We start from the raw sequence: 72,089 nt of genomic DNA on the forward strand, positions 1-72,089 counted from the left end.
CATATCAGTGTGTGAAATAGCAGGTCCTGCTATATTATAACAAATCTATTGAGATACCATGCTAATAAGAGGTCGCATGTCCAATATTTGAGGACTGCTACCTATCACCAAGGAAAAGTATCGCGATCTGCAAGAACTGAAGGTCTTCTGTGACACAGGGGGCCAAGAGTACTATACAAATATTCCTTTCCGGCAGTGAATTTACAAACACATTTTGTGTTATTTGTTTGTAATATGTAATAATTGAGAAATGAAGAATGTGGGTTATAAAAACTATGATTTATGCTGATAACTGAAATTACGTCCTATTAACTATATTTTTAATGTATGTCTTGTAACCATTTATTGAATAACAGTTGGTAGTTGTATATCAGGTGATTTAAAGATACAAAAGTTGAGGCATGGGCTTATTAATCGTTATAATTTACGTGAGTTCAATAAAAATGGCTCTGAGCACTATGGGACTTAACATCAGTGGTCATCAGTCCCCTAGCACGTAGAACTACTTAAACCTAACTAACCTAAGGACATCACACACATCCATGCCCGAGGCAGGATTCGAACCAGCGACCGTAGCCGTCGCGCGGTTCCGAACTGACCGCCTAGAACCGCTAGACCACCACGGCCGGCTTCAATAAAAATAAAGAAAAGCAATAGACAATATTGCTATTAATACGGAGAACTATGTAGGTGCATAAATCGTTCTGCATGGTCCAGCAATCTTTTGTGGTGGAGTTCTTAACTTTGCCCTTGGCAACAGTGATATCCTGCAGCATGGTAACGGCTGGGTAATCATAGCACTCGTCCGTATAGAGATGTGGGTAAATCATATTACCTGTCGTCGATTCCGTTCGTTCTCAGGACCAGGAATCATCATAAAATAAATGAATCAGAATCTGTGTCAGTGTGGAATAAAGGTGCTGACAATTGTAAACAAATTAAACTCCTTGGTGATCTCACCCATTATTATGGAAATTAAATAAATTCTTTCCTTTCCTTTATCCCTATCAAAAATAATATATCAAACAAAGAGAAATAATTAATTAGCCTGTTGCATCAGCCACATGTGAGATACTCTGTGTGAGCATTGACCTTGGTCGTTACGCAACATCTTATCCCTCTATGTTTACAAACATCCTGTACAATAATGACTAGACTCAAAGATGAATAGATCTTTTTCAAGGAGTTGCAGGGAGGTTTTATAGTGAATACAGTGAATATCACATTACATTCTGACTTTTACAATGTAATTAGTGCATTATACAAACAAGTTAAAAATATACATTCAGATAAAAAGACATACAGGGTCCAATTTTTATTAATATTTCTTGCACTTTTAAGGAATTCTAAAGAAAAGGTCGTTGAATGTACCGTATAAATTATAAAAGCATATTTCAACAACCAATGAAACTGTAACGTTTTAAACTTTAAAACTGCTCTCGTGAAAAATCTATAAAACGGACTTAACCCCTTCTTTCCGTGTGGTCTTCATGATAACTTTAACGCCTTAGGACTAAGGCTTTTCTTGAAGAACTTCGCTTGCTTACCATTTTTCAGTGGCGTTTTAAGCTAATATATGTTTAGATTATGCAGACCACATTAGGTTATCTTTGACTTGGTTCCTGGACTATACTACACCTATTAACTGTGCAGAGTAGCACTCAAACAGGTTATTCGTGACAGTCACAAATTATTTAATGCCTCTAATTACCATGTTTATTTGTTGTAGGTTTCATGCCGGTGCCGCTATCAATGTAGAGACATTGCATTGGAACACAAATTAACCATTTTCAATCGGTTCTACGAACTAGATGATAATGTTCAGCAAAATTCTTATCTGATGGGAAACGTAAATGTATGCAATGTTAGAAGAAGGCGTCACGGTTCTTACAAACAACCCGAGGAGAGTTGCAGACAGGCTAGTGTTTTTTATACAGTTCCTGATGACGAAGGCGGACATTTTCAAGTTTGCAAAAAAAACCTTCCTGGAAATACACAAAATTACCAGGCTAAGAGTGGAAACCTTGGTAAAAACAAAAAAGAGTGGCGATGTTACCTACATTGAGCGTAGGAGAAATAAAAACAAAGAAAGGAAATATACAGTTGCTGATGTAAAACGCATTGTTGAACAGATCAAAAGCTTCCCCAAGGACGAAAGCCATTACACAAGGGCTAAAAGCTCCCTTCTATTTTCAAGTCAAGATTTAAAGTACAGCAGAATGTATTTGGATTTTGTGATTCTTGAGTTTCTCCCGGCGTATTTGATAGGCAAAATATCCACGGGTGTGCTGCCGGTCTATAGTGTCCAACGGGCACAATATTTCGGCGATCAAACATGTCGCCATCATCAGGTGAACTGACGGACTGAGCTCCTGTGAACGTGCCGGCACGGAGATCCGTACGCTATGGCTGCTCAGAGGGAACTGGGTTCGGTCGCGGCGGCGGCCGATTTAAATACCCTCCGCCCACGGCGCGCTCCCTCCGCCGTCCGCGCCCCGCGCCACGGTCGCGCGGTGGAACAGATTGCGACGGCGTCTGAGATGACGTCGGAGTGATGGCTCTGTCCGCCGTGGTCGTCACAACTATACGTTTGCTCGATTTACTCTTGATTAACCCGATCGCTGGTTCCCAAGCCTTGCTAAGATTATAGCCACAGTCACGGTTTATGAGGTCGTCATTGGTGCGAATTTCGATGGCCTCTCTAACAACGCTGTCCCAGTATCTCGACGTCTGTACCAGAATCCTCGTGCGGTCATATTCCATGGCGTGATTTTCCGACAAACAATGTTCAGCGACCGCCGACTTGCTCGGATACATCAGGCGAGTGTGCCTCTGGTGTTCACGGCATCGATCCTCGACGGTACGCATCGGCTGACCAATATACGACTTGCCACATTGACACGGAATCTGATACACGCCGGCCTTCCTCAAACCGAGGTCATCTTTGGCGCTCCCCACCAGTGCACGAGTTTTATTTGGAGGACAAAACACAGTTCCGACCCGATGTTTCTTCAGAATGCGAGCGATTTTCCCCGAGAGTGCGCCTGTGTATGGAATAAATGCAGTGCCTACCTCCTCCCTCGTGACTTCATCCATCTCAAGAGGTTGTGCTGCAGTGGTTGGGCGGAGAGCACGTTGAATCTGCCACTCTGAGTACCCATTTTTTCGAAATACAGTTCTCAGATGTTCCAATTCCTGGGGTAGACTCTCTGCGTCAGAGATAGTGCGCGCCCTATGTACTAGAGTTTTAAGTACCCCATTCCTCTGTGAAGGGTGGTGGCAGCTGTCTGCGTGCAAATACAGATCAGTGTGCGTAGTCTTCCGATACACCCCATGACCTAGGGTGCCGTCAGCCCTTCTCTTGACCAAGACGTCAAGGAAAGGTAATTTACCCTCCGTTTCAGTCTCCATAGTGAATTTGATGCTGGGGTGTATGGAGTTTAGATGTGTAAGGAAGTCAAGGAGTTTATCCATACCATGTGGCCAGATGACGAACGTGTCGTCCACGTAACGGAAAAAGCAAGTAGGTTTCCATACGGATGACGACAGGGCTTCCTCCTCGAAGTTCTCCATGTACAAATTCGCTACCACCGGTGATAGTGGGCTACCCATGGCGACTCCCTCCGTTTGTTCGTAGTATTCTCCATTAAAAAGAAAATACGTGGAAGTCAAGACATGCCTAAAAAGTTCAGTGGTCTTCTCGTCAAACTTCTGACTAATCAATTCTAGTGACTCTCGCAGGGGTACCCTCGTAAACAAGGAAACGACGTCAAAACTCACCATGATATCTGACTCATCCAACCTGAAGCTGTCAAGGCGTTTAACAAAATCCACGGAATTACGGATGTGATGAGGGCATTTACCCACATAAGGACTTAATATTCCCGTCAGGTATTTGGCCAACAAATATGTAGGTGCCCTGATGTTGCTGACAATGGGGCGTAATGGTATCCCCTCTTTGTGAACCTTCGGGAGTCCATATAGTCTAGGCGGTACCGGACCTTGGGGTAACAATTTCTTAGCGTCACCCTCCGGTAAATCTGCGTCCTTGAGAAGCGCCCTCGTCTTGTTCTCCACCTTCTTTGTAGGGTCAACGCTGATCTTCCGGTAGGAATCGTCATTTAGCAGGCTCTGCATCTTATCAGTGTAGTCCTTATGGGAGACAACAACTGTAGCATTGCCTTTGTCAGCCGGTAAGACAACAATTTCAGAGCGCTCCCTCAGATCACGAATGGCCGCCCTCTCTTTACTGCTGATATTTGACTTCATCGGCTTGGATTTCGTCAACGCACGACAAGTTTCACGACGTATTTCCTCGGCTGATTCTATCGGAAGTCGAGCTGCAACCTGTTCAACAGCACTAACAATTTCTGCGACTGGAGTGAACTTGGGGGTGCGAGCGAAGTTGAGACCTTTCTGCAAAACCGAGACTGCATCATCACTCAACACCATGCCACTCAAATTGATGACAGTCTTGCACGGAACCTGCAGAGATGGTTTGTCAAGGAGACGTGAGAACTTAGCTGTTTGACGTCCCATTTGCAACTGGCTAGTAAGTTTACTTCTTGTTCCTGGGATTGGATTGATGGTGTCACCTGGGTGTCAGCTGATTCCGCCCATAAGAAGGCTACGGGACGTCAAACAGCTAAGTTCTCACGTCTCCTTGACAAACCATCTCTGCAGGTTCCGTGCAAGACTGTCATCAATTTGAGTGGCATGGTGTTGAGTGATGATGCAGTCTCGGTTTTGCAGAAAGGTCTCAACTTCGCTCCCACCCCCAAGTTCACTCCAGTCGCAGAAATTGTTAGCGCTGTTGAACAGGTTGCAGCTCGACTTCCGCCAGAATCAGCCGAGGAAATACGTCGTGAAACTTGTCGTGCGTTGACGAAATCCAAGCCGATGAAGTCAAATATCAACAGTAAAGAGAGGGCGGCCATTCGTGATCTGAGGGAGCGCTCTGAAATTGTTGTCTTACCGGCTGACAAAGGCAATGCTACAGTTGTTGTCTCCCATAAGGACTACACTGATAAGATGCAGAGCCTGCTAAATGACGATTCCTACCGGAAGATCAGCGTTGACCCTACAAAGAAGGTGGAGAACAAGACGAGGGCGCTTCTCAAGGACGCAGATTTACCGGAGGGTGACGCTAAGAAATTGTTACCCCAAGGTCCGGTACCGCCTAGACTATATGGACTCCCGAAGGTTCACAAAGAGGGGATACCATTACGCCCCATTGTCAGCAACATCAGGGCACCTACATATTTGTTGGCCAAATACCTGACGGGAATATTAAGTCCTTATGTGGGTAAATGCCCTCATCACATCCGTAATTCCGTGGATTTTGTTAAACGCCTTGACAGCTTCAGGTTGGATGAGTCAGATATCATGGTGAGTTTTGACGTCGTTTCCTTGTTTACGAGGGTACCCCTGCGAGAGTCACTAGAATTGATTAGTCAGAAGTTTGACGAGAAGACCACTGAACTTTTTAGGCATGTCTTGACTTCCACGTATTTTCTTTTTAATGGAGAATACTACGAACAAACGGAGGGAGTCGCCATGGGTAGCCCACTATCACCGGTGGTAGCGAATTTGTACATGGAGAACTTCGAGGAGGAAGCCCTGTCGTCATCCGTATGGAAACCTACTTGCTTTTTCCGTTACGTGGACGACACGTTCGTCATCTGGCCACATGGTATGGATAAACTCCTTGACTTCCTTACACATCTAAACTCCATACACCCCAGCATCAAATTCACTATGGAGACTGAAACGGAGGGTAAATTACCTTTCCTTGACGTCTTGGTCAAGAGAAGGGCTGACGGCACCCTAGGTCATGGGGTGTATCGGAAGACTACGCACACTGATCTGTATTTGCACGCAGACAGCTGCCACCACCCTTCACAGAGGAATGGGGTACTTAAAACTCTAGTACATAGGGCGCGCACTATCTCTGACGCAGAGAGTCTACCCCAGGAATTGGAACATCTGAGAACTGTATTTCGAAAAAATGGGTACTCAGAGTGGCAGATTCAACGTGCTCTCCGCCCAACCACTGCAGCACAACCTCTTGAGATGGATGAAGTCACGAGGGAGGAGGTAGGCACTGCATTTATTCCATACACAGGCGCACTCTCGGGGAAAATCGCTCGCATTCTGAAGAAACATCGGGTCGGAACTGTGTTTTGTCCTCCAAATAAAACTCGTGCACTGGTGGGGAGCGCCAAAGATGACCTCGGTTTGAGGAAGGCCGGCGTGTACCAGATTCCGTGTCAATGTGGCAAGTCGTATATTGGTCAGACGATGCGTACCTCATAAACCGTGAAGGCTTGGGAACCAGCGATCGGGTTAATCAAGAGTAAATCGAGCAAACGTATAGTTGTGACGACCACGGCGGACAGAGCCATCACTCCGACGTCATCTCAGACGCCGTCGCAATCTGTTCCACCGCGCGACCGTGGCGCGGGGCGCGGACGGCGGAGGGAGCGCACCGCGGGCGGAGGGTATTTAAATCGGCCGCCGCCGCGACCGAACCCAGTTCCCTCTGAGCAGCCATAGCGCACGGATCTCCGTGCCGGCACGTTCACAGGAGCTCAGTCCGTCAGTTCACCTGATGATGGCGACATGTTTGATCGCCGAAATATTGTGCCCGTTGGACACTATAGACCGGCAGCAAACCCGTGGATATTTTGACTATTTGGATTTTGTTACACATTATCCAAACACGAACATTAGATATTTGTACTACAAAAAAGTATCGAAAGAACACTTTCCCAAACTGAGATTTCACTGCCCAAGGAAATAAACCTGTAACACTTGTGATCTGCTTAAAAGTAAAATGTTGAATGACTCAACCAATAGAGCTGTACATCGTACTTTACTAGAATTTCATCACAGACGCACTGAAAAAGCTAGAGAAGAGATGAAGCATCATCATGTATATTCTACCACTCCTACAAGTGATACAAGGATAGTATTCATAGATTTACAATAGGTTTTCTCTTTGCCAACATTGTCACACTACCAAATCTATTATTTACATCAACTTTCTTGTTACAATTTGGGATTGCATATGACAGATAATGATAAAGTTTTTACGTTTCTTTGGCACGAGGGCACTAGTGTGGTCTGCCAGCAGCTATGACCAAAACAATAATCAAATGGTATTGTTTCTATAGATGTCCTTGATCTCTAATGATTTCTTTGAAGAAGTTCACCACAAGCCTACAAACAGCATAGCGAACGCATTATTGTGGCCAAGATAGACACGACGCCACGCGTACTACATTAGTACAAGTTTATACGCCAACTAGCTCTGCAGATGACGACGAAATTGAAGAAATGTATGATGAAATAAAAGAAATTATTCAGATAGTGAAGGGAGACGAAAATTTAATAGTCATGGGTGACTGGAATTCGGTAGTAGGAAAAGGGAGAGAAGAAAACGTAGTACCTGAATATGGATTGAGGCTAAGAAATGAAAGAGGAAGCCGCCTGATAAAATTTTGCACAGAGCATAACTTAATCATAGCTAACACTTGGTTCAAGAATCATAAAAGACGGGGTAGCTTTCAGAGATGAAGTAGTAAAGGCAGCAGAGGACCTAGCAGGTAAAAAGACGAGGGCTAGTAGAAATCCTCAAGGTAACAGAAGAAATACTGTATTTAATTGATGAAAGGAGAAAATATAAAAATGCAGTAAATGAAGCAGGCAAAAAGGAATACAAACGTCTCACAAACGAGATCGATAGGAAGTGCAAAATGACTAAGCAGGGAGGGCTAGAGGACAAATGTAAGGATTTAGAGGGTTATCTCACTAGGGGAAAGACAGATACTGCCTACAGGAAAATTAAAGAGACTTTTGGAGAAAAGAGAACCACTTGTATGAATATCAAGAGCTCAGATGGAAACCCAGTTCTAAGCAAGAAGGGAAAGCAGAAAGGTGGAGGGAGTATATAGAGGGCCTATACAAGGGCAATGTGCTTGACGACAATATTATGGAAATGGAAGAAGATGTAGATGAAGATGAAATGGGAGAGGCAATACTGACCCTACGACTTAACTTAGAAGCTAGATTAAGGAAAGGCAAACCTACGTTTCTAGCATTTGTAGACTTAGAGAAAGCTTTTATAAAAGTCGAGGGGCATGAAAGGGAAGCAGTGGTTGAGAAGGGAGTGATACAGGGTTGTAGCCTATCCCCGATGTTATTCAATCTCTATATTGAGCTAGCAGTGAAGGAATCAAAAGAAAAATTCGGAGTAGGTATTAAAATCCATGGAGAAGAAATAAAAACTTTGAGGTTCGCCGATGACATTGTAATTCTGTCAGAGACAGCAAAGGACTTGGAAGAGCAGTTGAATGGAATGGACAGTGTCGTGAGGGTATAAGATGAACATGAACAAAAGCAAAACGAGGGTAACGGAATGTAGTCGAATTAAGTCGGGTGATGCTGAGGGAATTAGATTAGGAAATGAGACACTTAAAGTAGTAAAGGAGTTTTCCTATTTGTGGAGCAAACTAACTGATGATGGTCGAAGTAGAGAGAATATAAAATGTAGACTAGCAATGACAAAGAAACCGTTTCTGAAGAAGAGAAATTTGTTAACATTGAGTATTGATTTAAGTGTCAGGAAGTCATTTCTGAAAGTATTTGTATGGAGCGAAGCCATGTATGGAAGTGAAACATGGATGATAACTAGTTTGGACAAGAAGAGAATAGAAGCTTTCGAAATGTAGTGCTACAGAAGAATGCTGAAGATTAGATGGGTAGATCATATAACTAATGAGGAGGTATTGAATCGGATTGGGGAGAAGAGAAGTTTGTGGCACAACTTAACTAGAAGAAGGGATCGGTTGGTAGGACATGTTCTGAGGCATCAAGGGATCACCAATTTAGTATTGGATGGCAGCGTGGAGGGTAAAAATCGTAGAGGGAGACCAAGAGATGAATACACTAAACAGATTCAGAAGGATGTAGGTTGCAGTAGGTACTGGGAGATGAAGATGCTTGCAGAGGATAGAGTAGCAAGGAGAGCTGCATCAAACCAGTCTCAGGACTGAAGACCACAACAACAACATGTTGTCTCTGGACACTCGGACTTAAGCTGTGACCAAGACTTTGCTTTAATTGAAAAAAGAAAAAGAGTAGAAAAATGTGAAGTTCTTTTGGATTTTGTGAGGGTTTTGTGTAATGCCAATAGCGAAACTCCTTTTCTAACCACTATGATGAACGATGATGATTTTTATGACTTCTCCAAAGTAGCTAAATAACGCCTCATCACAAAAAAGGTAGAAATTTCTAAGGCCGTTTGGCTGAAAGTTCCAAAACCGACCCAGGAACAGTGTTTACAAAAAGAAACATTCAATGAAGTTGAAACGTGGACGCAAACGAATGTATTCAGAAAAGGTGTGAAGATGGAAACTACAAAAGGCTTAGGTCTACCCCAGCTTGAACTAACAGCCAGATTGAAAACTGGGAAGAAGAAGGACTTAAAAAAGATGGTACCTTATCTCCAACAAGAAAACAAACTGTTTTACCGAAATCTGACTGAGTAAACACAACAGCTATTTATAGACTGTAACATTGTAATATTTTGTTTATAAAATGATGGTAAATTAATACAAAATGTAACTTTTTAAACTTTTTAAGAAGCATTAATTTTAAAATAAAACTTGTAAGAAGACAGTAACCTGCTTGATTTTGTTTTTGTTCTTTGACTAGTTTGTTTGCTAACACAGGACTTCTGTAGGCCTAACTGACATTTCATAATAATATAATTATTATAGAAAAACTGTAAACAGTAGTTTCCAGATTTTTATAATAGTAAAATTATTATTATATTCCCACACCCCTCTATTTACATACATAAATGGTAGGCTTACCCTGATTTTTACGTTAGAGTGGTTGGCACATAGCCTTGTTCTTGTTTTGCTCCAACAATTTTTGTTGTTGTTAAATCTTTTACAGAAACTTTACTCTAAAAATGTTTGTAGATTAACTGTCTTCATTTGTTTAGGCTATAAAATATAAGGATATCAAAAAGGAATGCTTTCAGGAAGTTTTTTGCTATTTCCTGAAAACAGCAGTTGTGGCACTTTCCATGGATTTTATGATTAGTCGACATTTGTATTGATTTCCTTATAAATGTGATCTATTTGCTCTTTCAATGACAGGTTTCCATCAACAATAACACACATAATTCTGTTCATTTGTATAGCTGAGTGCCAGTGGAGGTACAAATTGAGTACAATTTATGTTCTGATTATAGCTAATGTGGATTTATTGAAAAGCACTGTCTGTGAACAATTATTTTGCAATCAGAACACTGTCATTCAATTTAAGTCCCACTATGAACTTTGCAACTAGGGTATGTAAATGCTCTGAGACTACTATTGATGATATCTTCGTAGGCAAATCTAGGAAAAAAAAGTAACATCACAAATGAGTAGTATATAGGCTAACTGATTATGACAAGCAGCATCTTATGTTAAACATTGAAACTTGTCAGGGTACAAATTCTATTGATTCTGAGTACAGGAGGGTAATAAATCAGTCAGAAATTGAGACTTTTAGGATATTGCTTGAAGATATTAACTGAACAGATGTTCACAATACTTCTGACTCAAATAGAAAATACGAAGCGTTCATTAATAAAGTTGCTTCCACTACTGAAAATCGTTTTCCCCTAAAGGTAATTTAAATCAATCAGAAATCTAAAAATAAATAATGGATTACACAAGGAATAAAAATATCATGCAAGGCAAAAACGAGGTTGCATCTACTATCTAGGAACAGTTCAGACGTTAGAATTGTAATGCATTACAAAGAAGGCTGCAAAATACTGAAGCAAGTAATCCAGAACTCTAAGCAACTTTATTATGAGAAAAAAAATTATATCAGGAAAAAAATAAAAACTATGTGGGACACACTGAAGACAGAGACAGGTGGGACCAAAAAGGAAGTGTGCCTATCTGAACAACTAAATGACAAAGCAGTGACACCCACTCAAATACATAACACTACAAATGTTGGTGTACACATAATTGTCCTGGAGGCGAGATAAAGGCTTTACACATAAGGAATAGCATTGTAGCAAGTGTGTAGTTACTGAACGTCCAGTCTTATTGACTAGGCACAGGAAAACATAATCATAACATGCACAGACAAAATGTACTTTTATATACAAATATATTAGTAATAGTTATTTCAAATGACTCTGTGTTTGTGATATGGATGTTAGTATTCTGAAATCGGATACATCTCTCAGAAAACATGGGTAAATATTCGTTTACAAATTTAGCTTAGGCAATATGGAGAGAACAGTATTTTTACTCCTCACGCCACCTAGCAGTGGGGATGCCTGATGATTGGTGGGCTGCGTCCTGGCATTTGCCTGAGTTTCACAGGAGACCAGGAAGACTTTGAGGAGGACATCCACATTCCGTATCTAACCATTCAATTATATTGTTGTGAAACGTAAACAGTCGTACAACAAAGATTAGAATTGTAAAAAAATCCACACATCACATTCAAACATTAGAAGATCAAAGTTAAAGCTGCGGTAAGTCAAACTGTCCCTCTCACCTCTGAACTTCAAAGATACCTTCCCGAGTGCAAATTATGTTAATATTCCGTAAACTTCATACTGGCTTGGGTTTGATATTATACCAGAAAACACTACATACATCAAAATAAAACAAAAATTTCTTTCTTTTATTTCTTAGTAAAACATTGAAGATTTTATGCTTGTTTCATTACAAGCAATAGTAAAAATTCAGTTTAAAAGACTAGTCATAGTTACTACCTATCGGACTTGGCAATGCTTCGCAGTTGCGAAATATGTTTGGGAACTGGATATACGTCCTAAACTCTTTCCCCCACTCTCTGTCCATCTCCTCCACCAAGTCTCTTTGTCCGTCTCCTTCTCCTTCCCCCCCCCCCCTCTCTGCGCATCTCCTCCACCCCTCCATCGCTGTCCATATCCTCCTGCTCACTTCTCTCGATGTCCTTCTCCCCCTCCCTCTGTCCATCTCTTCCTTCCCCTCCTTGCTGTCTGTTTTCTCCCCCCTCTCTTTTTTCCTCCTCTTCTCCCTCTCTCTGACTTTGTGTTTCGTTTATTGTTATCACAAACGAAACCTTGACTGGGAACTGAAGTCGCTTAAAATGAATTGGTAAATTGGTTGGGATCATTGGTATGAGTGAGACCTCTCTACCTGCTGGTGATCTGCTAGATAGTAGCTTCAATGACATTATTTCTCTTAGTTTTAGTTTGCGAATGGATAGGATTACAAAGTTTGGGACAATTCAAATCATTTAGTAGTATTCTAATCATAAGGTGATAAGCCATAAATACAACTGTCCTGTTTTCCGTAAAACCGATTGCGAGGAAGAAAATTAAACCACGCATTGTTGGGTATATATTTTTTGTTTAAAATTACATGTAAGGAGAAATAATATGTATGAGAGGAACAAATTGTGTAATGGTTTACATACCCTGTTATCGTAGTTAAAACTGACTGCGGGAAATGAACGATACCTCACATTTTCACAGCACAGCACAGCATTTTCTTTCTCATAGTAGGTTTTAACACAAAATTCCTGTACACTATCGTTCAAGAAATATGTAGCCAATGACTGTCTGAATGTTTGTTAGCGTATCATGTAAAAATCTCAAGTAAATCCTTCAAGAACTTTTCGAGATTTTCGCTGAAACGTTTTCTCTTTACATATTACATACATAGTTGTTCATTATACATCTTATATAGGGTGGTCCACTGATCGTCACCGGGCCAAATATTTCACGAAATAAGCGTCAAACTAAAAAACTACAAAGAACGAAACTTGTCTAGCTTCAAGGGGGAAACCAGATGGCGCTATGATTGGCCCGCTAGATGGCGCTGCCATAGGTCAAACGCATATCAACTGCGTTTTTTTGAATGGGAACCTGCATTTTTGTTACATATTCGTGTAGTACGTAAAGAAGTATGAATGTTTTAGTTGGACCACTTTTTTCTCTTTGTGATAGATGACGCTGTAATACTCACAAACATATGGCTCACAATTTCAGACGAACAGTTGGTAACAGGTAAGTTTTTTAAATTAAAATACAGAACGTAGGTACGTTTGAACATTTTATTTCGGTTGTTCCAATGTGATACATGTACCTTTGTGAACTTATCATTTCTGAGAACGCTTGCTGTTACATCGTGATTACCTGTAAATACAACATTAATGCAATAAATGCTCAAAATGATGTCCGTCAATGCATTTGGCAATACGTGTAACGACATTCCTCTCAACAGCTTCGCCTTCCGGAATGTTCGCACATGCATTGACAATGAGCTCACGCATGTTGTCAGGCGTTGTCGGTGGATCTCGATAGTAAATATCCTTCAACTTTCCCCACAGAAAGAAATCCGGGGACGTCAGATCCGGTGGACGTGCGAGCCATGGTATGGTGCTTCGACGACCAATCAACCTGTCATGAAATATGCTATTCAATATCGCTTTATCGCACGCGAGCTATGTGCCAGACATCCATCATGTTGGAAGTACATCGCCATTCTGTCGTGCAGTGAAACATCTTGTGGTAACATCGGTAGAACATTACGTAGTAAATCAGCATACATTGCACCATTTAGATTGCCATAGATAAAATAGGGGCCAATTACCTTTCCTCCCATAATGCTGCACCATACATTAATCCGCCAAGGTCGCTGATGTTCCACTTGTCGCAGCCATCGTGGGTTTTCCGTTGCCCAATAGTGCATATTATGCCGGTCTACGTTACTGCTGTTGGTGAATGACGCTTCGTCGCTAAATAGAACGCGTGCAAAAAATCTGTCATCGTCTCGTAATTACTCTTGTGCCCAGTGGCAGAACTGTACACGACGTTCGAAGTCGTCGCCATGCAATTCCTGGTGCGCAGAAATATGGTACGGGTGCAATCGATGTTGATGTAGCATTCTCAACACCGACGTTTTTGAGATTCCCGATTCTCGCGCAATTTGTCTGCTACTGATGTGCGGATTAGCCGCGACAGCAGCTAAAATACCTACTTGGGTATCATCATTTGTTGCAGGTCGTGGTTGACGTTTCACATGATGGCTGAACACTTCCTGTTTCCTTAAGTAACATAACTATCCGGAGAACGGTTCGGACACTTGGATGATGTCGCCCAGGATACCGAGTAGCATACATAGCACACGCCCGTTGGTCATTTTGATCACAACAGCCATACATCAACACGATATCTATCTTTTCCGCAATTGGTAAACGGTTCATTTTAACACGGGTAATGTATCACGAAGCAAAGGCCGTCCGCACTGGCGGAATGTTACGTGATACCACGTACTCATACGTTTGTGACTATCACAGCGCCATCTATTACGAAGCGAAAAAAGTGATCCAACTAAAACATTCACATTTTTTTACGTACTACACGAATATGTAATAAAAATGGGGGTTCCTAGTTTTAAAAAACGCAGTTGATATCCGTTTGACCTATGGCAGCGCCATCTAGCGGGCCAACCATAGCGCCATCTGGTTTCCCCCTTCAAGCTAGACGAGTTTCATTGTTTGTAGTTTTTTCGTTTGATGCTTATTTCGTGAGATATTTGGACCGGTCAGTATAAATGGACCACCCTAAGGTCCATATGTTTATTATACTATCGGTAAAAATTTGAAGTAAACTGGTGAAGCACTCTTCGAGATTTCTGTTAACAACAGTCCATTTTATATATAGTTATATATATATACATATGTTATAAATGTATATGGTATGTTCGTCCAAATGTTCATCAGATTATTGCGTAAAAATCTGAAGTGGATCGGTCAAGAAATTTTCGAAAATTTTGGGGACAATATTAAATAATGATTGTCTTTTTATACTACTATAGATTACAAGTTACACAGCATTCCACGTAAGTGACTCAGTAATCCGTTTGATAGGAGAGACTATGCGCAACAATCTTTTGCTGTCTTACTCTCCACTAGGACCGAGGCAAGATGATGTAGCTGAACTCGCTAATGACATTACATGTCATGAATTACCAATAATAAATTTACTTGTTTTTCAAGTGATCTTATATCAAACTACCACCGTACAGGGCAGCTACAGCCTAGGGAATATTAGCGAGTTGCAAAACTTATTTCATATCACTCAAATATTGTTCATTGCAGTTTATGCACATCTGCGTTAATCTACGTAAGAAAATTGTTACTTGCGCTCCACAATGAAATGAGTGAAGAATCTCCTAAATATTTATCAGCGCAATAAACTGTCACTGATTTCTCTGTAAATTATACCAATTACGTATATAATTTTTAACATGGTCAAGACGGGGGCTAAATACTGATTGGCTGTTTCGTTTTAACGACTGGCAACATACTGCGCTCTTATTGGGAGACCTAAATATGTGTATCTGTGAGAGAGAGACAGATTTTACTGGCGAGGCAGAATATTCGGTGAAGCATAATTTTTTGCTGACAAAACTATGTATCAGGTTACTGCTGTCACAGCACCTCGCTCCTTGGATGTAGGCAACCGTCACGTGTGACCTCGTGCTTTTGTCTTGCCGCTGTGTGATCTCCAGCCGACAGTTCGAAGTTGAGGTGCGCCTTGCTATACCACTCTCCTGAAGTTGTTCCCAATCACTACTTCCTCCTTCCTCAGATATAGAGACCACTGAGTGGCAGGCATTTCCAGAATAATGACGATGTGACTTTCGAAGTAGAACGTTTCCTGAACAGCCGAAATGTAGGTTTTAACAAGCACGGTCTTCGACAAGTCTATTGCTGGGAAAAATGTGTCGCACTGAAGGGTGAATAAGTTGATTTCGTGGTCGTAACTTGATTTTTTCGAAGTAATAATTAAAATTTTCTGCTTCCTCTCGTAATGCTGCAGTGTGCCTCTATCCAGTAGAGGCTAACAGCCTGCGAGCAAGAACTCAGAAATGTGACATAATACATTTCAGGAAGAGTCACCATGCAAATACAGGGTGTTTTAAAATGAACATACAGGTTTTAAGGCGTTATAGCATTTATTACGTTCAACTTACAATTGTAAATAATACACCAAATGAAAGAGCAACTCAAACAGTTTTGTTTGTATAGCTCTGCGCAATGGGAAGAGTATGGAATGACAAAGAGTAACTGAAAAACGTGTTGAACGTTGCGAGTCTTTCACGCTCGGCCGCAAGAAATATCCCCGCGGAAAGTTTATGGACCTTTCTTTTTCGGTGAATCAACTGTAACTGATGTTTCTTATCATGAAGTGCTACAGCTAACGCCCGTGCCTCAATGGGAAGAAGCTGAAAAACACATCTTTATTTGGGAGCAAGATGGTGCACCGCCTCACTAGCATAACTCAGTACGCGATTAGTTAAACGGCGTTGTGTCCGACCGGTGGATTGGACGCAAGGGGCTGGTTGACACAACATTTTATGCATGATCTCCACGTTCCCACACGATCTGACGCGATCATGTGTATGTGCCTGCGATACCAACGATCTACCCGACTTTAGAAACAGTGCTATTGCAAAAGTTACTCCTGACACATTGACCAAGGTTTCGGACAACTGGCCTATCGACTCGATGTGTGATCGGTGTTCACACTGAATAATCGTAAGAAAAAATTTTGTGTTTCTCTTTCATTTGGTGTGTTATTTGTAACTGTAAGGTGAATGTAATATGCGCTACAAAGCCTTAAAACCCGAATATTCATTTTGAAACATACTGTATTTCTTACATATTTTGTTTACTATGGCTCTTCAGGTTATACGTCTAACTTATACCAAAGTTTGCGAATATTGCAGCACCGAGTAAGCCGGACCCGAATGAATCGAAACTCTGACGATGTGTAGAGCAGGCTACCACTAACAACCGATTAACATCGCAGATAGGTGGCGTAGATGCAGCCATCAACACCGTCCGTTCTTGTGCGATCCTTGTGGCAGCCTTAGGAAGTGAAGGGCCCCCAAGCGAAATGGAACCGCAGGAAAAAAGTGAACCGACAAATACATTGTCGAGTTGAAACGGTGGTATCGGAAGAAGTCAGCTGACGTCAATCTATAGCGTAATTATAAAATATGTTTTATACTCATATATTAAGACATTTTTCGAGAACGAAAGTTTCCTTAATAAGTATCAACATGGATTCCGCAAGTAAAGATCTTGGATTCCGTAAGTAAAGATCTTGCGAAATACAGTTCGCTCTGTTTCTCCATGAAATTGTCAATGCAGTAATCAGTGGTGCCAAAGTTGATGCCGTGTCCCTTGACATCCGAAAGCATTGGATATAGTTCCGCACTGTCGTTTAGCGGACAAAATACGAGCTTACTGCGCATTGGACCAGACTCGTGACAAGAGTCAGCATTTCCTTGCAGATAAAACTTAACACGTTGTTCTTGAGGGGAAGAAACTGACAAAGTTAGCCAAATTCAGAGTTAGCCCCTGTTTTAAATGCAATCTATCGTAGATCCCTTGAACAAAAACCCGTTCCCAGTAACTTGAAGAAACACGGATCACACCTGTCTACAGGGAGAATAGCAGAAATGATCCACAAAACTACTGTCTGATGTCCTTGACACCCATTTGTTATAGAATTTTAGAACATATTATGATCTCAAACATAATGTGGTACCTCGAACAGAACGATCTCCTCCATGTCAACTAGCATGGATTTCGGAAACATACGACAAGTGAAACCCAATTTTCTCTTTTCTCACATGACATCCTAAAAACCAAGGATCAAGACAGTCAGATGGGGCAGTATTTCCCGATTTCCGAAAAGCATTTCATGCAGTGGCACACCTTCGCTTATTATCAAAAGTACGATCATATGGGGTATCAGACGAAATAAGTGACTGGACTGAGGATATCGTGGTAGGGAGGAGGCAACGTGTTATCTTGGATGGAGAGTCGTTGACAGGTGTAGGAGGAATTTCCGGTGTGTCACAGGGAAGTGTGTTGGATCCCTTGCTCTTCACACTGCATGTGAATGGTCTTACGGACAATATTAATAGTAACCGCAGACTTTTCGTAGGTGATCTAGTTATCTACAACGAAATACAGTTTGAACGAAGCCGTGCAAATATTCAGGCGGACCTTGATAAGATTTCAACGTGGTGCAATGATTGGAAACTTGTCTTAAATGTTCAAAAATGTAAAATTGTGCACTTCACAAACGGAAAAAAACATAGTATCTCTTGAGTATAATATGAGTGAGTCCCAGGTGGAATCTGCAAACTCCTTCAAACCTTGGGTGTAACGTTTATTAGGGACATGAAGTAGAACTATCACACAGGCTCAGTCGTGGGTAAAGCAGGTAGCAGACTTCGGTTTATTGATAGAATACTAGGAAACGCGATCAGTCTAAAAAGGAGATTGCTTACAAATCATTCCCACAACCCATCCTAGAATATTCATCATTTTGATTTGCAGCTCCTTGTGTTGGCCGTGTTTGCAGTTAAAATTGTTGGATGTGAGGTCCGCCAGTTATACGAAACACCGTTTTTTCTCAGTACCGAAACATGTTTCGGCACCACTGTGCCATCATCAGTGGGTTTCCGTTTTTATTTATGCTTCATTGTGAACATTTTTGTTTAATGATTATAAAATTTGTGCATCTTTAGTTCAAACAACAGATCGTTTCTCTTTGTAAATACCTTTACATTTGGTGTGCATGAATTTTCTGGATCACTTGTGTGTTAATTACTACAGGTAGCTTGTCGTCTGCCACCAGACGATGTTGATGAGAAAGTTTTTTGCAGCGAGCTGACCTATCTTCTAGAATGTGATTTAGTTAGTCGCGATGTTTTCGCGCCTATATTCGTTTTTACTTACGTTTTCGTGCGGCAAGCACTTACATTCTCCGCATCATGCTGAGGTGTTGTGATACACACGTAACAATAACAAGTATTTTCCACAAACAACGTAGTAAAACACTTTTCACTCACCAAATCACAGTGTGATTGTGGTTTGTTGTCTGTCCCAGCCCAGTCAGTGTTCATTTGTTTACCAGAGAGTTCGGCGTCAAATTTGAATTTTGTTTGCATTTTATCTTTGTGTGTGCGTGCATGCGTGTCCCTGTGTGTGTGTGTGTGTGTGTGTGGTGTGTGTGTGTGTGTGTGTGTGTGTGCGTTTTCCGTGCGCTTCTTATCTGCGTGTGTTGTCTTTTATATGGTATTCCTTTTGTGTGTAAATGGTGCGTCTTTGCAGATTTTAGTGTATCTATTTTTCGTATGTGTGTGTGTGTGTGTGTGTGTGTGTGTGTGTGTGTGTGTGTGTAGACTTTATCTGTTTGTGTTGTTTTTATTTGTAAAGTTCCTTTAATGTGTTAAATAGTGTGCCCTTGCAGAGTGTAGAGTATTCGTTTAAGATCTGTTTTCCTTCTGCTATTGCGTTAGCTGTATATGGAAGTTTTCCTCAATGGTCAGTTTGCTGTATAGGCTGTGGCTGGGTATTCGTATCCTTAAGTCTGTTTCTATTGTGGTTGGGTGGTAATTGTTGGCTACAAGGTGGTCAGCAAATGTGCTATGAGAGCTGTTGCTTTTTAAAGCTCTGATACAGGACGGAGAGCACAATACAGAAAAAGACCAGAACACAAGAAACTCCCATGGATAAATTTAACAGATCAGGAAAATATGAACTCACATCCAACACTTGCCAGTCAGTTTACATAGGACAAACATGCAGAAACTGCAACACTAGATATTCAGAACATCTCAGAGCTTTGAAAAGCAACAGGTGTAATAATTTTATAACCATTAAACAAAAATGTTCACATTGAAGCATAAACAAAAACGAAAACCCACTGATGATGGCCAGTGGTGGCGAAACATGTTTGGATACTGAGAAAAAACGGTGTTTTGCATAACTGGTGGACCACACATCCAACATCCTAGAATAACGCTCAAGTGTGTGCGACCCGTACCAAATGAGACTAGCGGGGAATGTTGAACGTATACAGAGAAGGGCAGCATCAATGGTCACAGGTTTGTTTGATCCACGGGAGGGTGTCATTGAGATGTTGAAAGAACTGAGCTGGCAGAATCTTGAAGATAGATCGAATCTCTCCCAAGACAACCTATTAACAAAGTTTCAAGAACTGGCTTCAAGTGATGACTTCAGTAATGTACTAACAACCCCCTACATATAGCTCCCATAGGGATCTTGTGGATAAGATTAGGTTAATTACAGCACGCACAGAGGCATCTAAACCATCATTTATCCCGTGATCCATACTCGAATGGAATGGCAAAAGGTCCTAATAACTGGTACAGTGGGACGTCCTCTCTACCATGCGCTTCACAGTGGTTTGCAGCGTATGGATACAGATGTAGAAGTAAAGATAATTTCTGGCGGTCCAGATGGCAGTGTTAGACTGCCGTTATTGTTTACTATGTTGTAAGTAAGCTCCAACAATGCTATTGTTTACAGGCAGGAAAGTGTAGCGAAATGCTGGCAGACCTGCAGAGGGTCGTGATTGGAGCAGGGACTGCCTGTTGAGTCAGAACGTAAATCAGTGTGACGTATTGTGCATAAATAAGCGAAGCGACTCATTGCTGTTCGACTACGGCTGTAGATGTCAAACCACCGCAAAGAGTAACAATCGAAAGATACCTAGGAGTAACGGTCCGGGGCGATCTGTAGCGGAAAGACCACGTAAGACTAACTGTAGGAAAAGCGTATGCCAGACTGGGATTGGTTGAAAGTATCTTAAGGGAACGTAATACATCCATCACAGAGGTAATTTATAAAGCACTTGTATGATCGAGTTTTCATCAGGTTAGATTAACAGAAGAGACGGAGAGGAGCCAAAGTTACGTCAAGGAATCGTTGACCTAGCGCGAAAGCGGAAATGTCCTACAGTGGCAGTCGCTACAACGAAGTGCTGTGTTCCCAGAGTGATTTACTGATAAAATTTCGAGAGCGTAAGTTCGAAGAATATTCGAGCAGCATATTACTTCCTGCAAATCACGTCTCGCCAAATGCTCCCGACGGGTAAATCAGATATTAGAGCGCATCGAAAAGCCTAACGACAGCCAGTTTTCCCCATTCGCGAATGGAATAGGGACTGGGGGAAACAATGGTGACAGCAGAAATACCGTCCACCACACACCGTCAAGTGGCTTACGGAGCATAGATGTAGAGCGAAGCGAGCCTCACGGCTTTACCACAGTGTTGGATTCACATTAGAGCAATGCAATGAGTGTGGCCTGCCCGCCTCGGGCTGTGTTGGTGATCATCTTGCCATTGCATAAACTTAAGCTGTCCAGATCCAGAAACAACATGGACACGTGAACTATGTCACTGGCTTTTTATTTCCGGAGTGGCCCCGCTTCAACTTGTCCTTCTGTCGAGGTGTGCACAGTCTGGCAGCTGAACGGCACATCGGACATGGACTCCCAAGTGTGTGAGCAGAAACCGGCAAAGCAGGAAATTTAATGTCCTAGGCATTACCACTCCTTCAGACAACTCTAACTCCCAATTTTCAGAAACTATCCACATATTAACTTACAATTTTTTCTCAAACAATGGCGGATACCATTGTTTCCCTGTCCTGAAGTTCGCCTCACAAGTTTCCTCCCGAGGGGTCTCGGATATTGTTGGTCGCCACTACTTCGTCATGGTCGTCCAGCAACCAGTGCCGTTGATTTATGGGCTCACGTAAAATGTGCAGGAAAGGAGATGGGCTCACGAAAAAAGTGCAGGAAAGGAGATTCGTCAATAAAAGAATCTAATCCGTCTTCGGCAACACGTTACAACTATTGTTAAAAGCTTTGGTTGCAGCATGTGTGGAGTCCACGCCATACTGAAGAAGGTTAGTACAATGTGTAACCCTAATCATCGGTGTGTGATCCGTTATACATCAGTTCTGTGGCATAATGTTTGTTTCAGTCACATTTATCCTTTTTGGTATTACAGGCGTTAGTACATAATATCCAATCAGTTTCACAAATTTTTTGGTTCTAGAAATAACTGGCAGTGAATAAAAAGTATCGTGTGTTTTTATATATTACTTCTTCGGGACGAATTGATATAGGCTTTGTTGCCTGTGTTACTGATAGACGATATATTGGATACTAAGTGCTACGGTATTCGCTTCACCGCTTTTGGTCGATCGTCTCTAACGACCCTAGTGTAAATCAACCGTTTTCCTAAGCTTCATTTACAATTAGTTTCTGACTTTCAAGGTTCGGTTCGCTGCTCGTTGCTGATTCCTTCGCGATGGCTTCAAAAATCACTTGAGAGTTAGCAGAGAAAATGGTGTGACCTCACAGCCGAAGATAAATACGACTTTCCAAATTAAAACCAACAGCGACAAGCCGAAGTCGCTGACACGTAACTACCTCTCAGTGTTCCATATGCCTCCTTCTGTCTTATATAGAGGAAGAAAGTGGGGCTGTAATGGGGAATCACAGGCTGTTTTTAGTTCGTTATCTGCAATCCTCCGCACACCTGCCTCGTACGTGCAGCCTCGGATTACGGTAATCCTAGTATTACGTCTCCGCTCTGAGCGTGGCTAACAAGTAATCGTATTACGACTTCATCCGCTCTTTGCGCGACAGGTGCCGTTGAGATGCAGACGATTACTGAATTTAATTCCTCCACACCTGCTCGTTGTTGGTTCAGTATTCGCAAAGGAAGTAGTACGCCGTAAAGAAATGAAGTAAAGCCTCCATTACTCAGCAGGATGACTGTGGGTTTGGCACCGTCGACGGTATTTCATCTTCAGTACTCTGTCATCAGCCATATGACTTACCCTGCTGGAAAAAGGCCTCGTGCAGACTTTTCCATACATTACGGTCTTCCTCTGTACGCATCCATATTGCTTTTCCATGTATTATATTGTCATTAGTCCATTTTCTATTAGGTACTTTTCTCGGTCTTTTCTCAGCGCTTGCTATACAGAAAAGAGATTCTTCATCTCTCTAGCGCCCATTCGCCTAGCTATATGTCCTGCACTTCTGTATTTCTGTTCCATTACACTTGTACGCTCACCAGTCCACAACTTGGGAACTGCGGATTTATCAAAGCCATCCATATGATAGGAACAACCAATGAAAACAATTGATTCAGCTGGTTATTGGAAACGATCGACTCATTCGGTTATCGTTTTACGCACGGTTTAATTAATTCTTTTGAGTGAACCAGTTTACTGAAGCACCCGAATGAAAATAATCGCTTCAGTCGGTTGTAACTATATGTACCGGTCGGACTGTTCATTTATTCTTTTGAGTGAAACCATCCCGTGGCAGCAACCGATTTAAAATAGACGACGCAGTTCGGTGCATTCAGTTCTGAGCGGAAACAATCGATTGTTTTGCCACTGTTAAATCAGGATTGTTGGCAGTAGTCATATTCGCCTATCATCACTGTTAATGCCATTCCAATACTTGCTTTTTATTGATTTCAATAAATAGGTGTTAGTTGAGTATTTTGTCCACGGTTACGGGTAGGTGAACAGGGGAGAGGGGAAGGGATGGATAGGGGATGGGAGAAAGGGTTGATGACAGGAAGCACATCCACCTGGCCACCCATCCAACACCACTACACTGCCAAATCCAGATAACATCGCCACCCCTTGAAGATACAGGCTAAGGCCATGGAAAAGAAGAAACAAGAATAGCGTTTTCAAACCCAGCTTCCGATGTATTCCAAATAGAAAGCTTCCTACTAGTGCTTAATACACGTTTTGAGTTATGGTAGCGAGGCAAGAAATTGAAATGTGAAAACTATTCAGTGACAATGGTCTGATCAGCTATCACCGGAGAAACGCATATTGTAAAATGGAAATGCCGTGTGGCTAGGGCCTCACGTCGGGTAGACCGTTCGCCTGGTGCAAGTCTTTCGATTTGACGCCACTTCGGCGACCTGCGCGTCAATGGGGATGAAATGATGATGATTAGGACAACGCAAACCCAGTCCCTGAGCGAAGAAAATCTCCGACCCAGTGAGGGACCGAAACCGGTCCATTAAGTATGACATTCCGTCGCGCTGACCACTCAGCTACCAGGGGCGGACTAATGCATATTGTAAATTACAATGATTGGTAGGAAGGAAAAAACCCAAAAATTGAGTAAAAAAGCTATATGACGCTATGAATATTCTCGGATATCAGCAGTATAATTATTAAGCATGTAAAAGTGAGGGCCGAAATAAACGCCCGCCGGTATATCCGCAGCAAAAATTACTTTGCACACAGAAGTTACAAGATTATATCAACATTACAATATGATTTTCGTTTACCTACACTGTATGTGATCGATGTACACCGTTACATGAAACGTTTAACGCCCATCACCCATGAGGCTAGGTCAAACTTCGTAGGTTACACGTATTCTTCAGATTTTCGCTATCTATAGGTTCATAGAAAGTTCTGATTCCTTTTTCACCTTAAACATACAATAACTTTACCCACATTCACTGACTTTCTGTTGCGGAGACTATTTACCGTGCAATTTGACGTAACTAGCATCCAGATAAACTTAGTCGTTTAATTCCTATTTTAATTATTTCAACGGGTATGATTAATTCGCGCCAAGGGGAAGTCTGTATCGACAGAGCTCCAGCATATCGAACGTGCTGTTGTGGGCAATGGTCTTTTGCAAGGTACTCGACTGCAAGTATCCGTAGCTTGCAGATCCCTTCGCAATGTTCGCTCAGAACCTGGTTAAGATAGACCTGCATGTACTAACAGCAGCATTTCCTGTCGTGTTTGAAACCGATAGTCACTGACAAAGCGAGACACTCGTCTCCGCTCCTGTTAATCAGAATCTTTTTATAAGTAATACTCTTATGGCGTTTTGCATGGTTGCTAGGGTTAACTCGCTCCTTGTAGATCAGTTGACTGTTCGAGTTGAAACACCAACAAATCAGGTAACTTCATTCACGGTGTGGTCATAGGAACGCCCAAACACAATAGCTCCTTTGTACAATTCTGTCACATCTCCATGGCGACATATTGTGGGATTAGTGCTCTAATTCCATACAACATACTAGCACAAACACAACACTTGACTACCATGACTTAGGTAAGCGATGGAGCGTCACAGGCGCAACTGGTATCCGTTGTTCAGCATCTACGGTACTGCAAAGTGACCAATGGGTTCTTTTAAGGGAGTTACTAATGTTTTGTATGGTGAGTTTAACCTGCAAACAGTACAATTACTCCATTTCATTTTGGCCTGATGCAACAACAGTCGCTGTTGCAAGTGTTTTATTAATACGACGCGTTCCGCGCGGTTGGAACGTCTTCATATTATCTGTAATTAGTAGCAGAATTTCTTGTTACATAACAGTTTTATTCGTGAACCTAGATAGCGCCGAACAATAGGATAACTAAGCTAAAGGTTAGAAGTAAAGTGATTCACTTACCTTGAACAGCGGAGACCGCATTAGTCATATTAAAAAGCCATTGATATCATAGCGTCAAACCGAAAACCTCAGTCATCAAATATGGACATAGGAAAGCTAGAAATGGCAAGTGAAATCTTGTAGCACTAATAACAAAGCACATGCGCGTAATCGCGGGATTAGGAAATAAGGAAGAAACTCTTCAAATCATGGCAACATGCGGTGCGAAGACAGTTGGGCTCATTAAGCCATGTATGCCGTGGTGCTCGAGACGAGCCGCACAGTAGACTGAAGTGAGAACGAAACTTAATGAAAGCGCCAATAGTGGCGCTGATAGTAAAAAGGGACTGAAATAAAATAAATGCTAAACACAGCCAATCAAAAATGATGGGATGGAATAAAACACTCTTAAAGATTTGGAAGTAGACCAACTAGGGGTAACGTAGAAAATAATTATTTCAGTGAACTGCCAACGATTAAAATGGACCAAAATTTCAACCTCAAATATTAGGAAAAAGGAGGGTGTGAGGGGGAGGGGGTGACAGTGACTAATTCGTCTACTTTAAAAATAAAAATTTAAGAGTATTTTATTCCTTGGCTGTGTTTAGCATTTATTTTATTTCAATCCCTTTTTAGTATCAGTGCCACTAATCGGCGTTTTCATTAAGTTTCGTTCTCACGTTAGTATACTAAGCGGCTCGCTCTTTTTATCATATACGTCGTCTCGAGTAGTACTTGTTTACCGCGGTGATACTGGATTATGTATTTTCATGAAAAATTATGAAAAATTACAGAAGGTGAATACGGATATGGAAGCATGGGAAAAAAAACACAGCACATTACCATGACTAACACGTTGTAGGAAAATCGTTAGCATTCAAAACAGCTGCCAGTCGTCTCGGAATGGATAAATACGGGTCCTGGGCTGTTTTCAGGGGTATCTTATATAATTCGTCCTCAAAATAGTGACAAGTTCAGGTAACGATGGGGAAGGGGGGGGGGGAGGGTGCTAGCGAACACTTCTCTCGTAAGTGGACCACAAAGGATCAGTAATATTGAGATCTGGTGACTGTGATGGCGAGGAGAGATCTACATTTCATCCTTGTGTTCACAAAACCAGTCCTGGACAATGGGAGCCGTGTGACACGGGGTTCCCAGTCGCCTCAGAAACACTGCATCACTATTGGCGAACAAACATTCAATCAAGGGAAGGAATTAATTAGCCAAAAAAGTAACGTAATGCTTGGCAATAACGCGGCCTTGCAGAGTAGCCATGGGGTCCTTGAAATACCACAATATGGCAGCCCAAATCATGATCGAACCCCCGCCATGTTTCACTCTTGGCATGTAGAGTCGGGCAGAAGTTGGAAACAGTGTACAAAAAGACTCATCCGACAAAATGATTGTCGTCCATTGCCTCTTAGTCCAGGTTTATGGCTTTGACACCACGTTTTCCTGTTACAGGTGTGTGGTTTTGTAATTTCAATTCGCCCTGCAATTGCCAGTTTTTGGAACTCCCTTCGTGTTGTTTTGGTGCTGAGAGCGTTCGAGAGTGCGACATTCAGTTCTGCAGTGACTTTTGCAGCTGTCATGCTGTTATTTTACGTCACTATACTCTTCAATGAGCGTCAGTTACGATCACTAAACACAGACTTCGGTCCGCGTTGTGACTTAGTGCATGACGTTTTTCCGTTTTCCCTGTATGCAGTGTAAATCTTCGATATGGTGCCTCCTGAAACACCAAACACTTCGGTCACCTTGGGCACGGAAACACCACCGTACGAGCATCAAAGACTTTCCCACGCTCGAATTCGCTTGTCTTTGACATAATGCATTCAGCTTTACAAAACACTGTTCTGATCACGACTGACAATTTCAACGTCTGGTACATGGAGGAGGGCAACTGTAGCTTCAGATACTACTAGTTAAATTATTTACACATATGACATTCGACACATATAATATTTAAACAAATTTAACATTTTAAATGACAGTCTGCCTAAATACAACAATAAATATTCAGAATGTTTACTTCGTGATCATATCGCCTTCGCAACCGCTACACTTTTACGTTATATACACTCATGCTCATAAATTAAGGATAACTGCAGAATGTGGTGCCACACAACGTGGCACTACACAAAACTGGCGCCAATAGCATACGCACATAGGGAGCACACACGACACAGATCTGTAAGTACACGGTATTGGTGATAAGTTGGGAAAACCGTCCCGAAACACATGTGCTACAAAACTCCACTGTTTCCTGCGCGTATACCCCGACATCAATATGGGATATGATCACCATGCACACGTACACAGGCCGCACAATGGGTTCGCATACTCTGGATCAGGTTGTCGAGCAGCTGCTGGGGTATAGCCTCCCATTCTTGCACCAGTGCCTGTCAGAGCACCTGAAGTGTCGTAGGGGTTTGAAGACCTGCAGCGATACGTCGACCAAGAGCATCTCAGACGTGCTCGATGGGGTTTAGGTCTGGAGAGCAGGCAGGCCACTCCATTCGCCTGATATCTTCTGTTTCAAGGTGCTCCTCCACGATGGCAGCTCGGTGGGGCCGTGTGTTATCCTCCATCAGGAGGAAGGTGGGACCCACTGCACCCTAAGGGACTGATGACCATTGCTGTTAAGTCCAATAGTGCTCAGAGCCATTTGAACCACTGCACCCCTGAAAAGGCGGACATACTGGTGCAAAATGACGTTCCAATAAACCTGACCTGTTACAGTTCCTCTGTCAAAGACATACAGGTGTGTATGTGCACCAAGCATAATCCCATCCCACACCATCAAACCATGACCTCCATACAGGTCCCTTTCAAGGACATTAAGGAGTTGGTATCTGGTTCCTGGTTCACGCCAGATGAAAACCCAGCGAGAATCACTGTTCAGACTATACCTGGACTCGTCCCACATGTGTGGATGTTCCCCTGGTAAGCCCTGTCCTTCGGGTAGCCCCACAACCAGAAATCACAGGGACTGAGATGAGGTGATCGTGACGGCCAAGCATTTGGAAACGATCGGCTGATAGTTCGATCGTTGCCAAATATGTTTCGGAGAAGCAGGTGAACTTGAAACGTCCCCTTAGAACAATTATACACGACTGTGCTTAAACTGACACACAATATTTTTAGCGCAACGCAATATGACTTTCAATAATCCCTACAAAAGAATGGCATTGACTAACATTAACCTATACCTTTCACAAATCACTTACCTCACAAAAATCTTCGTTACTCGAACTACTGCAATACAGCGAGCGCCACTACTGCCAGCTAAATAAAAGATTCAAACTATGGAAGGCACTAACTACTGATAGGCATAGTTAGCAAATGAAAGATTTTAATAGAGAACAAACAATGTATTTACCTTAATAGTCATCAAAAGTCATAATATATATAGCAGTTCATAACATCCAGTCTTACAAATTTCAAAACTCCGCCATCTCTCTCCCCACATCCACCACTGCTGGCGGCTCACCTCCAACTGCGCAACGCTACGCACTGTTCACATCCAGCTGCCGCTGCCCAACACTACAATGGCAGACAACAATGCAAACTAGCCACAGACTGCACACAGCACAGCCAGTGATTTTCATACAGAGCGCTACGTAACGTTCTCAATAAGAAAACATAAACAGCCTACTTACATAGCCCCCATGCTCCCCATAAAAAATTTTACAAATTGTTTTGGGCAGTGGCCAATAATGATTTGATAAAATTTTTCATAATTGCAATAACAAAGAAATCAAAGGCACACACTTATTGATACAATGTTGGTCAAAAGCTAAAATTTTCTCACAGTCCATAAAGACAGTCCTGATCGCTCATCACAGTAAAATAGCAGTGTTTTTCTCAAACTCTGAGCAGTAGAAGAAAATGCACACGGAAGTAGTGGATTTCCATGCAGTCTTGAAGACGTAGTGTTGTCCTTCCAACGAAAAGACAGTGCTGACTCTTGACATGCAGACAGGTAATGGGCCACAACAGATCAGACCCACAGCAGAGTCAGTCGAAGTTTTGAAGCATATTGGTAGGTAGGTCATCACAGAGTAGATCCACTGTAGACCTGGTAGAGATTACGGTATTGGTGGGCCACCAGAAGTGCAGACCCACTGCAGTCCGTGTAGAGATGGCCAGCAGCCATCTGTTGTGACTGTGCAGGTGCACAATCACCATTGAAGAGTCTTGCGGATAATATAGCAAGTCCATAACCACCACTTGTGCACTCACAAAGTTTTTGGAACTGTCCTCAGAACCAGCAATGCTGTTATCCAGTCCCTTGCTGAATTATTAACACACGTGCAAACACTAACAATCCCTACTTCTCACATATTTTGCATATACAATGACCATCAGAAATTTGATGAACTGATGTCAATTACAATTTTATAACATAAGAATACAATTACAAAGGTACAAAATACATCATTAAAGAACATAACAATACAGATAACATTTGTAGTACAACAGGCTTTACAAAAGAATAGAAATAAACATGTACATCAGAGTTACAGGAATTATGACATAAGTACATACATGAAAGATCAGAATAACTTTTGAAACATCAACTTCACACATGAGCAACAAAACAGAACAGATAAATAATGTCTAAACATCTTTACAAAGTAAATAACATATTATTAATGCAAATTATATTTGAGGATAACAGTATTCCTCATCATAGTGAATGTAGTTGAGTATTAGAAAAATTCTACAACATAAATCGCATCAGATAAACACATAAAGACAGGATGAACACAAATACACAAGGGTACACAAACATATAGCGGAATAATACAAAAGGAAAGGACAGGGTTTGTTTTACTGCAGTATTTTGCAAACAAAACTTTCTTTGCTTCTTGGAGATCTCCCTTCATTCATCATTATTCCCAAAAGGTCCTATCTATACCTGCTTTCTGTATTCTATTCATATTTCTTTCAAAATAATTATTTCTCAGTGTACAATACTCATTTTGGCCCAAATCTTTTTCATATAGCTTCTCAATGTATTTCTTCCAATTCATCACAACTCGTTCTCTTATATAGCCTGCCCCATCTTAAGCTAACTTAAATCTACTGAGCTCAGATGCTAAACTAAGGAACGAGGCAATGCAGCAGCACAAAACAATTAACACAAACAGCAATGATAAAAAATACAAATGGCAAAGCAAGCAGCATAAATTAGCAAAGCAAATGCGATATTACAACTAATATAAGGCAATGCGCAGCAAACAAGAAAAATAAATTCGTAGTAAAACTGGCTTAACAGAGTAATGTAAAGTGAAATTTAGTAGCACTATGCCTGGCAAACAGTAGCAGCAAATGTAATAACTTACATCTAAACATGACATAGCTCAAGCAGAAAAAAATATTACACTAAAGACAACAATGTAGACAAGGGAAATGTATATTCACATCTTAATGTCTACGTAATTAAAGTGGTGCACCACAAGAAGTTATTCTACCAAACAAATTACCAAGTAGTTGAAAAGAAAATTCCGTATGCAATTACTGAGAAGGGAAATGTCTTTTTGTGCTCCTTCGTTTTTTTTTTTTTTTTAAGTACATCAAAATTATTATTTACTGGATTTGTAGGCATAAAGTATTTATATTAGTACATCTATAAAATTTTATTTTAACCAATGCTGCAGTGCAGCTAGAAACTAGACATTAAACAAAATGAGCAATCTCTCAACTAGAAAGACAATAGATGTAAAATGTTTCCCATCATTTCATTAGGCATTTTAGTAAATATCATAAATTAAGAGCTCCACAGTGTAATCATATGTTTTCAAGTTCGAGCGTGTCGTATTTGCGATGCTTTCTACAAAGGAATGTCAATAGCGAGGATAATGGCCTCCTTTTTTTTTCTCCACCTGTGCCTCTGAAAGGCACACACAAATGGCTTTTTTCCAGGCGATTGTCGCGCAGCTGGGTGCCCACGACACATTACGTGCAGGTGGTCACTTAACTTTCTTACCGAAATATTTACGACACCAGTTTGCACTACAGTGACAGTCCCATATACAAATAAAATTTCACAAGTCGAGAATTTGCATTGCAAATGTGTAGAAACAAAATACTATGAATATAACAGTGTTCAAAAAGTTTTCGTCGGCATTGTAATACATTCACGCATTTACATACATTTCATAACTCTTAAAGTACGATTCTTGGTTTCCAACAACCTTTTTCACAAACCAGAGTCCCTAACCACTACTCATTATTCCTTACCTTATTTGTTGACACTTCTTCAACATTTCATCATAACAGATACATAGCATACTCAAATAACTCATATAGCATCAGCTTATTGATCATAAACATACCGCAACAGCATAATACACATAGTCATCGTAACAATAACATTATAACACCTCAGTCAACTCTCAAAATTGTCGTAGCTTCCTCTAATAATTTCAAAACCTAAAAAAAATTCTCTGCTCATTTCAATAGTGACATCTACCTCAAACGTACTTTAAAAATCATGATCTCATACCAAATACATCATTCAAAGCTCTCATAATATCACAATGGGTCCGAAAAAATAGAAACAGTTCACAAAATACAGACAAAATGCAATTTCGTAAGTGTGAAGTTATTCTACTGCGTAATTACGTAAACATCTGTCACTGATGCAGTAAAATAAATATTTGTCTCTCTCAGTTAAATGATCAGATAGCTGTGTAATTCTGTGTTAGAGAAATATGGTACCGATGTGTAAAGTTGTATAAGCAAATACCATATTAGCTAGGGCTCCTTGTGCTTGCCACACACATGGTACACAAAGTAGGCGTGTACCCCCCTGAGGATTAATGTAATTTTACCCTCAGGTGTTACAGATTACAGCAATGGAATGAAATGTATCACGGAAAACCTTTGTATCATTGTACTTCAAATATCTTTAGAAATAAAAGTTTTAAGTACAAAATTAATCACTCAAATACGTGTACTGTAGCGCTAAACTGTGCGTCTTGTTGTAAGATAATCTCTGTGGAAGTGTCGTAGTTATCGTCCTCTGTAAGCAAAGTTCTGCTGAAGTCAATGTACTCACCTCATCATAAACAAAAGTGAGATGCTTTGCGTATAGATATCGTAGTTCAAATGGCTCTGAGCACTATGGGACTCAACTGCTGAGGTCATTAGTCCCCTAGAACTTAGAACTAGTTAAACCTAACTAACCTAAGGACATCACAAACATTCATGCCCGAGGCAGGATTCGAACCTGTGACCGTAGCGGTCTTGCGGTTCCAGACTGCAGTGCCTTTAACCGCGCGGCCACTTCCGCCGGCATATCGTAGTTATTATGCTTATTGCGGTGATGAAGAAAGTAATATAATGTAGTGTATTGTTGTGCTACGAAAAAGGCTGTCTCATTGTAGCTATACCACAAAAGTTACTGCGAAAACATGTTTTACTATCCAGAATAATTAAGAAAAACTGTGCAGACATAAAACAGATACACCGCAAAAGCAACAATGTAAATTATGTCACATATTAGTAGCGTTGTGATATAATCGTGTAGCTGTCAAAGAAACCAAATACTAAGTCATCTTTAATCTCACAGAAAGTACTTCAAATCCAGAATGTATTTTCAAGTAAACCAAAATGTTGCATTAAAATCTCATTAGCAGTATATGTTCTAAGTATGTAAGCCTTATAGTCGTTACATAATTGTGCAACTAACAAGCAAGAATGTACACACACAGTAACACTGTGTCGTCCGTTCACTATAACAATGCATTCGTAATTATTGTCTAAATATGTTCCGTAGGTTCTAGACTGGATAGTTAATTTTGAAACATAGTTGCATGTGAAGTTTCTAAGTGTGACAAAGAGTAGTAGTAACATAAAGTGAAAAAAATTTTATAGCAAAGACTAAGTTAAAAAGCAGATTATCTCTCAATAAATGGTTTTACATGTGAAATGTGGTGTAAACCTTTACTCTTCATAGTAAGCAGAGTTTCAACTTCAACGCAATTATCATGTGGTATACGTCGGTAGAGAATACTGGAATTTTTCTCAAGGTTAGCCTCTATGTTATTTTTCTCTGAGCCAGCCGGCGTACGTGGCTGCCTGCGGTGCAAGTCATTGTCTGTTTCTTTGTTGGCGCACGTCGTTATTAGGATTAGGAGACCTAACTTCTACAAATTCACCTTGTTGAGAGTGCCCTGCTCTGTTTGAATCCCGCCAGTTCTGATGCAATTCAGGTCTGTCGTTACGATCATACCGTCTGTCGTCATGTCGGTAGATTCCATAGTTTCTTTCTTGTCGGTCACGTGGTGGAGAATTTCTCCCTGAATCATAACTGCGCACTGAACTGTTGCGTCTGAAATTATTCTGCCTCCCTTGATAATAATTGTTTGTGTTCCCATATTGTCTGTTTCTATGGTAATCTCTGTCATATTCATTACTACGGAAATGCGATCTTTCTCTGCAACTATTATTACTCTGCCAGTGGTTGTCATATGGGTGGCGTCTGTTTTGGTTACGATTTGCGTTGTAAGAATAGCCTTGTCATGTACAGTTATTATTTCTTTCATCGTGGAATTGTGACGGATGTGACCTGTAATTGTTATGTTCCTGTTTTCGCGTTCCGCAAATGTCAGTGTCAATTTCCAATTCTTGTAACAGTCCCTGAAAAGCTTCAATGTCATCTTTGCAACGTCCTGCCAAAATAATATGTCGTAAATGTTCAGGTAATTTGATTAAGCAAATGCGGATGAGTTCTGAGGGGCTGTATGGGTTTGAAAGATACTGATTCTTATGCAACATGTCTTCAAAATATTTCATAAGACTGGAAAATTCAGATTGTTCGAAACGTTTCATCATTATGATGCTATGTTTTACTCGGTCTTGTGTAGCTTGAGACCAATACGCTGAGACGAAGGCATGATAAAATTCTCCTTCACTGTGGCAATCGTGAATGACCGATAGCATTCTTACAGCTGGTTCATTCTCTAAATAGCCACACGTAAATTCTAACCTGTGCTCCAATGACCAGTTGGGAGAAAACAATGAGGGAATTGATGAAGCCATGCTTGTGGATGAATGTCGTTGTCAGAATTCTTAAATGTTTTGAATTTACGTGTAGTAATGAACAGCTTATAGTCAAAATCAGTCGCACATCGCTCATTGTTACGTCGTTTCGGCGGTTCCATTTCAAAATTCGGTACACCTTGCCAATTTCTTTCATAATTTCCGAAATGCGCTATGTTATTATTTTGTGGCTGTTCCGCATTTCTATGTCCCTCTTTCCGTATTGGGGCGCGAGTGTCTTCTGAAATACGCAATTCTTGTATTACCTGTGTCAGCTGATCTTGTACTTCCCGGATTTCTCTTTGGTGTTGTGTATTAATTTGATTCTGATTTTGTTTGAATTTCCTAATTTGTTCGCACTCTTCTGTGTCATTAAAGACTACCAGTTTTGCGTCATTCAGATTATCATCTACCTTCGTAGATAAATTATTTAGCTGATCAGGAAGTTCAACTACTTTCTCTGATAATGAACTAATTTCCTCCATGTGTCTTTCTGAACCTATTTTCAGAGTATCTACTGTGTCCTTTAAGTTTTCCTGAGTTTTTAAAAGTTGCGTAACCAAATCGGTAAATGCAACTGAGTCAATTTTAGCTTCCAAGGTCTCATGATTTTCATGAACAATAGTTTGCAGTTCTTTTATGGCTGCTTCGTGACTGTAATGCATTTTCATGCCGCGAAAAAATAGGTTGAAAATGCTCACAAATTTGTGTTTTTACGTCATTACAGACTTTTTGACATTTCGATTCAATCTTATGTAACTCAGAAGTTAAATCTTCACATGTTTGTTCAAGCGTTGTGTCTAACTTCCGAAGATTTTGTTCCATTGTGTCTAACTTTTGAAGCTTTTGCTGTGTTTGTCTATGATTTTGTTCCATTGTGTCTAACTTTTGAAAATTTTGTTCCATTGTGTCTAACTGTTGCTGTGTTTGTCTCTGGTGTTGTTCCATTGTGTCTAACTTTTGAAGCTTTGTCCCATTTGTTGCATTAATTGTAATAACAATGCACTGATGTCTGAAACATGTTCCTCAGTGCTTTTCGGCAGTGAAGTTGTGCCGGCAACATTCACATTTTGACAAGCAGAAAAAGTGTCTTGACTTATTTGAGAAAACAGTGAGGACCCAAAACCTGAGTCTACAGTAGTTGCAATATTGTGTTCTGTCATTTCGGATTCCTGAGGCGAGCTGTTGCCGACCGATCGATCGATAATGCTTCCCTGTTCACTACTTGTTTCACTGTCTACACCAATATTTGCCGCCCGCTCCATTTCCCTATGCACTATTACCAAATTACTACTTTGAATGTCTGTTACTTCATTACACAGTGGTGCTGATGAGCTACGCTCGTCGTCACTATTATTTCTCTGTTTACTTTGGAGCCTAGTGTTACGTTTTTCACACGCCATTATTGTCACAATATTTCACACGGTAACACAGAAAAGCACAATTTGAAGAGCAAATGTAAGAGAACACATTAACATAACACTGAAAATAATATCTACACTCCTGGAAATTGAAATAAGAACACCGTGAATTCATTGTCCCAGGAAGGGGAAACTTTATTGACACATTCCTGGGGTCAGATACATCACATGATCACACTGACAGAACCACAGGCACATAGACACAGGCAACACAGCATGCACAATGTCGGCACTAGTACAGTGTATATCCACCTTTCGCAGCAATGCAGGCTGCTATTCTCCCATGGAGACGATCGTAGAGATGCTGGATGTAGTCCTGTGGAACGGCTTGCCATGCCATTTCCACCTGGCGCCTCAGTTGGACCAGCGTTCGTGCTGGACGTGCAGACCGCGTGAGACGACGCTTCATCCAGTCCCAAACATGCTCAATGGGGGACAGATCCGGAGATCTTGCTGGCCAGGGTAGTTGACTTACACCTTCTAGAGCACGTTGGGTGGCACGGGATACATGCGGACGTGCATTGTCCTGTTGGAACAGCAAGTTCCCCTGCCGGTCTAGGAATGGTAGAACGATTGGTTCGATGACGGTTTGGATGTACCGTGCACTATTCAGTGTCCCCTCGACGATCACCAGTGGTGTACGGCCAGTGTAGGAGATCGCTCCCCACACCATGATGCCGGGTGTTGGCCCTGTGTGCCTCGGTCGTATGCAGTCCTGATTGTGGCGCTCACCTGCACGGCGCCAAACACGCATACGACCATCATTGGCACCAAGGCAGAAGCGACTCTCATCGCTGAAGACGACACGTCTCCATTCGTCCCTCCATTCACGCCTGTCGCGACACCACTGGAGGCGGGCTGCACGATGTTGGGGCGTGAGCGGAAGACGGCCTAACGGTGTGCGGGACCGTAGCCCAGCTTCATGGAGACGGTTGCGAATGGTCCTCGCCGATACCCCAGGAGCAACAGTGTCCCTAATTTGCTGGGAAGTGGCGGTGCGGTCCCCTACGGCACTGCGTAGGATCCTACGGTCTTGGCGTGCATCCGTGCGTCGCTGCGGTCCGGTCCCAGGTCGACGGGCACGTGCACCTTCCGCCGACCACTGGCGACAACATCGATGTACTGTGGAGACCTCACGCCCCACGTGTTGAGCAATTCGGCGGTACGTCCACCCGGCCTCCCGCATGCCCACTATACGCCCTCGCTCAAAGTCCGTCAACTGCACATACGGTTCACGTCCACGCTATCGCGGCATGCTACCAGTGTTAAAGACTGCGATGGAGCTCCGTATGCCACGGCAAACTGGCTGACACTGACGGCGGCGGTGCACAAATGCTGCGCAGCTAGCGCCATTCAACGGCCAACACCGCGGTTCCTGGTGTGTCCGCTGTGCCGTGCGTGTGATCATTGCTTGTACAGCCCTCTCGCAGTGTCCGGAGCAAGTATGGTGGGTCTGACACACCGGTGTCAATGTGTTCTTTTTTCCATTTCCAGGAGTGTAGTTAATTTCAGCTGCGAAATACTTGGTGCAAATCTACATGCATGCCACAACTGTTTTACTGTACAACAATGAAAGACTGCAACTACAAAGGAGATTTTCTCTACAATTACGCGCTAGCAATAAACAAAAGCTACACTAATTACACAAACTACAAGAAAAAATCAGAAGATTCCAGTGAGATATCCTCGGCTAAGGGTCGACATATGAAACGTCCCTTTTTTGAAGAATTATACACGAGACTGTGCTTATCCTGACACACAATATTTTTAGCGCAACGCAATCTGACTTTCAAAAATCCATACAAAAGAATGGCCCTGACTAACATTAACCTATACGTTTCACAAATCACTTACCTCACAAAAATCTTGGTTACTCGTGCTACTGCAATACAGCGAGCGCCACTACTGCCAGCTAAATAACAGATTCAAACTACTGAAGGCACTAACTACTGATAGGCATAGTTAGTAAATGAAAGATTTTAATAGAGAACAAACAATGTATTTACCTTAACAGTCATCAAAAGTCATAATATATATAGCAGTTCATGACAAATTTCAAAACTCCGCCATTTCTCTCCCCACATCCACCACTGCTGGCGGCTCACCTCCAACTGCGCAACGCTACGCGCTGTTCACATCGAGCTGCCGCTGCCCAACACTACAATGGCAGATAACAATGCAAACTAGCCACAGACTGCACACAGCACAGCCAGTGATTTTCATACAGAGCGCTACGTAACGTTCCCAATAAGAAAACATAAACAGCCTACTTACAAACTTCACGAGCGACGTGCGGTGGGTCCCCATCGTGCATGAAAATGTTGAGTTCAATGCGTCTCTCTCCTGTAGGGCGGGTATGACATGCTGGTGAAGCATATCGCAGTAACGCTGGCCAGTCACACTGCACGTCTTTGGTTCTTGAGCACCAACCTGTTCAAAAGAGAATGGGCCAATGATGAACGTAGCCGTGAAGCCGCACCATACGGTGACACGTTTGTCTTACTAAGGAACTTCATGCACAGTGACTGGAGAGGAAGATCCCCACACTCGGCAATTCTGTGTGTTCATCTCACCTGTCAGAGAAAACCGAGCTTTGTCTGTCCGTAGGATAGTCCAGGGCCAGCTCTCGTGAACTCCAATCCCTGCGAGAAAGTGGAGAGCGCCGTCAACAAGTCGTTGCGCGTTCTGTGGTGCAAGCTGCTGTACGACATGGACCTTATATGGATACCATTTGAGAATACTTCGAATAACCTTCCGTACAGTGGACCACGGGATGTTCAACCGTGGCGACACAGCATGCGCACTGCCTGGCGATCGGGAATCGCGCGCAGCGTTGTCTGCCATAGCAGCAGCGATTTCATCAACCACCTGTGGTGCAACCGGTCTGCGGCCTCTTACCGCAGCGACGCCCAGTTCTCCAGTTGATTCGAACCTCTTCATCATGCGCCGCAAGGCAGGTGGAGAAAGAGGACCCTTCCGTAATCCATTCAGCCGGCGATATTCTCGAAGTGTAGATGCAGCTTTACTGTTGTTATGATAACAGATCTTCACCAAGCTCATGTTGACACGTCAGCAAGTGCACTGCGACTGGTCAGGTGTTATGAGACTATGAATCACGATGACTCATCACGCACCTGGTTGCCATAGTTGCGACTGGATGGTGGCACTGTGACGCATGGAAATCGTGCATCCCATACTCTGGGCGAAATTTGGTACTCGTACGGTAATTAGTTTAGTGTTATAACGTGCTAAATAGGGGAAGTTTCATTATAACCACCAGACAGTTCCATCACTTCAAGAAAAACGGGTGCATTACTACTGTTGTTGTTGTGGTCTTCAGTCCTGAGACTGGTTTGATGCAGCTCTCCATGCTACTCTATCCTGTGCAAGCTTCTTCATCTCCCAGTACCTACTGCAACCTACATCCTTCTGTACCTGTTTAGTGTATTCATCTCTTGGTCTCCCTCTACGATTTTTACCCTCCACGCTGCCCTCCAATACCAAATTGGTGATTCCTTCATGCCTCAGAACATGTCCTACCAACCGATACCTCCTTCTAGTCAAGTTGTACCACAAACTTCTCTTCTCCCCAATCCTATTCAATACCTCCTCATTAGTTATATGATCTACCCATCTAATCTTCAGCATTCTTCTGTAGCACCACATTTCGAAAGCTTCTATTCTCTTCTTGTCTAAACTATTTATCGTGCATGTTTCACTTCCATACATGGCTACACTCCATACAAATACTTTCAGAAATGACTTCCTGACACATAAATCAATACTCGATGTTAACAAATTTCTCTTCTTCAGAAACGCTTTCCTTGCCATTGCCAGTCTACATTTTATATCCTCTCTACTTTGACCATCATCAGTTGTTTTGCTCCCCAAATAGCAGAACTCCTTTACTACTGTAAGTGTCTCATTTCCTAATCTAATTCCTTCAGCATCACCCGACTTAATTCGACTACATTCCATTATCCTCGTTTTGCTTTTGTTGATGTTCATCTTATAGCCTTCTTTCAAGACACTATCCATTCCGTTCAACTGCTCTTCTAAGTCCTTAGCTGTCCCTGACAGAATTACAATGTCATCGGCGAACCTCAAAGTTTTTATTTCTTCTCCGGAAGTTTTCTTTTGTTTCCTTCACTGCTTGCTCAATATACAGATTGAATAACATTGGGGAGAGGCTACAACCCTGTCTCACTCCCTTCCCAACTACTGCTTCCCTTTCATGTCCCTTGACTCTTATAACTGCCATCTGGTTTCTGTACGAATTGTAAATAGCCTTTCGCTCCCTGTATTTTAGCCCTGCAACCTTCAGAATTTGAAAGAGAGTATTCCAGTCAACATTGTCAAAAGCTTTGTCTAAGTCTACAAATGCTAGAAACGTAGGTTCGCCTTTCCTTAATCTAGCTTCTAAGATAAGTCGTAGGGTCAGTATTGCCTCACGTGTTCCAGATGGCAGAGGACTGGCTCTCCCAAGGCCGTCAGTAGTTCTGATGGAATGTTGTCTACTCCCGGAGCCTTGTTTCGACTCAGGTCTTCCAGTGCCCTATCAAACTCTTCACGCAGTATCGTATCTCCCATTTCATCTTCACCTACATCCTCTTCCATTTCCATAATATTGTCCTCAAGTTCATCGCCCTTGTATAGACCCTCTATATACTCCATTCACCTTTCTGCTTTCCCTTCTTTGCTCAGAACTGGGTTTCCATCTGAGCTCTTGATATTCATACAAGTGGTTCTATTTTCTCCAAAGGTCTCTTTAATTTTCCTGTAGGCAGTATCTGTCTTACCCCTAGTGAGATAAGCCTCTACATCCTTACATTTGTCCTCTAACCATCCCTACTTAGCCATTTTGCACTTCCTGCCAATCTCATTTTTGAGACGTCTGTATTCATTTTTGCCTGCTTTATTTACTGCATTTTTTTATTTCTCCTTTCATCAATTAAATTCAATATTTCTTCTGTTCCCCAAGGATTTCTACTAGCCCTCGTCTTTTTACCTACTTGATCCTCTGCTGCTTTCACTACTTCATCCCTCAAAGTTAGCCAGTCTTCTTCTACTGTATTTCTTTCCCTCATTCCTGTCAATTGTTCCCTTATTCTCTCCCTGAAACTCTGTACAACCTCTGGTTTAGTCAATTTATCCAGGTTCCATCTCCTTCAATTCCCACCTTTTTGCAGTTTCTTCAGTTTTAATCTACAGTTCATTACCAACAGATTGTGGTCCACATCTGCCCCTGGAAATGTCTTACAATTTAAAACCTGGTTCCTAAATCTCTGTCTTACCATTATATAATCTATCTGAAACCTGTCAGTACTACTAGTGGCTTCATAATGCTCACTGGTGTTCCTCCATCGACGTCGGAGATATGTGGGCGGATCGGATGCATGATAAGATGAGACTCCATCGACGACAATGGGAAAAACGGCAGCTTGCTCAATTACGCCTTGTTCGAAAGTGATTTTCTGAAACAGCAATGACTGACCACTGTACAGACAAATAAAATCGAGAGTACTTCAGTTGAAAATACAAATTTATGTATCCAGTCACAAACATATTTGATTAGTTCAGCGTACAGTATATAACGTAAATAAGAGTGGGAAAGAAGTGGCTCACCACTGAAAGACAATGCCATAGCTTAACCAAAAGTCGTGTGTCTACTAAATCGATGTCTTATTAACTGACATAAATCCACCCGATGACGGAAGTATTATCCTCCGAAAAGCATAGTATAAAGTATAACATAACAAATGTGTCTAGTTAGAGCAATTTGTATTGTCAATTGATTTTCATAACGGTCACCGTTAGGCCTAAGCTAAAATGAAGAGCTAAAAGAGGACTCTTGAAAGCAATTAGCTAGAACAATGCTGACTGTACACCACCAGATGAAATAAGGAAATAGCATTTACTACGGCAATAATTTCGTGAAATATTATCAGGCGTACGCAGATTTAAACAACGCATCCCAGGTGGTAGAAATTATGACGTTGATTCTGTTAACCTACCTCTGAAGGGCTCTTGAGAGACTCATAGCAGCTCCAAGAGAGTGTGTAGGTGGTGTAACAGTTGCTTTGGGACAATTAAGCGAATTGGAATTACGTGCAAAGATGGCGTGTTGTAGATTACAATATGAACATACGTACTCGTCTTCACCGCGGAAGTTCGTCAGCTCGTCTTGAACTGGCGGATTGAAGTAGGACATGTGGAGTAATTTGTGGGGGGCGGAATTCAAGTCGAGGCCGATATCTTCTGTTTCCCGTGAAATAAGAGGTAACGTGACTCATGAAAGAATTCCAGTCGACCCCGGAATGAACCAAATTTCCAGGGAAATAGTATAGAATAGGATCGTCAACCCGTAAGCAAAGTCAAATATGATTTCGACGTGAAACAGAGACGAAAACTGTTCCCGTACTAATAGGTAAGGTGACCATCCATCCCGTTTTTTTAGGGACAGTTCCGATTTTTGTGTGTCTGTCCCGATTTTTTTCAGAGGTAATTCGGGACACCTGTTTGTCCCGAAATTAACAATCATGACCCAATTTGTCCCGAATTATACCTGTATCTGTATATTTTATTATTAGTTTTAGTTATGGTGGGAAATTGTTTGACAAGAGGGTATGACAAATTGTCGAAACCGTTATCAAACTGTTTCTACTGTACAAACACGTGTTGGCCGCAGCTCGAACAGCTAATGGGCAGTCAGAGACCACGGCAACTGGGAAAAAGTCGCACTCAAACGCATTCGCGCGGTCGAAACGGTTCTAACCGTAACTCGAACAGAAGAAGGAAGAAGTCTGCATATTTTCTGATAGCCGTGGAAGAGGCAGAGGAGGTTTTATACCAAACATGCAGACGAAATACAAAGTAACTCGAACAGACGAACAGTAATATACGCTCTCGTTGACTTTGGCGTCGCTAACGCAGTGTATGCTGGTCTCTATAATACTACAATTTGTCATCTGTGTGCGGCATATTATATCAGATAGAATTTTGTGTTACGTCGTGTTTTGGTATATTACGTTTGATAAGTTTAGTTGTTTTTCCTCGTCAATAACAATAACAATACTTCTTCGCAAGAATGAGTTCAAAGTTCTCCTTCAATGAACAATTGTAGAAAGAATTTCCGTTCATCAGTGACATTAGTTCCTCGCACTCAAAAGGAAAAGTGAGGTGCAACACGTGTGCTTCTAGTTTCTCACTAAGTCACAGTGGACGTGGTGATGTACAACTACATTTAAAAAGTGACAAACATAAAAGAGCAATCTCTGCAGCAGCGTCTAGTGAAACATTATAGTCATTTTTTACATCAGAGAAACTTTGTGGTCAGAAGGAGAGGTTAGTTGCAACTGAGGGCGTTTTTGTGTATCACACAATTCAGCACAATCATAGTTTCAAATCTATGGACTGTACATCGAAGCTTCTTCAAGCGATATTAGAGCCTAAATTTGCTTGTGCACGTACAAAAACAGAGGCAATAATTGTGAATGTGTTAGCTCCTCATGCATTACATGTGTTGTGATGTGATTTAGAAAATACTGTTTTAGCAGCTACTGATATTTTGCCTGTAGATATAGAAATGGTAGTTTCCAAAATATTTCTGTATTTCAAATCATACACTGTGAGAGTTGAAACTCTGAAGGACTTTTGCAGCTTTGTTGAAACAGATTTTGCAATGATTTTGGGTTATGCTCAAACAAGATGCTTAGCACTGTTGCCTGCTGTTGAGCGAGTCATCAAAATGTTTAAACCACTAAAATCATACTTCCAATCTGAAAAAAAGTGTCCATTGTTACTTCAAAACTTCTTTCAAAACCCTTTGTCTGAAGTATGGCTATACTTTGTTCACAGTCAGGCGTCATCATTTCATGAAGCAATTAAAAAAGTTGAAGGACAGACAGTCACTATATTTGAAATGGCTGATTGTATTAGTAAATTGAAAATTACATTGCAGTCCAAAATTGAAGACCAGTTCCTTCCCTCAAGAGTTAAAACAATTCTCGAAACTCTTGAAACAGAGGTAGGTCTGCTTCCAGCAGAGGTAAAGAGTTTTCATGGTGCTGTATTATTTTTCTATGAAACTGCTCTATCCTACTTAAAAAAGTGGACTGAAAAACGTTTCCAGAACTTGGACTGCTACAATTGGGTTACCTTGAATCAAATACCTGTTTGGGATGACATCGAAAGAACTTCTTCTCTAGTTAGCGAAACTGTGCCATGTGTTCAGTTTGCAGAAAATATAATGTATGATGAGTATGTCAGTGTAAAACAGTTTGTAACCACTGAGAAAATCATTGAATGGACTGCTAACAACACTGTTCCAGGTCAAAGATGGGTTGAGATGATTTCTCATTTTAGCCAGAATCATGTGCCATTCCCTAATGTACTCAATCTAGTGGAGTTTCTTTTCTGCCTTCCTGGCACTAATGCTGCTACTGAAAGGGTATTTTCCCACATGATCAATATATGGACAAGTGACAAAACACGGTTGGCTGTAGAAACCATGAAAGCAATGTTAGTAAGTAGAATAAATTATGATGAAACTTGTGTCTAGTTTTTTCATATGTCGTGAAAAATACAAACTTGATAAAGAAAATTCAAGCACTGATAAATACAGTTGTCCTGATCGCACTCATTCATCTTAGAAGATATTAATAAAATGTAAATGTGCTTTTCTTTGTAACAAATTTAATTGATATTTTGTATTTATTACATTTAATTGAAACCTTCTTCTCATATAATAAATAAATAAATATAGCCTATTTTGCAAAATTTTTAACGTGTCCCCGATTTGGGCCTAGGAAATATGTTAATGTCCCGAATTTGAGTCTAGAAAATATGGTCACCTTATAATAGGTAATGGGAAAGCAGACGGGATAACTACCGGTCTCCCAAATTATGTGCTCAACGTCGCTGCCTGACTCGATTCCCCAAGTAAAAGCGAACAGCTAATAAGGTGTCCGGTCATTTGACGATGTCATAAACTGTTCATTGGCGCAGTAAGACTTTTAGCCTGTTATTTCCTGTGACACTGATTCGACATCGTACTACACTGCACAACGCAGTTAAAGAATCATTTTTTCGAAACCCGTAATTGTCTTCCATTTCCACGCGGATGTTTGAAATTTGGCTCTTAGGAGTCTAAATCTTCCTGCGTAATGATGTAAAAACGCGGTGCTTCGCAACCTCAGCCTCGGACTCGACGATGCTTCAGACAGCGAATAAAAGGCCAGAGCCCATAAGTTCGTGTGAGGTGGGTTAATGGTGTCACACCGGCACCAAATTTCACAACAATTCTGGCCAACACCACCGTAGACGTGTCACACGACGAGAACGCTGTCACAGCTCCTTTTACCCACAATTCACCCCTTGTTTTGAGACGGTCGGAGTGGCCGAGCGGTTCTAGGCGCTACAGTCTGGAACCGCGTGACGCTACGGTCGCAGGTTCGATCCTGCCTCGGGCATGGATGTGTGTGATGTTCTTAGGTTAGTTAGGTTAAAGTAGTTCTAAGTTCTAGGGGACTGATGACCTCAGAAGTTAAGTCCCATAATGCTCAGAGCCATTTTTGAACCTTGTTTTGACTGCTCTGCGATGGTGGTCACAGCAGCGACACCCGGTCACGCGTTTTTCTTATGGATGGGGAAGAAAACATTTCAGACATACCCCTGCTCGCAATAGATTCGAAGAGGCCTCAGAGGGTGGCTAAAGTGCGTCGATGAAATCTGCCGTTTCTCAGGCGTCGATCCCCACACATTTCGCGGTATAAAACGATAGTTCACAGAGCGATGAATAACAGGACGATGTTCTTAAATTCTTGCACTGCGTTAACACTCCTGGACGTTTCAAACGTCCTCTAAGGACACTGTGGGACGGCGTCCCCTTTGATCGAGATCGCACTCCTTTGGAGCGCGACGAGACCGCACTGTTTGCTCTCTTGTACAGTGTGGTACCACTAGAGGCCATTCAGAACCGTTTGACGAACGTGATCCGAAGCAGCAAAGGGTGCTTATGCTATTCAGCCCTCCTGTGGTGTGATAGGGGGGTGGGGTGGGGGGGAGGCGATTTTGACACGTGCGTGAATTAAACGACAAAAGGTCCTTTAAGACTCGCAGTTCGGCAGCACCTAGGACTACTTCACAGATTATCTGTATGCAGGTATAATTTTAAAATTCTCTATGAAGGTGAGTGCGTGTCACCAAGAGTGTTGTCAGACTGGTGGGGTGAGATCCTTTGCTCTTTTATTCAGAATGAGATTTTCACTCTGCAGCGGAGTGTGCGCTGATATGAAACTTCCTGGCAGATTAAAACTGTGTGCCAGACCAAGTTTCAAACCTGGGACCTTTCTCATTCTGGAAACGTCCCCCAGGTTGTGGCTAAGCCATGTCTCCGAAGTATCCTTTCTTCCAGGAGTGCTAGTTCTGCAAGGTTCGCAGAAGAGCTTCTGTGAAGTTTGGAAGGTAGGAGACGGGATACTGGCAGAATTGAAGCTGTGAGGATGAATCGTGAGTCGTGCTTGGGTGGGTCAGTTGGTAGAGCACTTGGCCACGAAAGGCAAAAGTCCCGAGTTTCAATCTCGGTCCGGCACACAGTTTTAATCTGCCAGGAAGTTTCATTGTTTGAATGGTTCGAATGGCTCTGAGCACTATGGGAGTTAACAGCTATGGTCATCAGTCCCCTAGAACTTAGAACTACCTAAACCTAACTAACCTAAGGACAGCACACAACACCCAGCCATCACGAGGCAGAGAAAATCCCTAACCCCGCCGGGAATCGAACCCGGGAACCCGGGCGTGGGAAGCGAGAACGCTACCGCACGACCACGAGATGCGGGCAATTTCATTGTTTATTCAGGCTTGTATGAATGTGGGGGCAAGAACCAGTAAACTCCTGTTTGAGTTGGGGTTGTAACGTGGTAAGAGAAGGTACTAGGAGGAGATGGACAGATAGAGGGGGGGGGGGGGGTAGAAGGAGATGGACACAAATAGGTTGGGAGGAGGATTTGGACAATGACAGGTGCGGGTGTGGATTAACAGAAATGGAAGAGGAAGAGGTGGGCAGAGGGACAGGAGACGCGGAGACGCACAAATAAAGAAAATAGGAGGAGATGGACAGAGAGAGTGGGGAGGACACGGGCAGAGAGAGGGGGAGGAGATCCACCAATAGAAGCGTAGAATATATACCTGCACTCAGCTAGTTATAAGGTTATATTTGACATCCTTATTCGCGGCAACATTCCTGTGAACCGATTCGTACTTGTTCGCTCCCCTGGCCGACCTCGCAGATTCACTAACCATGAGCCTTTCCTGCAGACGCCAAAAGCTCAGGCTCACACCCTAGCTGACGTGGCAACCACGCATCACCTGTGATCTTGGTTCAAGCAGAGGTGGATAAGGATAAGATTCGATACACTGTCACAATACTCACAAACGTACACACTTAAGAAACAGTAGCCATATCACCAAAACAATCTACTTACCATCGCTGAAATGTATGCAGGTGGATGTCCGCTTACTTATGCTTATATTGTCGTGTAACTGTAGTGATTAATATGGAGAGGATTCAATTACAAGATAGACTGTTTAGTCGTTGCAGGGCACATAGAAAGAGAGAGTAGGAAAACCTATCTTTCTGGTACTCATACGGATATGTCTGGGACGATCATGAGGTAGACGCACGCACACTCACGCACGCACACACACACACACACACACACACACACACACACACACACACACACACAGCCGGCCGGTGTGGCCGAGCGGTTATAGGCGCTTCAGTCTGGAACCGCGCGACCGCTACGGTCGCAGGTTCGAATCCTGCCTCGGGCATGGATGTGTGTGATGTCCTTAGGTTAGTTAGGTTTAAGTAGTTCTAAGGGACTGATGACCTCAGCAGTTAAGGCCCATAGTGCTCAGAGCCATTTTTCAACACACACACACACACACACACACACACACACACACACACACACACACACAGATGAAATAAGTATTTCTATTAGGCAGTAGAATTATACAGCGGACAACACACTGAGGAGACAAAAGTCATGGGGCAGTGATGCACACATACACAGATGACGATCCTATCGCGTACACAAAGTATAAAAGGAAAGTGCATTGACGGAGCTATCATTTTTACTCAGACGATTCATATGGAAAGGTTTTCGACGTAATTACGACCGCAAGAAGGGAATTAACAGACTCTGACAGGGGAATGGACTTCTACCCATGGAATACTCAGTTTCGGACATAGTTAGGGAATTCAGTATTGCGAGAGCCACAGTGTTAAGAGTGTACCGAGAATACCATATTTCAAGTATTACCTATCATCACGGACAATGCAGTGACCGACAGCCTTTACTTAACGACCGAGAGCAGCAGAGTTTGCGTAGAGCTGGCAGTGCTAACAGACACTGCGTGAAATAGCCGCAGGAATCAGTGTGGGACGTACGGCGATAGGACAGTGCGGTGAAATTTGGGGTTAATGGGTTATGGCAGCACGACATCTCCTGCAGTGCCTCTCCTGGGCTTGTGGCCATATCGATTGGACCATAGACGACTGGAAAACCGTAGCCTTGTCCGATGAGTCCCGATTTCAGTTGGTAAGAGCAGATGGCAGGGTTCGAGTCTGGCGCACATCCCACGAAGCCATGGGCCCAACTTATCAACAAGGCACTGTGCAAGCTGGTGGTGGCTCCATAATGGTGAGAACTGTGTGTACACGAAATGAAGTGGATCCTCTAGATCCAACTGAACCGATCGTTGACTGGAAATGGTTGTGTTCGGATCCTTGGAGACCATCTGCGGCCATTCATGGACTTCATGTTTCCAAACAACGATAGAATTTGTATGGGTGACAAAGAGCTATACCACCAGGCCACAACGGTTTGCGACTGGTTCGAAAAACATTCTCGATAATTCGGGGGAATGCTTTGGCCGCCCATCGAACATTTATGGGACGTAAAACAGAGGTCAGTTCGTGCACAAAATCCAGCGCCGGCAACACTTTCACAATTATGTGCGGTTATAGAGGCAGCATGGCTCAATATTACTGCAGAACACGTCCAATGACTTGTTGAGTCCATGCCACGTCTAGTTGCTGCTCTACGTCGGCCAAAAGGAGGTCCGACACAATATTGGAAGGAATCCCATGACTTTTGTCACCTCAGTGTGCGACGAGACATTTGGCTACGAGCGTGAAGAAACGAGAATGTCGACCACCCGTGTGCCCAGGAGAGACCCGGGGGGAAAAGCGCCGCCTCTCTCTCGCAGAGCTGGCTTCTTGTGCCAATGTTCTGTGGGCCTGCTAACCCTGAACTGATATTATGGACAAAAGGATCGCAGATACCTTCTCGTGTTATGAGAGTCGTGCTCGAGCACCGTGACTATCCACGATTAGCCTCTACACTCATTTCAACATAAGGAAAGAAAACAACGAGCGACTCACAACACAAAGGTAAAGGGAAGACACGAAATATTTAGTTTCGGCTATAACGTAACTGTTTGCTGGGGTCGGAACTGTTGTAAACGTGATACTTCACCCGAGACCCCTGCGGAATCTTAGGCAATGACAGTTCAAAGCACATCCCCTCCTAAAGTGTCCGCATAACAGCTGCTTTGTTGAGGAGCGTGAGCGACTGTACATCTCCTAGAGGCAAAATGTTCTGCCTATTGAAATTCACGATTAATATTTATTCAATTTATTTCAACTTCAGTTCTTTTCTCTTTCAGCTGCTGTGTGTCATTGCCGCCTTAATCATCATCATTAGTCGTTTGACATCAATGCAGGCATCCATCCTTGCATTGCAGTCGTCAGATACCAGTATCCATCTAACTTCTGCAGGTTTTCTGATGCCAGCTACCCACCTTCCATTAATCGCCTTCTTCGGTCTTCGCCCACTCTTCGAATCCAACATAGTACTTCTCTGGAGCAACTACCACCCATTCGTGTGGTTGTATGTCCAGCCTATTCCCACTACCTTTTCGTCAAGCTCACAACTGTGATCTTCTTTCAGATTGTTCGCTCATGATCTTCTTTTCCCGTCTTTCCTAGTAATTCCTACCACGTATCACTCTATTATACGCCTTCGTAGCCGAGATCGCTAAAGCCGTCAGCAAAAGGACCCTGCATGCGGACGTCAACGTTGAGCATGCCGAGTTTATGACGTCATAGCGTGGAAAAAGAACGTTGATGAGTCTTTCCGAATGTATAGAGCGATATCAAGTATGGCAGATACTTTAAACGAGCGTTTGAAAGAAGACCAGTTACATGAAGGAGTGACACCTACATCACATGCATGCCAACTCTTTTCGGTGCAGTCTGGAGCCAAATTGGCTTTCAACTGAAGCCCAGATTTAGTGTGTCTTATGTTATAACTTACGTCCTATTAATACGCGCCGTTTCAAAGAACCAGCAAATTGATCTCTCGAATCGTTTATTGGTGCAGTTTTTTCTGATCAAATAGCGAAAAACGTCATATTGGTGGCTAAACAATTTTAGAATTGTGATTTACGTGTTATGAAAGTAAGCCATTTCGAGACAAAGGCACATTCAAGGTCCATCAGAAACATATTTTCTTGGTACGACTTTTTATAATTAAATTTCAATTACAAACATATCTACAATTAAATCCTTCAGAAAACTGTGATACGCAGGGTCGCCTGTTATACGTAGATGTTCAGTGTAATGACTAGAGATGCAGAGTTACAAAGTGATGCTTGCTTCGCTACGATTTCGTATTTCACTACAACAATTTTTTTACTCACCTTCGCGTTTTCTAATAGGTTCTGAGACTGTCTTATTAATTTAGTGCAAGTGTATTCTATAATATTCAATGTTATGTAATTATAAGCTCTCTCTCTCTTTCTCTCTCTCTCTCTCTCTCACTCACTCTCTCTCTCTCAGGAGTGAGGGTCTTCGATTGGCTTTATCTGTAAGAGAGCTTGGACTGCCTGCAGAAAGGTATTTTGCACTTGCTTAATTAGTATTGTATTTCACATTTTCTGAAGATTCTGCCACCAAATAGAAACAATGATCAAATAAAAATGATCTTAGGGTTTTACTAAAAAGTGAGAACGATGAAATAATTTTTATCTTATGTTGAGAACTATTATAAATTTGTATAGCGCTGTTTTTATTGGAATTTTTGTAAGCTGATGTCTTTACTGACCGTATAAGGAACTTTCCTTTTTGCCTAATAACATGTTCATGGATATTGAAGACAGAACAACATGCCTAACACATGGACAAGGGAGGAAATGAGCGTTTTAGTAGAGCTGACATGAATTTCGTAAACAGACTGTATGATTTGTGATCCAGATATAGTGGGCAACTGACACCGGAGCACGCTCCGATAGCGTATGCCACGTTGAGACGCGTAACTTATGCACAAGCTGCATCGTTTATGAACGTTCAGCAGCACGCTGAACTCAGCACGGTTGACGTTCGAATGCGTGGTCACTGTACCGACGGCTTAGTGCATGCTTCTACGGTAGTGCTGTAATCGGAAGAACGCATGTTCGAATCCTAGTGATGGAAAATTTTCACTCCCAGTATTCCGCTGACAAAGGGGGGAGGGATGGCGGCGTAAAGTTCTTGGTGACCAGTCTGTGGGCTAGTGTCCTGGATTAAATTCCAAAACTCTCCGTCGTTTCTCTTGAACTGAGTGTATGGGACACTGTTGACGCTAATCCGTCCGTCGGATGGGGACCTCAAGTTCAAGGACGGTTTAAAGTGGAGCATCTGAGGTGTCACAACTGTGCACAACTGTAAGATGTCCATACGGGGCGTATCACAGTTTATTAGTAACGGCCGTTTGGGCGCCAACCCGAGAGGGGCGACAGAGGCCCGCAAGTGCAAGACTTGTTTTCAGTGCGTATCGCAATTAGTAGCGAAAACTGACATACCCTAATGTGTATGGGAGAAAAGGGAGGGAAGAGGGAGGGTACCAAATGACACGTCGCTTGTGTGGAAAAATGTTCTATAATTGGCCCTGGTTACGGTCGGCGATCCCCTTCGTGCTATTCAACAGCACTAGGCTCAGTGGAGGCTCGTAGGTATACATTTTGGATGCTCACAAAATTTTTGGTTCGAATAAACTTGAAAATATGAAACAACTGCTGTATAACAGTTACGATTGTGAACAAATTTATGCAACTGCAACCACTGCCAATAATATTAACAATAGTAATAATAACGTAACAATGACGTCCGATCTAATTTTGCTATATAGTGAGAGAACTGACATAGCTCAGGAGCGTGCTGCCATCTAACGGACTTTGTGATAACTGCCAAACGAACGAATATCACCATCTGCTGCAGTGTGCTACCATCTAGTGGCACAGACCTGTAGCTGAGTGGTAAGCCGTAGCTGTGCACGCCGCAGACCTTGCACAGTGTTATTCAAATCTGTATGTATGTGACCCATAAGACAATTACGTCACGCCAGCTACACATGCGTAGAAGTTACTTGAAATGTGCTCAACTGAAGATATGCTCGTGACCCTGATGCCAAGTTTCAGGGACTGGGGGGGAGCACGAGTGCAGTAGATCTAAGGACCGTATATGATCACCTTATCTACGAGGGTTGAATGAAAAGTAATGCTTCCACCTTCGTTAATTGGGTTTGGATGGGAATATTTTAATAAATCAACACAGAAATAATCCTTAAAATGTGATCTTTAATTACGAATATTCACTTTTCGACATAATCACCATCCAATTGGATACACTTCTGCGCTACGGTCGCAGGTTCGAATCCTGCTTCGGGCATGGATGTGTGTGATGTCCTTAGGTTAGTTAGGTTTAAGTAGTTCTAAGTTATAGGGGACTGATGACCTAAGATGTTAAGTCCCATAGTGCTCAGAGCCATTTGAACCATTTTTTTGATACACTTCTGCCAACGATGAACAAGTTATCTGAAGCTGTCACGGGAAAAGTAGACACTCTGCTTCCGCAACCACAGCCTCAGAGTTCTCTCAACGTCCTTATCAGAAGCATAATGATGTCTCCGCAGATCGTGAAATGCCGATTGTGCTTGCAATTTCTCTCTGAGTGATACGACGATCGTCCTGAATCAATCTGTCAACATTTTGCTGTCACAGGTCGTCCAACTCTTTGTTTCTCACGCAGGTCAGATGTTCCCGCCCAAAATCTTTAAACTTACTCGCCCAACGACGCGCAGTACCCACATCAACACAATCACCATAAACTGCTTGCATTCTCTGATAAATCTCCTTTGAGGTGACACCTTCGGCTGTCAAGAATTCAATGACTACACGTTGCTTAAATCGTATTGACCGACCGTCTGCTCAGGGTTCCATACTTTACACTGTAACAACACAACCGTTCAATGCTAAAGCCGTCGGCACACGGACCGTGCTGTCGAACGTTAACGTTGAGCGCGCCAAGTTCGACGTGCTGCTGAACGCTCAGGAACGATGCGACTCGAGCATATGGTACGTGGCCCCCAACGTGGTATACGCGATCGCAGCGCACTCCAGCGGCAGTTGAGGGATGTTTCTAGTTCGTAAATCACACTGTTTACCCAACGGGCGCGCATAAAATTCTCACGTTAGCTCTATTAAAACGCACATTTCTTCCATCGTCCCCGAAAAGGAAAGTACCGTGTCCAATCGATAAGGACACAGGTTTATAAAAGTTCCGTTACAAACAGTGCGTCACAAATTTGGAATACTTCTCCGCATAAGATAAACATTATTTCATGATTCCCACATTTAGTAAAACCCCGAGGACAGTCTTACTTGATCACTGTTCCTACCTGGTAGCAGAATTACGAAGCGTAAAAGAAGAAGGAGTAAAATATCTTTTATACAAGTAGCGCAAGCTGTCCTTTAGATTAAGCCAATCGAACAAAGTCACCCCCCCAAAAAAGGTGAACTTGTATTTACATAACATCAAATATTATAGTCTACACTTGTATTAAACTAATAATAAAGTACCGGAACCTAATAAAAACGCGAATGTTAAGAAAAAAAATTGGTTGTGTCACGACGCGAACCATCGCCCCAACAAAATGGACTCTTTTGTGGACACTGACGCTATTCATTACACTAAACCAACATTTCATCCTTTGCTTCATAGTATCTTAGCGTCGCTAAAAACATTAATCGTAGATATGTTACTAACTGAAATTTAATTATAACAAATTGTACCAAGAACAATGCCTTTTTGCCTTTTGGGTGGATCTTCAGTGTGTCGCTGCCTTCAAATAGCACACTCCCATTATACGCAAGTTACAATAATTCTTTTTCCACGAATATGGTGTTTCTCAGTATTTTATTGGAACGAATCACACAGTTAACAACGGGTTTTGCAGAGATTCTCAATTTGCTGGTGCTCGGAACGGCATATATACATATAGGCTTGAAATGAATGGCAATATGGCGCCTCACAACTCTGTACCGAAGGGAGACGGCGTGCGTGTGACGTAGGTGGCGTTGTGCCATCTCATTGGTCAACGCTCAGACGCACGCTCAGAATATCTGACGTGCCAGATATTCCTCTGCACGTTCGGAAAGACTCCCGAGCGTGCTGTCCACGCTATGACGTCAGAAACTCGGCACGCTCAACGCTCAACGTTCGGATGCACGGACCGTGTGCCGACGGCTTAACGCTTCCCACCAACTGGAGATGTAGAGAAGAGGCTACGGAACAAGCCAGTACCAGCCGCATAGCAATGCTACCAACTGTTGAAGAGTTACGAAGGTGGAGACCTTACTTTTCAGTCAACCCTCGTATTTTATATATATTTAACAACATTCAAAGAAAAATAACCGATAAATCCACAAAGGGTCGAAAGTTTCGTTGTTCACGTACCCTTGTGCTCTGATACAGCAGCCGCCACTGACAAGGCTGTGCCGGTACTGTTTTTCATCCTCTTCCATTTCTTAATCCATAACATAAACCCAACACAACACACTTTAAACTTCATTAAAGGTCAGAGGAAGAAAATGGAAAACCATTTCCAGTAACACATCTGCTCCCATATGCTCATTCCCCCAGTATGGCGTTACTTCCACTTTACTTTGATCACTCCATTGCTCGCTGGACACTTCTCGGTTTTTGAATAATTTTCGTATTAAAGATCTGTGTCACAAATGTAAACTGGTAACGTGCACTGTAAACGAGCCTCTGGAGAGGCACCGCAAGCTCAGTTTTGAAAAGTTCCTCTAATAAGTTCCTTCTTTCATTATCCAAGTATATTAGCATTTGATGCAAGCGGTATAATCTCACCAGATAAGCCTAGGTAGTCCAGATCAATTTACACGCAGTTCGTCTTCATCTTTTTTACAATTTTTGGATCTGATAATCTCCGCTAGGTTTCCTGAGAAAAGTTGGTGACACTAAGGCTCCTTGCCCGACTTTTCTTTCAGTTTTATGTTTCCCAGTGGGCCGAGTCGATGACTTATCCTTCAAGTGCTGTTAGTACAGATGTTTTATAAATCGAGTCAAAACCTTTCGCCAAATCTATAACCATACACACAAAGTGATTGTTTATACCCATTGCAGCGTTCTACAATTCTATTCTCCAATCACAAATGTTCGAGTGCGCTTTATTCGCTTTCAATGCTAGTCTGTTCCTTTGCGTGATAAAAGTCCAATGTTTTACTAACCAGTTGACAACGATTTATCTCATCGTATTTTCTTTCAGTCTCTTCATCATCTGCGAAGCTAGCGGACGTATAAACTCGTACTATTGTAATTGTCTTGACCACTATAATGCATTCACTATTCTGTTTATAATTGATCATCCGCACAAAATTATTGTGAGCCTGCTGAGATGAGCCGTTTGGAGGTACGGTAAGCGGAGGCTGATCAATTTGCTGATGATGTGTCTCTGATCCATCTACGGTCCGAAACATGGAACTAATTGTTGCCATGAAGTCTGTATACAATAGAGCCTCGGATTTCGAGGTTCCGCGTAATTCGAGCTGGTCTTAAGAAAATTAAAACTTTGCATAAAACTAGAGTAAAAACACGTTTTCATGCGTTGTAAAACTGCCCCATTTAGGGTTTTCATTCACTATGCATAGAAATAACCTTGGCCTCAGACTGCCCGCATCTCGTGGTCGTGCGGTAGCGTTCTCGCTTCCCACGCCCGGGTTCCCGGGTTCGATTCCCGGCGGGGTCAGGGATTTTCTCTGCCTCGTGATGGCTGGGTGTTGTGTGATGTCCTTAGGTTAGTTGGGTTTAAGTAGTTCTAAGTTCTAGGGGACTGATGACCTCAGATGTTAAGTCCCATAGTGCTCAGAGCCATTTGAACCATTTGGCCTCCGACTGCTAGCCGGCCGGGGTGGCCGTGCCGTTCTAGGCGCTACAGTCTGGAACCGCGTGACCGCTACGGTCGCAGGTTCGAATCCTGCCTCGGACATGGATGTGTGTGATGTCCTTAGGTTAGTTAGGTTTAAGTAGTTCTAAGTTCTAGGGAATTGATTAACTTAGAAGTTAAGTCCCATAGTGCTCAGAGCCATTTGAACCTCAGACTGCTAATGCATTTATATTACGGATGAACAGGTACAATTAGATTTCGAGGTGTACCGTTGCACTTTCTTTGTCGACCTTTCCCTAGGTCGGACCGCCTGACAATCAGTTGTACAGTGCATACCATCCTCGTTGTTACCCCTACTGTTGTGTCCACTCAGCGGGCGTGGTCATTAAATATAGTTCATCTAAATAATAATACAGCACATATTTTACAACATTCGCTGACCAATGTTGTATGTGCTGCAGTTGGTTGTGTAGTAACATCTGAACTGTAGTGAGCCTACCTGTCTCACGTTAATTTTATAGTGTTGTATGCATGTACAGCGTACTGCACATATGTAACTGTGTGTTTCTTAATGTTTTAATTCATACATTACAGCGAATGGTATAAGTAAGAAAAAAATTGTGCCTTTGAATGTGAAACTGGAGACTTTGAAAAGACTACACAAAGGAGAAACATTAAAAAAACTTGGTGCTGAGTATGGAGTCACTGAAGTGCCAGCTGGAGATTGGCGTAGAAACATAGACAAAATTGAGAAGTTTACATCTAACAAGTGTTTTATTTCGTCATTTAAGGGGAAGTCACTGAACAAATCTGAGTATTAAAAAACAAGTAACGGTTTGTTCGTTTAATTTACTCAACAAAGACAAAAAGGAAATTCATTTTCAGGGTCTATTCTTCAAGAAAAAGCTGTAATTTTTAGAAATGAGTTAAAGGAAGGTGAGGATGATTTTACTGCAAGCTCAGGATGGCTGGACACGTGGAAGAAGCGATACGGTGTAAGGCAGCTTGAAAGTTGCAGTGAAAAACTTTCTGCGTATCCTCAAACTCTTACAGAATTTTGTGAGAAATTAAGAAAAATTATACAAGAAGAAAGTCTTACACCTGATCAGTTGTATAAATGCGATGAAACAGGACTAAATTATAAAGTGCTTCCATGTAAAACTCTAGCCTCAAAAGAAGAAAAGGCTGCCGTGAGCTATAAAAACCGCAAATAGAGTTTAACAGTTGTTGCTGCATCGAATGCAAATCGAGACCATAAACTGAAGCTGCTGGTAATAGGGAAGTCTGCTAAGCCTGGAGCTTTAAAAAGTGTCACTGCTTCTACATTTCTTGTTACTAGTGCCCACCAAAAATCTGCTTGGATGGACAAAAATGTTTTTAAGAAGTGGTTTATCGAAGATTTTGTAACAGAGACTAAAAGATACCTAAAGGAAAAGTGCTTGCCTTGGAAAGCAATCTTAACGCTTGACAACACCAATGAGGAAGAATTACAATCTGACGATATTCACGCATTGTTCTTACACACTAGGAGTTTAATACAGCCTCTTGGTCAAAGCGTATCGTCGTCGTTTGCTTCAGACGCTTCTATAAACAACAGAAGGTGAAGGAACCATCAAGGAATTTTAAAAGAAAAGTGCGATACAGACGTAGTTTACTGGATAACCGATTCAGGGTCTGAAATAAAGTCGGAGACACTAAAAAATTCTTGGAACCAGATTTTATAGGATGAAACGGATACCTAAAGAACAGACGAAGATGACCTACCGTTGGCACAACCGATTAAAAAAACCTTGCTGGATGTGAAAATGCGAATGCGAGAGAAGTTTCAAATTGCATGAACACTGATTAACAGTTTGTAGTGACCGATCTTGCAATTGTTGAAATGCTTAGTGAGCCCGCTGAAGACAGTGGCGACGAAGGTGCACCCATCTGCAGGTGGTCGCTCATGTCGGCACCAATGATGTGTGTCGCTATGGATCGGAGGAAATCCTCTCTGGCTTCCGGCGGCTATCTGATTTGGTGAAGACTGCCAGTCTCGCTAGCGGGATGAAAGCAGAGCTCACCATCTGCAGCATCGTCGACAGGACTGACTGCGGACCTTTGGTACAGAGCCGAGTGGAGGGTCTGAATCAGAGGCTGAGACGGTTCTGCGACCGTGTGGGCTGCAGATTCCTCGACTTGCGCCATAGGGTGGTGGGGTTTCGGGTTCCGCTGGATAGGTCAGGAGTCCACTACACGCAACAAGCGGCTACACGGGTAGCAGGGGTTGTGTGGCGTGGGCTGGGCGGTTTTTTTAGGTTAGATGGCCTTGGGCAAGTACAGAAAGGGCAACAGCCTCAACGGGTGCGGGGCAAAGTCAGGACATGCGGGGAACAAGCAGCAATCGGTATTCTAATTGTCAACTGTCGAAGCTGCGTTGGTAAAGTACCGGAACTTCAAGCGCTGATAGAAAGCACCGAAGCTGAAATCGTTATAGGTACAGAAAGCTGGCTTAAGCCAGAGATAAATTCTGCCGAAATTTTTACAAAGGTACAGACGGTGTTTAGAAAGGATAGATTGCATGCAACCGGTGGTGGAGTGTTCATCGCTGTTAGTAGTAGTTTATCCTGTAGTGAAGTAGAAGTGGATAGTTCCTGTGAATTATTATGGGTGGAGGTTACACTAAACAACCGAACTAGGTTAATAATTGGCTCCTTTTACCGACCTCCCGACTCAGCAGCATTAGTGGCAGAACAACTGAGAGAAAATTTGGAATACATTTCACATAAATTTTCTCAGCATGTTATAGTCTTAGGTGGAGATTTCAATTTACCAGATATAGACTGGAACACTCAGATGTTTAGGACGGGTGGTAGGGACAAAGCATCGAGTGACATTATACTGAGTGCACTATCCGAAAATTACCTCGAGCAATTAAACAGAGAACCGACTCGTGGAGATAACATCTTGGACCTACTGATAACAAACAGACCCGAACTTTTCGACTCTGTATGTACAGAACAGGGAATCAGTGATCATAAGGCCGTTGCAGCATCCCTGAATATGGAAGTTAATAGGAATATAAAAAAAGGGAGGAAGGTTTATCTGTTTAGCAAGAGTAATAGAAGGCAGATTTCAGACTACCTAACAGATCAAAACGAAAATTTCTGTTCCGACACTGACAATGTTGAGTGTTTATGGAAAAAGTTCAAGGCAATCGTAAAATGCGTTTTAGAGAAGTACGTGCCGAGTAAAACTGTGAGGGACGGGAAAAACCCACCGTGGTACAACAACAAAGTTAGGAAACTACTGCGAAAGCAAAGAGAGCTCCACTCCAAGTTTAAACGCAGCCAAAACCTCTCAGACAAACAGAAGCTAAACGATGTCAAAGTTAGCGTAAGGAGGGCTATGCGTGAAGCGTTCATTGAATTCGAAAGTAAAATTCTATGTACCGACTTGACAGAAAATCCTAGGAAGTTCTGGTCTTACGTTAAATCAGTAAGTGGCTCGAAACAGCATATCCAGACACTACGGGATGATGATGGCATTGAAACAGAGGATGACACGCGTAAAGCTGAAATACTAAACACCTTTTTCCAAAGCTGTTTCACAGAGGAAGACCGCACTGCAGTTCCTTCTCTAAATCCTCGCACAAACGAAAAAATGGCTGACATCGAAATAAGTGTCCAAGGAATAGAAAAGCAACTGGAATCACTCAATAGAGGAAAGTCCACTGGACCTGACGGGATACCAATTCGATTCTACACAGAGTACGCGAAAGAACTTGCCCCCCTTCTAACAGCCGTGTACCGCAAGTCTCTAGAGGAACGGAGGGTTCCAAATGATTGGAAAAGAGCACAGATAGTCCCAGTCTTCAAGAAGGGTCGTCGAGCAGATGCGCAAAACTATAGACCTATATCTCTTACGTCGATCTCTTGTAGAATTTTAGAACATGTTTTTTGCTCGCGTATCATGTCATTTCTGGAAACCCAGAATCTACTATGTAGGAATCAACATGGATTCCGGAAACAGCGATCGTGTGAGACCCAACTCGCCTTATTTGTTCATGAGACCCAGAAAATATTAGATACAGGCTCCCAGGTAGATGCTATTTTTCTTGACTTCCGGAAGGCGTTCGATACAGTTCCGCACTGTCGCCTGATAAACAAAGTAAGAGCCTACGGAATATCAGACCAGCTGTGTGGCTGGATTGAAGAGTTTTTAGCAAACAGAACACAGCATGTTGTTATCAATGGAGAGACGTCTACAGACGTTAAAGTAACCTCTGGCGTGCCACAGGGGAGTGTTATGGGACCATTGCTTTTCACAATATATATAAATGACTTAGTAGATAGTGTCGGAAGTTCCATGCGGCTTTTCGCGGATGATGCTGTAGTATACAGAGAAGTTGCTGCATTAGAAAATTGTAGCGAAATACAGGAAGATCTGCAGCGGATAGGCACTTGGTGCAGGGAGTGGCAACTGACCCTTAACATAGACAAATGTAATGTATTGCGAATACATAGAAAGAAGGATCCTTTATTGTATGATTATATGATAGCGGAACAAACACTGGTAGCAGTTACTTCTGTAAAATATCTGGGAGTATGCGTACGGAGCGATTTGAAGTGGAATGATCATATAAAACTAATTGTTGGTAAGGCGGGTACCAGGTTGAGATTCATTGGGAGAGTGCTTAGAAAATGTAGTCCATCAACAAAGGAGGTGGCTTACAAAACACTCGTTCGACCTATACTTGAGTATTGCTCATCAGTGTGGGATCCGTACCAGGTCGGGTTGACGGAGGAGATAGAGAAGATCCAAAGAAGAGCGGCGCGTTTCGTCACTGGGTTATTTGGTAACCGTGATAGCGTTACGGAGATGTTTAATAAACTCAAGTGGCAGACTCTGCAAGAGAGGCGCTCTGCATCGCGGTGTAGCTTGCTCGCCAGGTTTCGAGAGAGTGCGTTTCTGGATGAGGTATCGAATATATTGCTTCCCCCTACTTATACTTCCCGAGGAGATCACGAATGTAAAATTAGAGAGATTAGAGCGCGCACGGAGGCTTTCAGACAGTCGTTCTTCCCGCGAACCATACGCGACTGGAACAGGAAAGGGAGGTAATGACAGTGGCACGTAAAGTGCCCTCCGCCACACACCGTTGGGTGGCTTGCGGAGTATCAATGTAGATGTAGATTTAGGATTGCCTGAAGAAACTGTACCAGCGGTCACTCACGCCGAGGGTTTAGCAGCGCTGGATGTGGTATTGCGTTATATCGAGCAGCAAGCGGCAGTTACGAGCAACTCACACCATCTTCTTAGAAGATGGCGCGGTATTGTTGCTAAACAACGAGACTCTGTTTTAAATCAAAGGCCTATGGACAATTTCTTTAAAATGTAACTTATATTTTTGCAACTTGGAAATGTGTGTCCATGTATGTGCATATAACAGAGGTATGTACTATACTGTTTTTATTTATTTATCATTATTGTGCTCATTAAACATTTATTCATGATTTTCCCGTTGATTTTGTGATATTTCCGTATTATCCGAGTTTTTTATAATTCGAGGAAGCATGAGCCCCAGTTAGCTCGAATTATCAGGGGTCTTTCAGCCAGGAAAGGTACTGTAACCTTATAGATACGACGCCGCAATAAGTTCATAATTATGCTGTGCGTCAATACTGTGTGGAATAGTTGATTCTATTTACTGGACTCCAACAACGTTTTGTCATATAATCTTATGTATTTTGTATGAGTGTATGTTCTATCCGTCAGCTGTCTTGCTAGATATTCTATGTCACGAGTACGTCGATAAACTGTGTTAGAAACTTCTTATGTTCATGGGGATTCACTGTTCATGATATCTACTTGCAATTTTACTGAGCTTGTATTGGTGTAATGTGTTCAGCTACAGCTGGCTCCTTAGATATTCCATGTCATGAGTAATGCGCCTGTGTATGGGGCAGCTGCGCCAGCGATAACTCTTTACCTTACGAAAGGCATAGTTATTTCAACTGCCAATATTAAGCTGTTTCAGATTGGTTAATGAAGGATTTTTTTGTGCCTTCTATTTGCTGGCAGACTGTGGCTCCAGTATTAGGGCCTATGTGGTGACGATATTCTCATTAAAAATATCTGAGCTCCTGCCAACAGAAGCTTCGTTCTGTAGCGATGCAAGGGGTACCAAATTTGTTATAAAAGTCAGTAAATTACTCAACGGACAGTATTTTTCAGTACAGGTATTTCGTTCATTCCAAGTAAGTATCGATTCGTGACGTTCACTAGGATCAAGAAACCGGAGGATACTGCGCCCCTGTCGTGGAAACGGAGGTCTTCAAGGTAGTCAATGATCCGTGGTATCACGCCATTTAATGCAGTGCGGTGCTTTGCATCGAATTATCACCCCCCCCCCCCCTCTTAAAGTTGAGTCTGGTGTTGAAGAGACAACTCTTCATTATACGTGCGGGGAAAATGGCGTGATGACGCGGAGCACGTCAGTCGCCGAGTGGTTTCATAAATCCATCTTGAGTAGTATACTGGCCCGGTTTTCCGAGATGGAAGTCAGAGGGTTATCTAAAGCACTCAGCTGAATACTACACCTGGACATTCATACACAAGTCTATGATCCTGTAAATGGAGGGTCAAGCAATATCAAGGTCTCTAAAGATACAGCTAATAAGAAGGCATATATTAATGTCAAAAATAGAAAGTATCAGGCTTGTTTTGCGTGGTCAATCCTGGCTTGCGCAAAAAATTACAATTACAGAGATCATCCTGAGCGTCCCAGTACATACCATGAAGGCGATAATATTCGTAGTGTTACAGCTTCGATGTTATCGATTTTCCTGTCAAGATCCAGGACATACCTAAATTTGAGGCACAGAATATCGGAATATTGGTTCATGTTTACGACCTGGAGAAGAAAAGCAAGACAGATGAGCAAGACAAGTATAATGTCGTCGGCCCCCTCCATTTCTCAAATTTTGCTGGTGAACGTGAGCTACATGTAAACATGCTGCTCTTCTCTGAAGGTGATAATTATCACTATGTTTGGATCAAAGACATGTCCCGACTTCTTTCCGCCTAACTAGCTTCTGATTGTCATAGCACTCCGTCGTCAGGCCACGAGTGGTCTACTGGGAACATCCGACCGCCGTGTCATCCTCAAGGGAGGATGCGGATAGGAGGGGCGTGGGGTCAGCACACCGCTTTCACGGTCGTTATGATGGTATTCTTGACCGAAGCCGCTACTATTCGGTCGAGTACCTCCTCAGTTGGCATCACGAGGCTGAGTGCATCCCGAAAAATGGCAACGACGCATAGCGGCCTGGATGGTCACCCATCCAAGTGCCGACCACGCCCAACAGCGCTTAACTTCGGTGATGTCGTGGGAACCGGCGTATCCACTGCGGCAAGACCGTTGTCATGCAAAACATATTCGCTTAAGGTGCCTCAATAATTTCTCCTCAGATAAGTTATTTTATGATTAACTGTGTTTTCGCAAGCGTGTACATACATGATGAAGGCTTTTAGCAGTGAGAAGTTGACCGTTTCTGAGACGTATGTTGAAAGCAGGATATTACGATTTCCAGGAAGGGTAGCAAGTGATGCCTCATTAGGACCATCAGGAAGAATGCAATCAGTGTTATTCTGGGCTATTTGTGTGAACAGGTCTTGTTAGGATCGCGACGGAGAGAAATCAGTCGAACAGGTTTCTATAGCACAAGCTGTGACGTCAGTAATCACAGGTGTCGCATGCGCGGGCTAGACGCAGCTCGCATGTCCAATTAGGATCGCTAGGAACAATGCACCCTGTACTATTCTGGGAAGCATTGAAACAGATTTCTATAGAGCGACCTGTGACGTCAGTATCCACAGGTATCGCGATACCGAGCGAGGTGGCGCAGTGGTTAGCACACTGGACTCGCATTCGGGAGGACGACGGTTCAATCCCGCGTCCCGCCATCCTGATTTAGGTTTTCCGTGATTTCCCTAGATCACTCCAGGCAAATGCCGGGATGGTTCCTTTGAAAGGGCACGGCCGACTTCCTTCCGCATCCTTCCCTAATCCGAGCTTGTGCTCAGTCTCTAATGACCTCGTTGTCGACGGGACGTTAAACACCAATATCCTCCTCCTCCTCCACAGGTATTTCGTCAGAAATGGTAAACACACTTGCACGCGGCCCAGAGGATGACTTGGTGCTTACTTAGATAGACATGTGAAGTCAGTATAACATTAAAGAACTTTTAACTGTAGACTTGACTTTGACATGCCGTCAGCAGCGGCGTGACCAGCCATTTTTCACTCCTCCAGACTGCCATCTTGGATTACATCATGCGCCCTATGGTGGTGGTACTGTGTACTAAGACAGTTGGATTCCAGACCCCATGGTGAACACACTTGATGGCGGTACTGTCTCTAATTGTTTAAATAAAGACTGCATGCAAAATGAAGACTTAGGTCCATACTATCCAGCACAGACTGAGTCCTTTTCCTGCCAATTCCTAGGAAGAGGTGGTGTTCGGGTGACTTAGGTTAGTGCACGTAGCCCAAGTGCCCTTTTTTCCAGCCATTTTCTTGGGTCAGTAGATGTAGCCGTAGTGTGTTGCATTGTCCTGATGGAATTTGAACTTCCCACCATTTTCTGGGGGAAGGGAGGAGAGGGGGCATGGGAGGGGGTTAGAGTAGTGGAGGTAGTCCAATTGACCTATCTTCCCGCCAAAATCTGAACTTCCCACCATTGTGACATTGCAATGTTGCCATATCTATTGAAATGTTGTCATATCTATCACCGCCATCTTGAAAAATTTGGCAACAATGGAGAGTGGGGTGGCGCCCACATTATCCCACTACTGTTAATGTATTGTAACTCATTCAGTCGACTCCATCCTTATATTTTTCCCTATGGGCCCACCTGCTTGCCACAAGATCTACTCCTGCATTACCGCTTTTTGATTTTGCATTTGTGACCCAGTAGCCACCTGAACGGATGCCCTGCCCTACCACTGAACTTCAATAATTCCCACTATACCTGACTTCAGCCTAACCAATCCCTATTTTAAATACTATAGTCTATATACCTTATTGAGAGATCAAATATTCTGAGCCCCAATTTGTAGAGCGCCAGTTTAGTTTTTCATGGTTACAGTACCCCTCTGAGTAGACCACACCTAGAAATCCGAATGGGGGAGTATTTTACATCCAGAATTTTAATTATTGTTTATTTTCAGCCGCTCGCAATACCAGCATAGGAAATTCGTGTTGGTTAATATCAAAAGGCCAGATCAGTCAGTCATCAGAACTGTTACCCCTGCAACTACTGAAAAGGCTGCTACCGCTCTTCAGAAGCCATAGATTAGTCTGGCTTCTCCACAGATACCCCTCCGTTGCAGTTGCACGTAGGGTACGGTTATTTGTACCACTGAGGAACGCAAGCCACTCCACCTTAGTGACGTCTATGGTTTACGGGAAGAAGAAAGCGCTACTTTATGAGAACCTTGCGGTTTTAAAAAATGTGTGGTAAGGACTATGGGACCAAACTGCGGAGATCATCGGTCCCTAAACTTACGCACTACTTAATCTATCTTAAACTAACACGCTAAGGACAAGACACACACCCATGCCCGAGGGAGGACCCGAACCTCGGACGGGGGAAGCTGCGCGAAACGTGACGAGAGGCCTCAGACCGCACGGCTACCCCGTACAGCCTTTCCAGTTGACCTGAGAGTCTCATCTGTATTGTACCCTGTTAAATTTTTCACTATCAACATCAATTTTTAACGCAAATTAAATGTGTTGGGAAATGATACATTCCAAGGAACTGGAATAAAGTCGGATGCTAGATTAAATTCATTATACTATAAAATTCCATGCAAAATCGATAAAGCTGTATCAACTTATATGGAACACCATAATTATTTATTTTTCGTACGTTAATTCAGAAGATATAAGCTCGTGCTTTGAGAGAGGAGTCTATTCCGTGACATTTAATGATTCCTAGTGAATTATTATTGCATTGTTTAGAGACATCCGATATAAAATGAACGCTTTTCACAAAGACTTCTGATTCGATAGGTGCGGTGTTTTGCTGCGACTCGAGACGGAACCTTACTGCCTGCAGACGTAGGCTGTGGGCTCGTGAACCACCGAGCCACGGTTCCGGAGAGGACCGCACAAACAGCAGTGAAAACAATGGAGGCCATATAATTTCCTGCCACAAGGATAGACCGAGGGACTTTCATGAGGAGGAGAACTTGCGAACTATAATTCATAGAATGCGATGACAATATTTTCCTTCGCACTATCGGAAGAACAAACAAGGCCACAGGACCTTCTGGTGCGTCGCTTAACAAGAGTTCTTGGAAAATGACCTTGCCTACAAGGAAGAAACATTTTTCACGTGGACATCACAGGACATTACGCAACTTTCTTCTCAAGAGAAAACATCGCTGGTTAAACAGCTTCTTAAATGGTTAACGAATTGTATCCTCACTGCTCTTCCTTTTATGCAAACATGAGAAAATTAAGCATTGCAAATAAATACCTCAAGGTATTTTTGTTCTGTAGTTATAAGTATAAGAAAATGCGTGTTTTGTTCTCTAGACGAGTTTCGCTTTATTGACGCAAAGCATCAGCAGCCGTGGCAGTCTATGCGTGGTTTTTCGCCTACATCAGGAAATACCGTCTGCTAGCACGTCTTTGGTTTCTTTCTTCGTTAGACACTGATACTGAAAGTTAGTGTCAAGTCCCTAGAGAATGAGACAGGAACTAAAATTGAGGGTAGCAGAGCAATCGCTAAAATGCTTAACTCTGTTTTAAAATGTTCCTTTACAAGGGAAAACCCAGTAGCATTGTCCCAATTTAATCCTCGTATCACTGAAAAGATGAATGAAATAAGTATTTCTGTCAATGGTGTTGAGAAACAGCTGAAATTGTTAAAATTGAGCAAAACTCCACGGCCCGGTGGAATTCCTGTCAGATTCCATACTGAATTTGCGGTTGAGCTAGCACTTCGTAGATCTCTCCAATAAAAAACTGTGCCCTGTTATTGGAAAAAGGTACAGAACACACACGTCTACAAGAAGGGTGGTAGAAACGATCTACAAAACTACCCTCCAATATCCTTGACATCGATTTGTTGTACAATCTTAGAACAGTTTCTTAGCTTAAACATACTAAGGTATCTCCTCAGCGCCAAGCAGCATGGATTTCTAAAACATCGATCAAGTGAAACTCAACTCGAACTTTTCTCACATGACATACTGAAAGCTTTGGATCCAGGCACTCAGGTAGCTGCTATATTTCTTGATTTCCGAAAAGCATTTGACTCAGTGCCACACCTACGCTTATTGTTAAAAGTACGATCATATGGGGTATCAAGTGAAATTTGTGACTGGATTGAGGACCTTTTTGTAGCGAGAACACAACATGTTGTGTTGGATGGAGAGTCATCGTCAAATGTGAAAGTCTCTTCGGGTGTGCCCCAGGGAAGTGTGTTGGGACCGTTGCTGTTCATGTTGTATATTAATGACCTCGCAGACAATATTAATAGTAAAGTCAGGCTTTTTGCAGATGATGCAGTTACCTGTAATGAAGTACTATCTGAAATGAGCTGCATAAATACTCAGCCAGATCTTGATAAGATTTCAAAGTGGTGCAGAGATTGGCAGCTTGCTTTAAATGTTCAGAAACGGAAAATTTTGCACTTCACAAAACGAAGAAACGTAGTAATCTATGATTATAACATCAATGAGTCGCTGTTGGAATCTGCCAACTCATACAAATACCTCGGTGTAATACTTTGTAGGGGTATGAAATGGACTGATCACATAGGTTCAGTCGTGGTTAAAGCAGGCGGTAGACTTCGTTTTATTGGCAGAATACTGGGGAAGTGCAATCAATCTACAAAATACATTGCTTACAAATCACTAGTGCCACCGGTTCTAGAATATTGCTCAAGTCCGTGGGATATTGAACGTATACAGAGAAGGAAATCACGAATGGCCACAGGTTTGTTTGACCCACGGGAGAGTGTCACAGAGATACTAAAGGAACTGAACTGGAAGACTCTTGAAGGCAGAAGTAAACTATTCCGAGAAAGTCTATTAACAAGAACTGGCTTTAAATGATTACTCTAGGAATATACTATGTCCCCCTACGGGACGCTCACCCAAGGGTCGTGATGATAAAATTAGAATAATTACTGCAAAATTAGAATAATTACTGCACGCACAGAGGCATTCAATCATGCTTCCCGCGCTCCATGCGTGAATGAAACAGAAAGAAACCCTAATAACTGGGACAAAGAGACGTACCCTCTGCCATGCACCTCACGGTGGTTTGCAGACTATAGATGTAGATGTAGACACTTGTGGTCTAATTTACGCTGCTTTGCAGAACTATACATTTTTTATGTTTTACACAGCTCACTTTTTCGAACTAGTTCTGAAAAACAGCTTGTAATTAGACCACAAGTACCAGTGTATAACGAAGAAAGAAAGCAAAGAAGTGTTATCAAACACATTTCCTGATATAGGCGAAAAACCACGCGGAAATTATAACCACTGATGTTGCTTTACTTCAATAAGGCCAAAGGCGGCTGGTGAGAAAAACACCCATTTTTTTTACAGTTGTAAAGACGAGGAAAAGTATCAAATGGTTCAAATGGCTCTGAGCACTATGGGACTTAACATCTGAGGTCATCAGTCCCCTAGAACTTAGAACTAGTTAAACATAACTAGCCTAAGGACATCATACACATCCATGCCCGAGGCAGGATTCGAACCTGCGACAGCAGCAGTCGCGCGGTTCCGGACTGACGCACCTAGAACCGCTCGGTCACCACGGCCGGCAAAAGATATCCTCAGGAACTGTAATGCAACGACGGACAATATGACCACACGCGTGAAGAAATTAAACAAATAAATACGATTGTAAAAGTTCTGTGACGTATGTGGGACGTCAGTCTCGCTGGAAAACAGACGGGGGGTTTGACAAAAATATAAAAAAAAAACAAAAACACACCACATTACCGTACCTAATACGGCGTAGGAAACCCGTTGACATTCGTAACTGCTTCCAGTCCTCTAGGAAGGGATAATCAGGACCAGTCTGGTTTTTAAGGGAATCTTATACCATTCTTTCTACAAAATACTAGCAAAGTCAGGTAACGTTGATGGAGGTTGTAACGTTCTTTAACAAAATATAAAAAAACTTTATTATTATGTTGAATGAAGTCTGGTCTATGGAATGAGTACTGAACTTGAATTGTCGTGTTTCGTGTTGTAAGTGCAAGTGGTGTGCTTACTCTATCTTATTGTTAGGAAAACTTTACGAATCCATTGGGCAATGCAACTCCCAATACCAATAAAGAAATACAGTCACTGCAGAATACCTTCAGCCCCTTAAGTACTGAATCCTCTGGCCCTGTTCAAAACTAATAACTTTGGTCACTATGCACGTAACAATAAATTAAATTGTCTTACCTCTAGAGCAGCAACGGAGTAACGCGATATATTCTGGTCTCTCATAAAAAATATGAATATGCTAACTACGGCCTCAGCAGTGTGTAATGCTGGCCATAATACTTGAAATGCACTCGAAATTCTTTTGGTTGATAAACGAGAACATTTAAGAAAATTCAACTTCTTTAAAAAATATATGACCTGGACTGGGAGGCAGTACGGATTATGGTGAATTACTAACTCTCAGTTTTTTTTTAGAAAAATTATATTGCAAGTTAAATTTGGCTTTCCAAAAACATCTGACAATTGAAGTTGCATACTCACAATTGATTCACAAACAATTAGATTTAAACAGCAAGTATTATCTAACATGGTTAATCCAACATAAGTGCAAATCATCAAATTACACATCGTTTTGCTAACAAATCTTAAAAGCATTACAAAACTGAAATATCTAACTAGTCTTTTTCTCAAAACAAGTTCACGTACATTCTAGGGTTACTCAACAATACCAAATTATCAGTCAACTCATCTATACTAACGCGTTGGCAAAAACGCAAAATCATAATTATTTAATATTTTTACCTTATTTCCATGAAGAGTTCTGCTTCCATGTTCAACAATATTGACATACCTACATTAATCTAACTCTTGGTGGTTTCACACAGCACACCCCAAAAGCTGCCTACTTTATCGTCTTTCACTCACAGACAGCTATCTAGAAACGTGCGCCGAGCGATACAAAGCAGTATCTTTGGCTCTGTGGTCGCGCACAGTCAGCGATCCACATTACTGAGGCCCTCAGAGACATTCATCGTTTACAGTATCCTAATTTAACTTTGATTTATTAATACTCTTATCTTATTCTGGTGCTACATACAAGTGTGCCCCAGTATACTCCTTTCAAGGAGGATAGCGATCACGCACCCTCCTCCCCAAAGTAAACCACAAAAGCTCAATATCTTTGAGATCTGGTGACTGTGGTGGCTAGGAGAGATGCATCAGTTCATGTTCGTGCTCACAAAACCAGTTCTGGAGGATACGAGCTGTGTGAACAGGGGCACTGTCGTGTTGGAACACAGCGTCACCATTTAGGAACATATATTCTTCCATAGGATGGACCTGATCAGCCAAAATGGTCTCATAATCATTTTCAGTAATGCAACCTGGCAGAGCAACCATGGGGCACATGGAATACCACAATAAGGCTTCCAAAAACATTACCGAAGCCCCGCCATATTTAACTCTTGGGACGTAGACTCCGTCACAAATTGGAAACAGTGTGGAAAAAAAACTCATCAGACCAAATGATTTTCTGCCATTGCTCCACCGTCCAGTTTTTATGGCTTAGGCACCACGTTTTCCCGCTACTGGTATTTTAGTTACTGATGAGGGTTTTGGATTTGCAGCTCTCCCTGCAGTTTCCAGCTTTGAAACTCCGTTCGTGTTGTTCTGGTGCTGACAGGTTCGCGAGTGCGACATTGAGCTCTGTCATTTGCAGCTGCTTTCCTCTTATTTTTCGTCACACTCCTCTTCAATGAGCATCTGTCACGATCACTCAATACACACTTTCGTCAGGGTCAGCTTTGCGGATGATGCTTTTCCGCTTTCCCTGTACGCGGTATAAATCTTCCATAAGGTGCCACTTGAAACACTTCGGCTATCTTGGCTACGGAAGAACCCATGATATGAGCACCAACAATTTGCCAATGTTCGAATTCAGGAAGATCCGACACGCTGCACTCACAACTAGACAAAAACACTGCTCTGACCACGACTGACGCTTGCAACGTATTGAGGACATTGTACAGGTGCCGTCCGTAATCACGTACAACAACGCAACGTGCAGGCTTGATTAGCATCTGCGTTTACGTTCGAGGATGCATTTCTCGCGGTTTTTTCCATATTTTTGTCCAACACTTGTGAATTAGCAATTATTAATACATGTTCCGCAGATCTCATTGTTAAAGAGTATCTTAAGAGATATGAAACGAGTCAAAGTGAAGCATCTGTTGAGAATTGCGTTACAAATTAGCCGTCGTTAAACTGCAACGAAATATCTGTGCTTTCCCGAGCTACGCTCACCGTAATAAAATTAACAGGAAGTTCTGCACTTACAAAGGCTACTGCTTCCTCATTTCATTAACATTAGAACACTGAAGGGGGAAATGTTACATTGCCGGAATGAAATTTTCACTCTGCAGCAGAGTGTGCGCTGATATGAAGCTTCCTGGCAGACCGAGATTAACTCGGGACCTTTGCCTCTCGCGGGCAAGTGCTCTACCATCTGAGCTCCCGAAGCACGAGTCACGCCCGGTCCTTACAGCTTTACTCCCGCCAGTACCTCGTCTCCTACCTTCCAAACTTCACAGAAGCTCTCCTGCGAAACTTGCAGTTCTAGCAGCACTAGAGCAGTTGCTCGTGAAAGGCAAAGGTCCCGAGTTCGAGTCTCGCTCCGGCACACAGTTTTAATCTGTCAGGAAGTTTCAAATGTCACATAGCTAATAAAGTTTAT

This window comes from Schistocerca americana, chromosome 2 (genome assembly GCF_021461395.2).
Source record: "Schistocerca americana isolate TAMUIC-IGC-003095 chromosome 2, iqSchAmer2.1, whole genome shotgun sequence".
In the NCBI taxonomy this organism is placed as follows: Eukaryota; Metazoa; Arthropoda; class Insecta; order Orthoptera; family Acrididae; genus Schistocerca; species Schistocerca americana.